The following is a 71,541-nucleotide window of genomic DNA, read 5'->3' as shown; positions in this document are numbered from 1 at the left end:
CAATAGAAACAAGAGAAATGTAGGATTACTGACATGAAACATATAACAGATGACACACTTGAATTAAGGAGACCATGTGTGGTTTATTAATCAATCATGCTCAAGCCAATCTTCACTTTTTCCTTTTAGCATTCTTAATAAGTGGCAAGAGTAGTGGATTATGAGTTTCTATAGAGTGCTCATGGGTTCCTTCTAGTAGTGATTTTAATTCAGGGCATTCAGCAATTTGAAGTTGCCTATCTAGTCTAATAAAGTTGTAAAACCATAATACTTACACTTCTTAGAATTTCCAAAATGGTTACATGTTGAAACCCCAATTGTATTGACAGCTTCTAAAGCTTCAAGGGTAGTAAGGCACTAAAGCACTTGAGCTGAATACTTTATGCTACCACACTTCTAAATTTTCAACAACTTAGAGAGAAGTCAAGTGTGGCAGCAATTGAGAGAGGCATTGGTCCATGAAAAATCCTCACTTTCCTCTTTTGCTTTAACTTGGCAACAAGTACATTTGCAATAAAATAAATAATACATATGACAAGTAAACAACATTATAGAAAATATAGTATAATGCTCTTAACACATTGATAGTAAAATAACAACACAACGTTCAAAATAGGAAACATGTTAGAATTGCAAGCAATACACCTAACTTGAAAGAAAACAGAAATTTTGAATGCTACTAAATTCTTTGGCCATATAGTAGATATGAATTTCTTAGACACAAGAAATGATTGTGCCAAGGGATAATCATAAGATTCTTGAGTAAGGCAAAATCTGTTATAAAATAGTAGTTCAGTCAACCCTAACATTTTCCCAAACTCTTACAATGCAAGACTTAAAGTAATATGATCAGTTTGGTCTTTAATTACTAATTAATTGAGGATGCAAACTTTTCAAATTAATCATCTAAGTCCTTTTTGATCTATATGCTAATACATATAAAATTACCATATAGAATGTAAACAAAGCATATTGATAAAAACAAAACCATAAAAAATGAGAAGAAAGATTGGGATTTCAAACCTGAACTAACTTTATATTAGTCCAATCTTCACCAAATATCAATATTTAGGACTGAAGATTATTGGTCCAATCTTCACCTATTTCCCTTTTAAGTCTTTCTAATATACATGGACGATAAAAGATCACAAGTGTTTGCAGGGATATGAAGGAACCAATCTCTTGTGACAATGATGTGAATCCGAGGTAGCTATCAATTTTAGTGTATGTAAGTGAAGTAGGGATGCTTATCAAATTTGCTATCATTGCCAAAATGGAGAAGTCTTGAATTATGGGTGTCAACTGAGGTTTGGATGAACCATCTAGTTTGAAAGTGATGTCAATTCAAGATAGCCATGAATTTGAAGCTCTGTAATTGGTGCAAGGTTACCTATCAAGTCTGTTGAATGTTTACAAACCATAACAGTCTCCAATTGTGAGTGGTTATAGGGTGCTAAGGATGCACGTCTTCCAGCAGTGATGCTAGTTCGGGATAAATATAAATTTAAAGGTTTTTGTTAATGAAGATAGGTTGCCTATCAACTCTGATAATGTTGCCAAACCAGAATTGTCCCAAATTATAGTTGTCTGTAGAATGCTGAGGGAACTCATCTTGTGGTAGTGATGCCAGTTAACAACAAAGATGAATTTTATGTTATGTAAGTAACTCGAGGCAACATATCCAGTGTACTAATGTTGCCAAACCTAAACAACACATAATTGAAAGAGTTTGAAGCATAATAACATGTTGAAGCAGCTCAACTGGAAAGAAATTATGTTATTTATGTCAATTCAAGACAACAATTTGGAGACCCAATGTGATATCAGAATACTACCACAAAGTTCCTTACTTTCCAATTACTTTTGAGAAGTTGTTGAAACCACGTCATTATTCAATTTTGATTTGACTTGAAAATAATTATATCTTCAATAAAATAATTACTTTAATAAAGCTCTTGAACATATAGAATGCAAGCAGGAAGTAACAAGAGGATACATTGACCATAACCATTAAAGTAAAAGCACTAGAAACTTATGTAGTCTTCAAGAGGAGTAAGGGGGTTAGAATTGCAAACATCATACCTGAATTTAATAGAAACCAAAAGTTCTAAGCATAATCAGATGACTTAGACATCTTGAAAATGTGAATAAATACAAGCTTTTTAAGAAAGGTGATATCTACAAGAAAATATTACAATCAAATCCATTTGTTTCCCAAACTCGAGAATGAAAAAACTTAAAAAGTTACGATGGAAGTTCGCATTAGCTGCATAAACATATACAAACACAGAGCAAAGGGAAGGAAAGAAATGTAAAACTTTTCCTTTCATGTGTGTTGATGGATGAGAATCAGGTAAACAAAATACAACATTCTTATAACATTGACCACAAAGTAATATAAAAAAATGAAGTTATTGAAAACAAGAAGAGGGTTTGGATCATGAACTTGAAGTACATTATAGATGTCATTATCAAAGACCCCTTCAATTCTTCATGAATTAGCAACAAATATCTAGTCAATATCGGGAACATAGGAATGTTGAGGGCACATACTTCTAGCACTGATTTATATTCAAGGTAGACAATGACTTGGAGCTTATTAAGAGATCTGAAGCTGCCATGGAAGAGACAACTCAAGCTTTTAAGTCCTTAGGATTATCCTTACTATGTAGTAAATGAAGCTTTTTGCGATATTTATTGTAAGGTCTCCATAGTGATGAAATGTAGAATCTATTGATATAGAGACCTAGTTTATAGAAACCCTCAATTCAACTATTCAAGGAAGGTTGTGCCCAAGCCCCACAATCGTCCCTTTTTGCATTGATTTGAGAACATTATATCTGCAGTAAAATTGCTAGTCTGACAATATTTTAAAACATGAAGAATGGCAATACAAAATAACTAGAACAAAATAGTTCTTATGCTACCTACTGATTACCACGATAACAAGAATGATTTCTAGGGAAAAAATAGCTAAATTATGATACATAACAATAGAGAGCATTGACATAATAGGTTTGTTTTAGTGATATTTTTAAAAAATAATTAACAGAACAGTTGATACACACAAAGCAAATACAATGGAAGTAGTTAAGAAATTTTTTGCTCTACAAGTTGCATCTTTCTCAATCCAGTTACCGTCTTATCATATAAAAAAAATTAAGAAATATAATCACAACTTGTATGATGCTCTCAATAAACAAATAGCAAGCAGGGATTACTTAAAATACAAGGTAGAAGTGTTTTTTGCTTTAGCCATCTAGTAGATATGAATTTCTAGGCCATGAGAAAATTTTAGGTCAATCTAAAACGTTTTATTGTGATTTTAATTTGAGGAATGGAAGAATGCAGGAACTCGTTTTAAGATGGACCAAAGAATAATCACAAACTTCTAAAGTGCAGTTAAATTTTCCAAAAAAAAAAAAATTAATTCAACTTTTGAATGTAAAATTTAAATTGATTTGAAGACAAAAAAAATTCAAACTTACTTGTTTAAGCATTTTATCAAATGGATAAGGTGTGAACATAAATAAATAAAAAATAGTTTTGTTTTATATGCTAATGTAATTGCAATAAACTTTTGCTCAATGACATGGATGCTATTATTTTAGGAACAATGTGCTTAATGACCCTCAATAATTTTTTGCCCTTACTTGTAAATAAACTAATAATGTCTTATTTCATTTAATCTAGTTCTTTATTCCATTCTCTACAAGAAATTTTAGCCCTTATTAATAAATGAATGGGATATTGCATGGGTGTAGAAAAAAATAAAAATGGTTTGATGCCTATCTTGTTGAAACCAAAAATTTATGAACCTCAAGATCATCTGAGACATTAGTTATCCTAGGGAATTTCCTTTTAATCACCTTAACAAATAAGGTGCACTAGTAATGGTATAGAAACAGTGACAAGAAAAACACAAAAATCTAAAATTCTACCTTAGAAACAGGGTCCTCATATGTGGCTAACCTTCCTTTGATAGCTTCTGATATATTGAGAATGTTGCATTAGTTTCTTTTCACCTTGTCATGGTGTAAGTGGTTCCGACGGTTTCTTATGAGGTGGAAGCAAATTAATGAGAAAGGATTTCAAGAGTGAGAAAATAAAGGCTATGCTTAAATGAGAAAAACACCTATGAGATGGGTGAATTGGGTTTTTCAAAAACTTTTTCAACACAACAAATTCAAGCACAATATAATAAAAAATAAAGAGATAGAGTTAGAGAATTTAAACTCGGATTTTATAGTGGTTCGACATTTCCTTGTCTACGTCCACTCTCTTCAATCTCCTAACCGAGTGAGGGTTCCACTAACTTGAAGCTTCAACAAAGCTTCCAATCTTCTTTACACTTGGATTCTGGCTCCAATGGGCTCTTACATAATCTCTTCAAGATTTAAACCTCTTGAAGGCTTTAACACTCAATTTTTACAAGATGAATCCCTCAATCTAACTTAATGATAACTCAAATACACATCAAAGCTAGGATGATTCACAAGGGTGCACTAAAGGATATGCAAGTGAGGATTTAATGCACTAAGAAATAAATGAGAGCTTTTAAGGCAAGAATAAATGGGTAGACAATTGATTGCAAGTGTTCTCTATGTCATAAATGAAGTGGAGCTCTCAATTTATTGGTTTCTAAGCTCAGGAGCCAAAAATAGCAAAAAATAGCCTCAACCGGTCGAGCTGGGGGTCAAATGGTTCACTAGCCGTTGGAGCATTTAATGCTTTGGCAGGTTACCGTTGCCTCGACTGAACCTCGACCAGAGGTAGGAGAGTACCTCGACTGGGAAGAGAAGGCTACTGGATGAGAAAGAGTGTTTTTGACACTCCTCGACCAGATCTTGGTCGGACAAGAGCAACCGATTGACCGGTTCCCTGGTTAGTTAAGTCGGTTGGCATGTGCCTCGATCGGTTCAGCCTTTTGGCCCCGAAAACCTATATTTTTCAATTATTTTCCTTTCTAACACTTAGGCAAGATCTTTAGGTAAATTAATATGCCAATTTTGAAACGCTTTGCCTAAAGTACATTTGATAAAACTCGGGTTTTAATGAAATCGTAATTTTAAGGAATAAACCGAGTTTTCAAAGCTTCATGAAAAGATATGTAAAACCTAAGTGCACCCATGCATTCATCTTACATTTGTTTCCTATGATCAAAAGTCTTCCAAAAGTCTCGATCTTGTATCCATTTGATCCTTTGATGAATTTCCAAATTTATACCTAAGATTTTTTACCATTCAAACCAATTAGTCACTTAACCATGGTTTGTTATCATCAAAACCTGATTAGGAGAATCCTTGGGCTAACAAAGTGCTTAAATGTTTCTTTGGGTTTCTCTGTATAAAAGCATGCCTTGTGTTATTGATGATCACAAGTCGGGCCTCCTCGCCCAAAATGCCTGCATGTAGCAACAATCTCAATAGTGAGGAACACATGAGCTAGTGTTTATAATGTTGTGAGCATGTAGATAGGTGATATGAGTTTACTTTTTCAATCTGTGAGCCAGTTCTACTAGGAAGAAGTTATCTTGGTCTTCCCAAATTATTAAGATAGGTTGCATAACAAGTAAAGGCAATTTGTAACATAACAAAAATGATATAAGGATAATTAGTGGATTGTAAACTAGGTGAATCAAAATTCAACCTGATAGATCTTGGGTAGCTCTAAAAGTTTTTGGTCTTTAGGAATAGCTTAGATCAAATCTTTATTCTCTTCTACAAATTCTATGCACATTAGTTGCTAGTCTTTTGTCTGTATTAGAAAACAAATATATCAAATAACCAATAATAATAATAATAATAATAATAATAATAAACTTGAATTTTAATCACTCAACTGTGATCAAATTTTGTGAATCGTTAAAAAAGACATTTTGAATCATTCTAAAAAAAACACCAAAGAAAATGTGATATCTAAAGAACTTGAATGAAATTATTGAGAAAACAAAAAAATGTGATATCTAAAGAAAATGAACATAAATAATTTCATATAGATATTGAATAAAAATGAAGCCATAAGAAAATGAGAAGAAATGAGAATTCCATACTTGAAATGGTTCTCCTTATTGACGGAACCTTCACTAAGTATGGCCTTTGTATTCCTGGGCAAGTATTCACCTGTTTCCCTTTGGTATCTTGCGAGTAGGTGCATATAATGAAAGATTTTCTATGTGGAACACATCTCTTCCAAAGTGATGTCAATTTAGTGTAATCACCAATAAGAAGGTCTATAAGTGAGTTGAAACTGCCTTTTGAGTGCAATAATGTTGCAAAACAAGAGTAGTGTTCAATTTGAGTTTGGATCATATCATCTGTGCATCCAATAAATAGAGACTTCAATGAAGAAGTAAAGACAAAGCATTAATTGACATAGCACCTCATCTCACTAAGAGATGTGAGGTTGTCTATCTAATTTGATGAAACTACTAAACTAAAACATTTAGGTTATATTTGGTTCCCTAAAAGTACTAAGAAAAAAAAATGTTAAGGAAAATGATTTTCTCATATTTGGTTGTCTTTTGGAAAATAACAAAGAAAATCAAATATAATTAAAATTAATTAGAAATTTATATTGAAGAGTTAAAAAGAGTGAAGTGAGTTTGAAGTAACATACAAAAATAATTTATTGACTTTCACTTTTTTTTCCTTCCACTTTTCCTCTCTATTTTATTTTCCTCACATTTTCCCTCAAATTTTCTAAGAACCAAACAAAGCTTAAATGATTTTTTTTTGTAGAATATTTGGAACAGTGACATGATAAAGCCAACCCCACACTCATTATCAACAGAAGCTACTAAACTACAAGTCTACAACATAGATGAAGTACTGAATTCATTAACACCATTCTCTATTTTGCATTTACTCGACAATTATTGCTCTAATAAAACATTTAGACTACATCAATGGCTAAATTAAAAAGAGAGCAAAATTTCTTTTGTATCAGGCATCTAGTAAATATAAATGTTTGGACCATGTGAAATTTTCAAGCCAACCCAAAGTCGTTTCCTTTTGGGATCCTTTGGCCATTAGGTCAATGGTAAGCTTCTTAAGAAAGGAAGACTCTATGACCAATACTATTTATATTAGAGCTCAATATTTCCTCAAACTCTTAGAATGCAAAACACTTAAGCAAAATGATTTGAAGATGTAAAAATTTTCAAACTTACTGGAGTAAGCATTTAATAAAACAAATAAGGTGCAAATAAAAAGAACTACCAAAACAAATGAAAATAGAGGATTTTTTAATGTAAGATAATAAAAATGAAGTCATAGAAAATAAGAAGGAAAGTTAGGGATTTTAAACCTGAAAGGCATTCTGTATCAGTTCAATCTTCATGGATGCTATTATTTTAGGAACAATGTGCTTGATGACCCTCAACAATTTTTGGCCCTTACTTGTAAATAGAATAATAATGTCCTATTTTCATGTAATCTAGTTCTTTATTCTATTCTCTACAAGAAATTTTAGCCCTTGTTAATAGATGATTGGAATATTGCATGGGTGTAAAAAAAATAAAAATAGTTGGCACCTATCTTGTGGAAACTAAAAATTTATGAACCTCAAGATCAGTTGAGACAGTAGTTATCCTAGGGAATTCCCTTTTAATGATCTTGACAAATAAGGTGCACTGGTAATAGTATAGGAATAGTGATAGGAAAAACACAAAAATCTAAAATTCTACCTTAGAAACAGGGTCCTCATATGTGGCCAACCTTCCTTTGATATCTTCTTATATATTGAGAATGTTGCATTAGTTTCTTTTCACCTTGTCATGGTGTAAGTGGTTTCGAGGGTTGCTTATGGGGTGGAAGCAAATTAATGAGAAAGGATTTCAAGTGTGAGAAAATAAAGGCTATGCTTAAATGAGAAAAACACCTAAGAGGAAGGTGAATTGGGTTTTTCAAAAACTTTTTCAACACAACAAATTCAAGTACAATATAATAAAAAAATAAAGAGATAGAGTTAGAGAATTTAAACTTGGATTTTATAGTGGTTCGGCATTTCCTTGCCTACATCCACTCTCCTCAATCTCCTAACCGAGTGAGGGTTCCACTAACTTGAAGTTTCAACAAAGCTTCCAATCTCCTTTACACTTGGATTCTGGCTCCAATGGGCTCTCACATAATTTCTTCAAGATTCAAACCTCTTGAAGGCTTTAACACTCAATTTTTACAAGAATGAATTCCTCAACCTATTAGGAATAACTTAGATCAAATCTTTATTCTCTTCTACAAATTCTATGCACAATAGCTGCTAGTCTTTTATCTGTATAAGAAAACAAATATATCAAATAACCAATAATAATAATAATAATAAACTTGAATTTTAATCACTCAACTGTGATCAAATTTTGTGAACCGTTAAAAAAGACATTTTGAATTATTCTAAAAAAAACACCAAAGAAAATGTGATATCCAAAAGAACTTGAATGAAATTATTGAGAAAGCAAAAAAATGTAATATCTAAAGAAAATGAACATAAATAATTTCATATAGATATTGAATAAAAATGAAGCCATAAGAAAATGAGAAGAAATGAGAATTCCATTCTTGAAATGGTTCTCCTTATTGATGGAACCTTCACCAAGTATGACCTTTGTATTCTTGGGCAAGTATTCACCTGTTTCCCTTTGGTATCTTGCGAGTAGGTGAATATAATGAAAGATTTTCTGTGTGGAACACATCTCTTCCAAAGTGATGTCGATTCAGTGCAATCACCAATAGGAAGGTCTATAAGTGAGTTGAAGTTGCCTTTCGAGTGCAGTAATGTTGCAAAACAAGAACAGTGTTCAATTTGAGTTTAGATCATATCATCTGTGCATCCAATAGATAGAGACTTCAATGAAGAGTAGAGACAAAGCATTAATTGACATAGCACCTCAGCTCACTAAGAGATGTGAGGTTGTCTATCTAATTTGATGAAACTACTAAACTAAAACAGTTAGGTTATGTTTGGTTCCCTAAAAGTACTAAGAAAAAAAATGTAAAGGAAAATGATTTTCTCATATTTGGTTGTCTTTTGGAAAATACCAAAGAAAATCAAATATAATTAAAATTAATTAGAAATTTACACATTTTTCAAATGATTTAATCTTTATATTGAAGAGTTAAAAAAAAGTGAAGTGAGTTTGAAGTAGCATACAAAAATAATTTATTGACTTTCACTTTTTTTTCCTTCCACTTTTCCTCTCTATTTTGTTTTCCTCACATTTTCCCTTAAATTTTCTAAGAACCATACAGAGCTTAAATTATTTTTTTTAAGAATATTTGGAACAGTGACATGATAAAGCCAACCTCACACTCATTATCAACAGAAGCTGCTAAACTACAAGTCTACAACATAAATGAAGTACTGAATTCATTAACACCATTCTCTATTTTGCATTTACTCGACAATTATTGCTCTAATAAAACATTTAGACTACATCAATGGCTAAATTGAAAAGAGAGCAAAATTTCTTTTGTATCAGGCATCTAGTAAATACGAATGTTTGGACCATGTGAAATCTTCAAGCCAACCCAAATTCATTTCCTTTTGGGATCCTTTGGCCATTAGGTTAATGGTAAGCTTCTTAAGAAAGGAAGACTCTATGACCAATACTATTTATGTTAGAGCTCAATATTTCCTCAAACTATTAGAATGCAAAATACTCAAGCAAAATGATTTGAAGATGTAAAAATTTTCAAACTTACTGGAGTAAGCATTTAATAAAACAAATAAGGTGCAAATAAAAAGAACTACCAAAACAAATGAAAACAGAGGATTTTTGAATGGAAGATAATAAAAATGAAGTCATAGAAAATAAGAAGAAAAGTTAGGGATTTCAAACCTGAAAGGCATTCTGTATCAGTTCAATCTTCATGGATGTATGATATCAATTTGTGGGATATGAGAAATCTTTGGTTAGTCTTCACTTTTCCTTTCAGCAGCTTTCCTCTAAGTGTGAACAAATGCAAATTGTTTAGTTTCTGCAGGCTTTTGAGGGAACATATCTTCTGGCAGGGATGCCAATTCTGGGTAGCCATGAATTCCAAGTTCTGTAAGAGAGGTAAGGGCATCTATCAAGTGCAGTAATATTCCAAACACAAAACAACATTTAGGATTGAGAGTTGTCATATCAGACCTTAGTTTTTTTCTCAAAATCTTAGAATGTAGAACTCCAAGTAAAATGATTAGTTTAGTGCACAGCATTACAATTTGTTGAAAATTTGGAAAATATTTTCAAAGTTATTGATGTGAGCATTTAAACAAACATATGAGGTGCCAATATAAAAAAACTTTTGCTCAACAACATGGATGCTATTATTTTAGGAACAATGTGCTTGGTGGCCCTCAACAATTTTTGGCCCTTACTTGTAAATAGAATAATAATGTCCTATTTTCATGTAATTTAGTTCTTTATTCTATTCTCTACAAGAAATTTTAGCCCTTGTTAATAGATGACTAGAATATTGCATGGGTGTAAAAAAAATAAAAATAGTTAGCACCTATCTTGTGGAAACAAAAAATTTATGAACTTCAAGATCACTTGAGACACTAGTTATCCTAGGGAATTCCCTTTTAATCATCTTGACAAATAAGGTGCACTGATAATAGCATAGGAATAGTGATAGGAAAAACACAAAAATCTTAAATTTGACCTTGGAATAGGGTCTTCATATGTGGCCACCCTTCCTTCGATATATTCTAATATATTGAGAATGTTGCATTAGTTCCTTTTAACTTCGTCATGGTGGGAGTGGTTCTAGGTGTTGCTTAGGAGGTGGAAGCAAATCAATGAGAAAGGATTTCAAGTGCTTAAATATTTCCTTGGGCTTCTCTATAATAAAAGTATGCTCTATGATCACAAGTTGGGCCTCCTCACCTGAAATGCCTGCATGCAATAACAATTTCAATAGTGAGAAAGACACGAACTAGTGTTTATATTGTTGTAGGCATGTAGGCAGGTGATACAAGTTTACCTTTTCAATTTGTGAGCCAGTTCTACTAGGTATACCTTATCTTGGTCTCCCCAAATTATTAAGGTAGGCTGCATAACAAGTAAAGGCAAATTGTAACATAACAAAGATGATATAAGTAGAATTAATGGATTGTAAACTGGATGAATCCGAATTCAACCTATGGGATCTTGGGTGGCTTTGAAAGTTTCCGATCTTTAGGAATATCTTGGATCAAATCTTTCTTCTCTTCTACAAACTCTATGCACATTACTTGTTAGTCTTATTTTTGTATTAGCAAACGAATATATCAAATAACTACTAATGATAATAAGAATAAACTTGAATTTTAATCACTCAACTATGATCAAATTTTGTGAATAGTTAAAAATGACCTTTTGAAATTATTCTAAAAAGAAAAAAAAAACCCCAAAGAAAATGTGATATCCAAACAACTTACTTGAATGAAATTATTGAGCAAGAAAGAAAATATAATATATAAAGAAAATGAACTTAAATAATTTCAAATGGATATTGAATAAAAATGAAGTCATCAGAAAATGAGAAGGGAGGATTTCATACTTGAAATGGTTCTCCTTACTGATGAAACCTTCACCAAGTGTGGCCCTCTGTATTCTTGGGCAAGTATTCACCTGTTTCCTTTTGGTATCTTGCAAGTAGGTGCATATAATGAAAGATTTTCCATGTGGAACACATCTCTTCCAAGGTGACGTCAATTCAATGCAATCACCAATAGGTAGGTCTATAAGTGAGTTCAAGTTGCCTTTCCAATGCAGTAGTGTTGCAAAACAAGAGCAGTGTTCAATTTGAGTTTGGATCATATCATCTCTGCATCCAATAGATAGACTTCAATGAAGAAGTAGAGACAAAACATTAACTAACATAGCACCTCAGCTAAATAAGAGATGTGAGGTTGTCTATCTAATTTGATGAAGCTGCTAAACTAAACTAAAACATTTAGGTTATGTTTGGTTCCCAAAAAGTACTAAGAAAATAATGTTAAGGAAAATGATTTTCTCAAGTTTAATTGTCCTATGGAAAATAGCAAAGAAAATAAAATATAATTAAGATTAATTAGAAATTTATACATTTTCAAATTATTTAATCTTTAAATCAAAGAGTTAAAAAAAGTGAAATGAGTTTAAAGTATAATATAAAAATAATTTATTGACTTCCACTTTTTTTTTTCCTTCCACTTTTTCTCTCTATTTTTTCCCTCAAATTTTCAAGAAACCAAACAAAGCCTTGATGATTTTTTTAAGAATATTTGGAATGGTAACAAGATAAACCCAACCCCATACTCATTATCTAACAAAAGCTGCTAAACTGCAACATAGATGAAGTACTGAATTCATTAACACCATTTTCTATTTTGCATTTGTTTGGCAATTATTTCTCTAATAAAAAAGTTATATTAATGGCTAAATTTAAACTACTTTTTGTATCAGGCGTCTAGTAAATACAAATTTTTGGACCACGTGAAATCTTCAAGCCAATCCAAAGTTGTCTCCTTTTGGGATCCTTTGGGCATTAGGCAATGGTAAGCTTCTTAGGAATGGTGGACTCTACTAGTTATATTAGAGCTCAGTATTTCCTCAAACTCTTAGAATGCAAAACACTTACAGTAAAATAATTTGAAGATGTAAAAGTTTTCAAACAAGTAAGTCACAAATACAAAGAACTACCAAAACAAATGAAAACAGAGCATTTTAAAAGTAAGATAATGAAAATGAAGTCATAGAAAATGAGAAGAAAAGTTAGGGATTTCGGACCTGAAAGGCATTGTGTATCGGTTCAATCTTCATGGATGTATGATATCAATTTGTGGCATATGAGCAATCTTGGGTTAGTCTTCACCTTTCCTTTCAGCATCTTTCTGTGAACAGATGCAGATTATTTAGTGTCTGCAGGTTTTTGAGGGAACATATATTCTGACAGTGACGTCGATTCAGGGCAGCCACGATTTCCAAGCTCTGTAAGTGAGGTGAGGGTATGTATCAAGTGTAGTAACGTTCCAAACACAAAACAACGTTTAAGATTGAGAGTTATCATATCAGACCTCAGTATTTCCTCAAACTCTTAGAATGTACAACTCCAAGTAAAATGGTTAGTTTAGTGCACATCATCGGAAAGCGCATCCTAGCTGGAAAAAAATTTCAAAATTACTAATGTGAGCAGTAAAAACAAACATAGCATTTTGATTCTTAAATAATAAAAATGGGAAGAAAGGTTAGGGATTTCGGACCTACCTTCATTACCATATAGGTATCACTGTTGAAACGAACATGTGGGATACGAGCAATCTTGGCCCGGTCTTTACCTGTTTCCTTGTTGTATCTTTCCTCTAGGTGTGGATAATCACAGAAATAAAATGTCTGCAGTTTTTTAAGGGAATAGACCTCTTCTGGCAGTGATGTCAATTCAGAGCAGTCATAAATAATAAGTTCCGTAAGCGAGGAAAGGCTGCCCATCCAGTGTAGTAATGTTGCCAAACCAGAGCACTTAACAATGTGGAGAGTTTCGAGAGTGGAAACATATTGAAGCGGCTCCTCTGGGAGAGATATCATACCATCAATCTTCCGTATATGTAGAGACTTCAATGAAGAAGAAGCAGAGACAAACATGAACTGCCTCAGTACCTCTGCTCTGACTCCACGCAGGCTTAGTTCCTCAAGACGAGGTAATGAAGCCACATTGAAGGATGCCAAGTTAGGGCATTCTCCAATCTTTAATTTAGAAAGACAATGGGATGAGGGCAGTTCCAAGGATTGCAAGTTAGGACACTCACGGATCTCTAACGTTACCAAGCCAGAAACATGTTGAAGTAACTCCTTCGGGAGAGATATCATATCATCTATGCTTTTAATATACAGACACCGCAACGAAGAAGAAGCAGAGACAGACATTATCTGCCGTACCACACCATATCTAACTGTGAACAGAGAGAGTATCCCAAGAGAAGGTAATGGAGCCACTTTGAAGGATGCCAAGTTAGGGCATTTTCTGATATCTAATTGAGAAAGACAAAGAGATGACGGCAGTTCCATGGATGTCAAGTTTGGGCAATTATGGATCTTTAATTGAGAAAGAGAAGGAGAAGGATGCAGTGATGCCAAACCAGAGCATGCATAAATATATAACTTCGAAAGATGAGAAAATGAAGGAGGTTTTTCTGCTAGTAAGTCCATCCTCCACAATTCCTTCAACTTTGGCATGTCAGAGAGTTCGAGCGATTCAAGAGATGGGAAGAGTGGCGTTGTTAATGAACCCTCCTTTAACTCCACCACTTCTTTCATATTATGAAGCTTCAAAGACTTGAGAGAAGGGAGTTGAGAAAAGGGTGGCAGAATTTTGCATCTTGAACATCCCGAAATTTCAATTTTAATTAGGTCGGGAAACAGGGAACCCAACCCATCATTCATCATCCAACTTGGAAACTCCGTACCTCCATAACCTTCTATAAAGATATCCTTTAGGTGTTGGTGTGGTTGAAGGCCTTCCATCACTGACTTATCACTCTCATCCCCCCCATCTCGGCCCCACCGATCCCATTCCAATCTCAAGGACTGAAGATATTGTTTTCCTTTCAAAATTTCCCCCCTGGATACCAGTTCAACATCCCTCACGTTTTGAAGATCACTTACGCATAACCCTCCTCTTAGTTGGTTAAGGCCTTTCAATTCACTCAAGCTACCAATTTTGTGATTCCTTAACCACCCTGTCTCATTCCCAACAACAAACAATGGTAGACTTTGAAGTAAAGTCAACTTGCCGATTCCATGTGGCATATGAGCCAAGTTAAAACAGCTATCATTCTCCAAGTGTCTAAGATTGATCAATTCTCCTATGTTGTCTGGAATTCTTTTTAAACGCCGACACCATATGAGTTTTAGTGTTTGCAAATTCTTTAACCTTGTAATAGCATTTGGAAGTACCTCAAAATTGTTGTTGGAAAGATCAAGATACCTTAAATGACTCAATTTGCCTAAACACTTTGGCACCTTCTCTACACCCATACGACTTAAACTCAATGCACGTAAACACATAAAACTCGGAAAAAATGACTTTACAATTGTACTATCCTTAAAAGAATCTTCACCAAGGTTTAGAAAGGTCCTTATGGGTTTTCCCTTTAGAGCCTTTATCATAGGATTTACCTCTTCAAACAATGATACATGACGAGCTTCTTGTGAAATGTTATTTACATAACTTTCTAAAACAAGGATCTCATATCCTACAATTGATTGTGCAAGATCATGTATAAGGTCATGCATTTTAAAATGATTGGTTCCCGCCTTCTCCAACAATGACCTTGACAATAATTCCTCAACATATTGATCCCCTATATCCTCTAATTGCTCATTATTATCATTTGAAGATTGAATATAACCTTGTGCTATCCATAGTTGTACCACCAACCTTTTCTCAATTTCATAGTCTTTTGGAAATAAAGCACAATATGTAAAACATTGTTTCAAATGTGTTGGCAAATTATCATAACTTAGTTTCAAGACCCGTACAACATTATCGTTCTCAACTCCAAGTAATAGCAAATTTTTAATATTGTTTCTAATAGACAACCAAAATCCCAGTTCTCTTTTAGAATGCAATATCATTGCTAAAGTCTTAATAATGAGAGGAACTCCCTTGCACATTTTTGCAATTTCTTCTCCAATTTCTACAATTTCTGGCTTCAAAATCTCCTGTTCTCTAAATGCAAATTTTGAAAATAAAGCCCGAGACTCCTTTTTTCCTAGACCTTTCAAACTAAGGGGAGACTTATCTTCCACAATGGATGCAACATTAAGTTTTCGGGTGGTTACTATAATTTTACTACCTCTAGCACCAACCATCAACAATTTTTTCACTTCATACCATTTTCCAGGATTTTCGTTCCAAACATCATCAAGTACTAACAAGTACTTCTTTTGACTTATTTTTTCGTGAAGCTTGTCTTTCAAACCATCCAAGGTCAGACTCTCCACACCCTGAACTCCCATAGATTTTAAAATCTTTTTGACCCACAGTTTGACGTCAAGACCATCACCAGAATCATCAGAAATGCAAACCCATGTCTTACGCTCAAAATGTTCTACTCTTTCGTCATTGTATACCAATTGAGTGAGGGTGGTCTTACCCAATCCCCCAAAGCCAACAATGGCAACAACGGAAAGAATTTCTTCATTGTTAGATGACAGCTTCCTTATTATCTCCTCTTTGTTTTCTTCTCTTCCTACAATTTCAGATGGCAACGAGAATGAGTGGGTTTCTCTCCAACTATTCTCTACTCCTATGCGTATTGCCTCCCGTCGAGTCAGATTCAACATGGGGATTTTTTTTTCGATAGCGTCTAGCCTTTCATTGATATCGTTGAGTCTATGACTCATCTTAAAGCGAAAAGCAACTTGATTTTCAGATGAGAAGAAGTCACTGACCTGCCTTGCGAATCCTCCTCGCTGTAGATAATGGGTTGCATAGTCATCCAGCAAGTCATCTGCGTCATACACGGCGCCTTTGAGCATCTGGACCCAAGCTTCTATTCCACGAGTTTTCTGCTGCTGCTGTTCCTCAGCATCCAGAAGTACACCTTTGATGACGTCGAGGTTGTCCTTGAGCTTGGTTAGCTCCTTTGGAACACCATACATGGATCCAATTTCTTGAAACGCCTTGGACCCCAACTTGGTCAAAATGTGCTCCACAACACCGAATGGAATTTGGTCAGCCATTTTGGAACAACTCAAAGTAGCAGAAAGCCAAGAAAATACAGCACGTACAAGATGAGAAGCTGAGGGAATTGTGAGAGAATAGGGAACAAAGTAAGAGATATCTTTATAGGGGTGGATGAGATGGGCCAAGTCACATGGGTACTGGCTGATATTATGGATTCGGTGGACAAGTCAACACGCTGCAATTAAAGGTACAGAAGGTAGTCAATATAAAATTGATGTACCATTTATGCTCCTGTACTTCATTCAATTTATATTTTTTCGTAACATTCAGTTACTTTTGGATCCGAAATTTGGAAAAATCCTAAGGTTAGGTTTGGTTATTAGGAAAAATAAATAAATAAATAAAAAAGGTTTTCTCATTGGTTTCACTATAAATTTTTTTAAAATTAAATATAATTAAAAATATATTTTAAAATTATTTAATCTATATATAATTGAGAAAATTAAGTGAAATAAATTTAAAGAAACATATAAAAATAATTTATTAATTTTAAATTTATTTTTAATTTTTCTTTATTTTTTTCCCTCAAATTTTTCAAAAACCAAATATAACCTAAAAGAAATGGAAACAAATTTATTATTTTTAAATACTATGGAAAAAGACAAGGGAAAACAACATTAACAAAAAAAAAAAAAAAAAATACTAAGAATATGTTTGGTTCTCCTAAGTTTAATAGAAAATGTGAAAAAAAAATGAATAAAAATTAAAGATAGTTTTAAATTTAATAAATTATTTTGTATGTTCTTTAAACTCATTTTATTCATTTTAATTTTTCAACATAAAAAATAAATAATTTAAAAATATAAAAAATTTTAACTAATTTTAATTATATCCGATATCTTCAATGTAAAAACCAAACATTAGAGAATAATATTTTTTTTTCTATTTTTTATTTTCATTTTCCAATAATCAAATATAACCAAAAAGATTTGAGGAAATTTTGGGAATGAAACTACATTGCAAAATAATAAGACAATTTAATTTTCTTTTTCTTATTTATTCCATACACATAATTTTTATTTCATAACCCTTATAGTGGTAAAAAGATTTGTAGCACATTAAGGATGAAAAGTTGTGAAATATAAGACTAATTTAAAAAAAATGAAAAACCAAAAATTAAATTGGTTATGTTATTTTTATTACTTAAATATTAAGTAAAATAATATTAATTTTTAGTTTTTTTTTTTTAAATTTAAAAGATGAATTTAGTTGTAAGGGTGCATTCATCTTGTGTATTACATACATGGATAATATTTTCATAAAATATGTACGGGAAGCCAAGATAAATAAATATAATTATTAATTAATTTATAAAATAAAGCACAATCATGTAAAAATCAGAAAAAAAAAAAAAAGAATTAGAAGATTTTATTATTTAAATGAGGTTAGTGATCTATCCAACATTTTATAGTATTATAGAGTATGTAAAGTCTCCAAATTAATGAGGTAACATGTTCACTTTAAACTATTCAAAGTCCTATGTGGCCTCGTAGAAAAATATGGACATTTATTATTCATTAGATGAAGAACTTAAATTAATGGGTGAAGATTTCAAATCTATTAAAATATGTGAATTATTATTATGGATACAACATGATTAAGGGTTGTTGAAGGGGTGTGGGTCCATTTATTTATATTCCAACTTTATATAAAACGTATACTATCTTTAGCGGTTTTTTCATTTTATTTTTCTCTAAGTTCTCTCTCTCTCTTTCTTTTCTTTTTTGTTCCTCCTGGGTGTTTGGTTGATTAGAAAAGGTCCATATTTTATGGGATATTTCTAAAAAAGAACAAACACATATGGAAGATATATAGAAAAAAAAAAAAAGCTAAGAAAAATTATTTTCTGGTATTTGATTTATAATAGAAAATCAAATCAAAATAATTAAAATAATTATATATTTTTTAATTATTTAATTTTATGTAAATAAAAAAAATATTATATATTATGTGAAAGCTCCAAATTAATCAGGGAACATGTTCACTTTAAACCATTCGAAGTCCCATGCATGTGGCCTGGTAGAAAGATATGGACATTTATTATTGATTAGGTGAAGAATTTAAATTAGTGGTTGAAGATTTCAAATCAATTGTTAACTCGTCTACCTAGAACTATTCCAAGCCCCATGTGACATGATATAAAATATGGTTGGGTTTCCTCAGCATCCAGAAGTATTATTATTATGGATACAGCATTATTAAGAAAAGAATATGGAAGATATATAGAAAAGAAAAAAATTAAGAAAAATAATTTTATGATATTTGGTTTATAATCAAAATTATTAAAATTAATTAAAATAACTATATATTTTAAATTATTTAATCTTTATATAAATAAAAAAATATAAATGAAATAAATTTGAAAAAATAATTTATTAATTTTACATCTATTTTCTACTCTCTTTTTTTTTTTTTAACTTTTTTATATTTTATTTTTCTCCCTATTTTTTCCTTGTATTTTTGTGAAAAGTTTCCAAAATAAAACTCAACCTTTATAAAAGCAATAGAAAATTACAATAAAAAGTAAAATAAAAAAATAAAAAAAATTAGGCAAATTGAACAACTTCATTTATATCAAAATTCAAGCTAATTTGGATTTCCTTTGGCCAAGAGGAGAAAGGGCCATTCATAGAGTAAGGCTATATATATAAGGAAAAAAAATGATTATTCCTTAAATAAAAAAAAAGTACAAAACTTTTAATTGTGTGAAAATTGTGATTAGCATTATTCTCAATTCTATGTCAACATTTTAAAGAAATTTAAACTTGTCGATTAAAATATAGATGAAGAAGTTGGAAGAGTTGGGAAAGAGTGTAGTGACATATCACATGGGGGTCACATGCAGTGGATGTGGTCATTTGATGATGCATTCTTGGTGTGAATTTTATAATTCCATAGGTAGGGACGTGGGAAACACCATGCTTTCTACAACTCAAATACAGTTGTATTATGTCTTCATACTTTTTATTTATGATAGGCATCGATATATATTAAGATAAAAAATTCAACCACCAATATCACTCAAATGTGTATTCATGATAGGCATTAATATATATTAAGATAAAAAATTCAACCTCTAATATCACTCAAATGTATAAAAGAATCAAGTCTGAAATCGTGCATGATTTTTTACTTGTAAATGTGATAATATATATAAAATTTTATAGTTATTATTATGTTTTTATAATCGAATGGGTTAGTGTATCCGAAAAGTTATTGGACTAGTTGGATCCATGATTCAATCACTATCTAATTGTGAGACCAATATAAATTCATGATATCAATATAAAATTAAATGTAAATTTTACATATTATTAAAGTTATAATTAGTTATAAAAATTCTTAAAAACTTTAAAATATAAGTTTTTAGATTTTTTTAATTTATTAAAGAGTAAAATATGATATTTTACTATTAATAACGTATATTGAAATAAATTTTAGATTTAAATACTTTCTTTCTTCTCCTTTAATCTTTGACATGTTTTATACATTCAAAACTCAAACATTTTGCTCTTAAGCTTGTTAAAAAGTCAATGAATAGCTAATTAAAAAAAAAATTGAAATGTAAAGAAAAATACTTATTTAAATTTGAAAGTGTCACGCTTCACAATTGTATGCAAAAATTATGAATACTTATGCAAATATCCCTTTAAAATTAAAAAAAAAAAAATCAAAATTGTTCGTTTTCATATTTCAGAAGTATTGAAAAATTCTACTTCAAAATTGTCAGTTTAAAGTTAAATCTATCTAAGTTTGAACCAAGGTGAAAAAAAAAAAAGAAACACAATCCCTTTTGTAAGGGCCAGATTTGTGCACATGTCTAGCTAATCTGTGAGTAATGGGAACACTACTACTAAGCCATTTGTAAGGTTTATCAAAATTGATGCATAGTTTATAATATAATTATTTGATCACGATTTAACCATTAGTCCAATCAATAAACCATGTACTATTAAATTTTTCGATTTAAAAACTGATCCAATTCTAAAAGTATTTTTAAAGGTATTAACTCAATGGTAATAGACTCAATTATTCACGACTTTCGGCTTTAACACTACTCCTAACCCACATGATGATGATGCATTGACCCGCTTATATCAAAAGTAGTCAATCACATTGATGGTCAATCCAATTGGTTGAGTAATTGGTACAAGGATAACTCAATTACATAATTGTTAAAAATAAAATAAAATCAATCAGACCCAAAAATAGGTTTATTTTTCAATCCATTAGATCAGCCCGTGAATCTATGTAAAACATTTCAATTACTCTACTACAACTATTATGTTGTTTTATCGTTAAATTGAAAGTGTAAATTTTTTCAAAGAAATTGAATTAAATAAGCTTACATACTAATTGATTTTTATTAAAAAAGGTGATATCTCCCAAGATATAATTCGATACTATATATGGAGTTAAACTCTTTTATATTATTCCCCACGTGATATCAATGAGGAGGTATTAGTGTAGGATGAATGCTTCCATTAGAAGCTGCTTTAAATTTGATGATTTAGATTTTGACTTTGACCACGGTACCCTTATCCTCAGGGTTTGAGGTGTCGCATAGACTCAAGTATTGTACCACTCTTTCATCATCATAGGAGTTTAAAACCAAAATAATCATTTTGTAAAAAAAAATGGTAGGAATAGTACCCATTTCAAAATATTTGTCAAAGTAATCTTTTATATTCACGTAAGCATTCACATGAATTTTTTTTTTAAGTGTAAAAAACTATCATTGGTAACTGTGATTTTAAAAGTTTCAAAAATATGCTTAAAACCATAGTTTGTAACTATGGTTTTACAATTTTCCTTAAATCCATAATTATTAACTGTGGTTTCAAAATTATTTTTAATCCACCTCCATTTTAATGATAAAATATTTTTTTTTATCATAATAACCATTAAACCACAATTAGTAATAAATAACCTAAAATTATAATCATTGATATTATTTTTTATTTGAAAATATAAAATTTAAATAATATAAACAATTTGTTTAATTATTTTAAAATTTAAAAATAATATGAAAAAATAATTTTATTTAATTCATATGTGATAAAATTCATAAAACAAATAAATATTTTATTTACCATAAATATATAAATTTTTATGGGAATGCATGTAGGAGAAATTATTTTCTCAAAATTTCAAGGAAAATATGAAAAAAAAATAAAGATAAAAATATATATATATAATTTTAAAACAATAGTAAAGAAAAAATTTATTAAGAATAATTTGTAAAAAAAATAATTTTAAACTGACAATGAAAAATTGCAAAAAAATATCTCTACTCCTAAATGAACTTTAGGGAAATTTGGTATATCGTTAAGAAATTTTGGTAAAGTGTGAAACCATAATCTGTAACTGTGGTTTTTATTATATTTCTAAAACCACAGTTACTAACTGTGATTTTATGGTTATTATGATAAAAAATATTTTAAAAATAATATTAAAATCACACTACCATTCAAACGGGGTGAATTAAAAATAAATTTGAAACCACAGTTACTAACTGTGGTTTTAAGAAAAATTGTAAAACCACAGTTACAAACTGTGGTTTTAAAGATATTTTTGAAACTTTTAAAACCATAGTTATCAACGGTGGTTTTTTACACTTAAAAAAAAATCCATGTGAATGCTTACGTGGATACAAAAGATTATTTTGACAAATATTTTGAGATCGGTACTATTATTGTCATTTTTTTTACAAATGGATTATTTTGGTCTTAAACTCTCATTGTAGACCAATTGAGAGCAAGGGTGGCCTTAACCAGCCCCCAGTACCAAGTATGGCAACAACTTTAAGATTTATTCTTAAATGAAAACAACTTCCGTATCACACCCTTTTTGCTTTCATCTCTTCCAATAATATCAGTAAAGGAATGGGTGTCTCTCCAACTACAGTAAAATAATACTCTTGGAACCAAGAGAATTTATCATTTTTGTAGGATTATTAATTTATTGATAAATAAATAATTTATTAATTTATAAATAATATTATATTTTTACTATAAAGTAGTTGTAAATGTATAATTATTAAATCTAAAAACAATGAATATGATAAAAAATTAATACGTAAAAGTCTAAGAGACTTAGAAAAAATAGATCGTTGCTGAGTCACATGGGCACTGAATAATATTATGTAATTGGTGGACAAGTATTAAATAATACTTCCCATAAAATGCGGTCGTTGTCAATATAAAATGTGGTGCCATCTGTTCTCACTTCTCATTCAACCTTATAACCAATGTATTATTTATGCTCCACTGCTTTATTCATTTTACTTTTTTTCCTTTACGTCCAAGTCTTTTGGATGGACATTTGGCTAATTATGAGGAGCCAAGATAAAGCAAATAGAAAAAAAAAGAAGAGAATGTAACTATCCATATCCAACAGTACACATATTATTTATTCTGAGTTTGAAGGGATCCTCACTATTTTAAAGTTTATCTATATTATTAATATGAACCCACACTTATACAAAGTTAGGAGTTTTCTCATATATGCCATATGAGATATCATAAAAAAAAAAAAAAAAGGAAAGAAATAATGAAGAAAATAAAAAATAATTTGTTTTAAAAAAATTATGTTAATAATTCCCATATAAATATTAAATAATTTGAAAATACAAATTTTTTAATTAATTTATTTAGTTTTTCTTATTTTCGATAGTAAAACTAAATATCAAAGGATTATTTAAAAAAAAATATATTTCAATAATCAAGCATAATCTAAAAGATTTTTCCCTTTTATATTTCTTTCAAAAAAAAAAAAAGGATGAGAAAATTTTGTGAATCCAAAGTGTATTCCTCTGTAATTTTAATTGTTTTCCTTGTAGTTTTTCCTTGGACAAAAGAATAGGAGATAATTTTTTATAACTTTTTTTTACATTTTTATTTTTATTTTTATCCTTAATTTTTTTAGTCAAACATTACCTAATATTATAAAAATATAGAAATTTTAGGGAAAAAAAAAGTGTAGAAGCTTTTTGTTTTTTGATTTCACAATTGTTTTCAAGAGCAATTTTTTATTTTTTTCTTTAAAAAAAAAACTAGAAAACATGTATGGTAATAAAAAAAACTTTTTTCTATTTTCTATTTTTAAGGAAAAAAATAGAATATTTTAAGATAACATCTTTTAATTGTTTTCACTTGTTTTTTGAAAGTTTCTTTAAATAATAATTATATAAATATATATAATAAATAAAAATACAGTTTTACACATAAAATTATTTTCAAAACATATTTAAAAATATTAAAAACATGTTAAAAATATTTCAAGTTTTAAATAGATTTTTATCTTACAAAATATCATATATTTTTTTTCAAAAACTATTATTAAAAACTATTTTTAAAAAATAGTTACCAAACAAGATTGAATACTCCTTCTAGAAGAAAGATATACAAATAATTTAAATACAAAAGTTGAACCTAAACTACCATTCAATATTTTATAGAAAATGATACCATCAATTAATTACTCATGAATACAAATCACAAGGTTGTAACAGAGACCAAGCATTGAAGGAGGGGAAAACCAAGTGGATAAACTTATATTAATTAAAACTCAAGTTACCTAATTTGTTCATTATCTGCAAAATAGTCCAAAAATGTTAATTAGAAGGCATTTAAAAAGAGAAAAAATGGAGAAGCTTCATTAATAAGCACTCACCCACAATTAAATATTAGAACTTAAAACTAGCTAATATATTATAATAATATACATTCTATGTCATGTATAATTGTTTTAATAATTTTTTCACTATAACTATATTTTATTTTGTAACTTTTGTAACAAAAAATATTTGCCTAATACACCACTAAGGATGGAAAATTGTGAATAATAAGAGAGAATTTATAAAAATATTTATAGTAGACTTTTGTGAATATAAAAATGACAACACTGGTAATACATTATTTTTTCAAAACGAAGTGGTTTAAATACTTTTTATTTCTTATAATATTTTAAGTAAAATATTAGTAAATTCTTCATGCATATTACATGAACAATAATTTTATAAAATGTCAAAGGAAAGCGACAAATACATAAATATAATTAACGAATCAATTTATAAACCAAAGTGTGATGATATAAAAATTAGAAAATAAAACAAGTCTACAAGCTCACTATTATTAAAATTGAAATCGATTAATTTGTTATCTGTTCGAAGAATGCTACAAAACTTTTAATAAAAAGAAGTATATTTAATCAAAATAACAAATTCGTTAAAAGTAGTGAATAAAACTATTTCTCATCATGAGGGTGCAACAATAATGTCATTCTTTAAGTATAGAGATGGGCAATCAAAATGATGGTGGTTGAAAGCCATAAAAAATTTAGTTTATTCTCATTGAATATAATTGGTTTTGAGAAGAAATGATAAATACCCTATCCAAGAATTAATATTGGAGTTAATAGTTATGGTTCACTCCATAGAAGTGTTAAAGGAAGGATTGTTAGTGTACAACAATGTTACTCTTTAATATTAGGAATAAAGCACTTAAATGATGGTAATTGAATGTAATAAAAAGTTTAGGTTATCCACGTCAAACATCAATTAATATTTTAGATGAGATGGACAAAACTCAATCTAAGACTTGAAATTATTGAAAGTTAATTCAATAAGATAAAACTAATCCTCTTTGTGTGATTCAAATCACATCAAATTTTAAGTCAACACCAAATCTTAAGCACACATAATCTCATACTTACTTTTTTAGACATATTTTCTCAAAACCAATATCAAATCTCAAGCTTACCGAATCTTGAGTCTTACATCTTATGCCATCATTTTCGTTGGGAGTGAAAATATTATCGACACAATAATCTTTATATTGATAAATGTTCAAATATCAACTACAAAAGAAAATATTTGGGAGAGAATTGATAATGATTTTAAATTTAAATTATGCTCGCGCTTGGCCATAAATTAGATTACCAAAATATCAAAGTAATGGTAAATAAATATATGTTATCGATAATTCTTTGAGGATAAAAATTTATAAGTGTGAATATTTGAAGAAAGATCTAAAGTTGGGTTAGGTTTTGGTCAATATGGTGCCTCATAAAATTTATTATTGTTGAATTTATCAATTTTCCAGTTTTGGATGAAGTTTTGTTGATTTAATAATTTCATTTTGATACAAAAGTTGAACTTCTAAAGTTATTAAAAAGTAAGAGGTGATAAGAAAGAAAAAAAAATATAAACTTATGTTTATCAAGATAATATAATACGATTAACTTGCCCATGTTATGTTATATGTTAGGTGAAGGCTACAACTGAGACGTTGATTCGTTCATTGAAAACTCCCATGTGGCCTAATAGAAAATATGGACATTTATTATTCATTAGGTGAAGACTTTCAATACTTATTTTATCCTATTTTTTATGGTGTCCATTTTCTTATTATCAAGCAACATGAATATAAGATGTGAATTATAATTATTATGGACATTATAATTAAGGGTTATTGAAGAGATGTGATATTATCAAATGTAGCTTCATGTGCTCGCATTAATTATATTCCAACTTCATATATTAGTGATTATGGTAAACTTTGATGGGCAAGCCGATTATGGTAAGCCTTGATTGGCGTGGTAGGCAAATATTGTGTTTGTAATTTGTACATATTTTCTTCCTTGTTTAGTTTTACCTTATTTAGGAGTCTTGATGTATCTCTTCTCTGTGTATATATATTGGCAACTGATGAGAATAAAAGTACAGAAGAAAATTGATCCAAAGAAATTTATTAGTGTATGCTTTATTCATTTTACTTTTCTTTTCATTCATTCTTTTAAACAATGTTTGGTTGACTTGGAAAGTTCCATATTTTATGGGATATTTCTAAAAAGATTAAACATAATTAGGCTATATATATATGGTTTTTTGGTCTTCTTCCTTGAAAAATGTTATGGAAAAAGGGGAAATTTTTGTTAAGGAAAATGTTTTTTATGTTTATTTTACTATAAGAAATATGAAAGAAAATAAAATATAATTAAAATTAGTTAGAAACTTTAAAAAAAAATTACTTAATTTTTATATAAAAGATAAAAACTAAATGAGTTAAGTTTGAAGAAGTGTGTAAAAATAATTTATTAATTTAAAATTTAAAATTTATTTTTTTCATTTTTTTATTTTTTTATATTTTCTTTCTTTTTTATTACATTTTTTTTTTTTTTTACTATTTTTCAAAAATCAAACATAATCTTAATGAAAACAAATAAAAATTACATCGTGAACTAACAAAAATGTATTATGATTAGAATGTCAAATATCATTCTTTTTGGTGGTCTTTATATTGCCATTAAATTAGATATATCATGAAATTTTCAATCATTTTAAGTTTGTTGGGTGTAATATACATATATGGAATCTAAATGATAGAGATGTTGTTAGGACATTGAGTCTTGTTTGTATGTCGACAATTTTATTTCTTTTAATGTTTGAACACATAAGTCCTATTAAATAGTGACTTGCTCTTCATTGAAGATCAAGGGTTGTTGTTCGTTCAACTGAGAAGTCACAGGTATGTCTGAAAAGGTTTGACTTGTGGCAAGTTAGACTTTTATGAGGTATAAAGAGGAACGATATCTTTTAAATCAACAAAAATTGATTTTTTTTTTTTTTTAAAAAAAGTGAATGAAATAGGGGACAATTGAGTAGGCAGCAACACTCAAGCATTGGGACCGCTTAAGCGCTTAGCACCACTCAAGCGGTGGTTATGTGTGCTCAAGCGCTCATGTATTTCTTGCAAAAAATTAGAGAATAATTTTGAGAATTTCACATAAGTTGGATTTGGAAACCTATGCATATCAAATCTCTTCGGGTTATTTGCCTATATATACCTCTCTATAACCCTTATAGGGTAAGAGATTAGAGAGATTCAAAAGAGTCTCTTTAAGAGAAATTCTAACGTGTCATACCATTCATGATCTCTCATTCAAAGAATTCAAGCTTTGAATCTTGGGGTTGAAGATCTTCATCCCTTTAGCGAGGCTGAAGTGTATTCATTGGAGCAATTAGGGATTTGCTGCATCACAGACGTGGATTAAGTTGTAGATATTGGAGAGTAAGTTTTTAGGGTAAAGTGGTCAAGTAAATTTGTGTAACTTGATCTCATATAGTGGATTTAGATTAACAATCTTAGACCTCGTGGTTTTTTATCTCCATAGTTGGTGTGAGGGTTTTCCATGTAAATATCCTTATGCTTCATTGCATATATTTGATTATCTTGATTACATTGTCCATTGTTGAATGAATTAATAATCCCTAACTTCTTGCAAGGAAAAAGTTAGTTATAATATACAAATAATTTTTAAATACACTCAGTACCCCCCTTCCCTTTGGGTGTTATCCTAATAGACTTTTGGTTTTTCAATTGATATTACAAACAAATAAAAATCGATTTTTTTCATATTGATTAAAAATCAAATTTTTATTAATTATATAGGATAAAAATGAAATTTTTATTGATTTTGTAAGTCTAGTATGAAACAATAAAAAACTAGGGCTCCTCTAAATAGTCTACCTTGCTTCTATGGGAGTAACCATCCCTATTGGAAAGCCTAGATGAAGTTTTTTCTTAAAATGCAAGGTGAACGCCCTCATTGTTTCTTGATGTCCGTGGAAGATCACTTGGAGAATTAAAACCTAAACAAGATTGGGACAAAGTTGATAATGAAGGAAGTGAAGCCAATGTTAGGGCTTTATTTAGTATCTTTAATAGAGTTTGTCCAGATGAGTTTCGCAAGATAACAAACCATACTCGTGCTAAGGAAGCATGAGATATCCTTCAAGTCACTCATAAAGGTACACCTACTATTAAAGTTTCTAAATTGCAAATGCTTACTACTAAATTTGAGATTATTACAATGCATGAAAATCAAAACTAAATTTGAGATTATTAGTTAATTCTTCTTTGAACCTTGGAAAACCCATTCTAGATTCAAATGTAGTAAGAAAATTTTTTGAGTTTTCTCCCAAAGAGATTTAAACCTGAAGTTATTGCTATAGAGGAAAGCAAAGACATTGATTAGATGAGAGTTGGTGAACTTGTTGGCTTTATATAGACATATGAGATGCCCTTACCTAATTCTCAAAATCCTCAAGACTTTGTCTTTAAGGCTTCGGAGAATGAGAAAAAAGATACTGAAATGTCACATAATATAACTAGGAATGAATTGATTTATATGACTAAAAGAATTAAAACGGTAATGAAATTCAACAAAAAGTTTTGCGAAAATCAAGAATCTAGAAAAGGAAAGAGACTTAAGAAATCATCCAAAGAAAATGATTAAGGTTCCTCCAAAGGTAAGAAAGTAGAATGCTTTAATTGTGGTGGTTTGGGACACTTTGCTACTGATTGTCCTAACCCAAAAAATGTCAAAAAGTCTACGCAAGCTACATGGAGTGACATTGATTTTGAAGAAAGTGGTTCCACAACTTCTGAAGATACAAGGTATGATCCTAATAACTTTTTAGCTTTTGTTGCATCTATGGAATTTGTGCATGATAGTGATAGTGATAATGAATTCACTAATGATCAAAAAGCTACTTTTTTGAATAATCTTGTTGTTGAGCATGAAAAACTTATTAAGAATTATTTAAGATATGATCATATACTTGAAGCTTACAAAACTAAGATTGATGTGCTAAAAGAAAAAAATATTAATATACTTGAAAAAAAAAATAGATTTCTTGATCTGAACATCATTCTCTTATTGAGAAAAATAAGACTCCTACTTAAGAGATGAAAAATAGTAAGCCTTTTTCATTTGTGAATGAGATCTTTCACCTTAGAACTAAAATGCTTAATGAAATACTTGATAAATGAAAACCCATGGTGATAAATGAGGTTTGGAGTATATTAATAAAGATGAAACTCTTTCTAGTGGAGAAATTGTGTTTGTTAAAGGAAAAGATGAAACCCCCAACCAAGTAGCATCTCTCATAAACCCATCACTATACACTGAAAGAAAATAGGACACACTCAGTATAGGTGCTACACTAAGTTCCTAGAGAGATTTGAATCTCAAATAAATAGGCTAATGAATGACTTTAATTCCCTTAAAAATAACATCTTGAATTATGGAAAAGGGAATAAACCTAATCAAAAGCCTATATCTCAATAAAGCTTCTCTAAGTTACCACCTAGGATTAAACAAGTTTGGATGAAAAAAAATAAGCCTAAATGTCAAGTAGTCTTCACTGCACTTAAAGTTAGGTCTTCTAGTGAGTGATACTTTGATAGTGGTTGCTCTAGACACATGACAAGAGACAAGTCCTTCTTTCATATCTTTTAAGGACTATAATGGTGGCACAATTACCTTTGGGGATGGAAACTTAGCTTGTGAAAGACAAATGAAGTATATCTATCCCTACTTGTCCTAAGTTAGATGGAGTTCTTTATGTAGATGAACTCAAGGCAAACCTCCTAAGTATTAGTCAAATCTATGACAAAGATCATAGGGTGAATTTTTGCTAAGACTTATGCAAGGTAGTCAACAAAGAAGGAAAAGCCATTACCACAGGACATAGGATAGTTGACAACTGTTATGCAATAAATCCTAACTCTAAGACACCTCTTGTGTGCACTAGTGCTAAGCTAGACCTTACTAAACTTTGGCATAGAAGGCTAGGTCAAATAAACTATAGGGATCTTGTACACTTAGTTAATAGTGAAAAAGTTAGAGGAATCCCTAAACTTAGTGGTGAACCTAAACCCATTTGTGGTGGGTAAACAATAAAAAAGTTCACACAAAAAGGTTAAGGAAATTAGGACCACTAGACCTTTAGACCTTCTTTTTATGGATCTATGGGTCCCATGCATATTGAGAGTAGAAGTGGTAAGAGATTTGTCCTAGTTGTTGTGGATGATTTTTCAAGATACTTCTTTGTGAGTTTTTTTAAGGAGAAATCAAAGAACCCAAATAATGTTCCTCAAAGTGAAGTTGACCCCAACAAGGATGAGAATATATCTCAAGAAGACAATTATGAAGAAATGGGGAATAAGCATAAATCCAAAGTACCCAAGAACTATTGTATCTCAAAAGTTATAGGTAAGGTGAATGAACGTGTAGTTGCTAGGAGATAATCAAAGATTAAATGAAATGGATCTTATATGCTATACCTCCCAATTGAAGCCCAATATCATGGAGTAAGCTTTAGAAGATGAGTCTTAGACTACCGCACTATAGGAAGAGTTGAATCAATTCACTAGGAATGATATGTTGTATTTAGTCCTTAGGCCTAAAGATAAGTATGTCATAGGTGTAAAATGGATTTTAAAAAATAAACAAGATGAAAATAAGGTCATTGTGAGGAACAAAGCAAGATTAGTAGCCCAAGGATACTCACAGATAGAGGAGATTGATTATGAAGAGACATCTCCACCCGTAACCTAACTAGAATCAATCAAGATACTTGGGCTATAGTATGCTCCTTGAGAATGAAGCTTTATCAAATGGATGTCAAGAGTGCTTTATTTAATGGGATTCTAAGTAAAGAAGTTTATGTAGAGTAACCTAAGGGTTTCAAGGATCCGAAATTCCCCAATCATAGCTATAGGTTGAAGAAAGCCTTTTATGGATTAAAACAAGCTCCTAAAGCTTGGTATGAGATGATTACTACCTAGCTTTTGGAGAAAAAGTTTGAGAAAAGGGAAGTTGATAGAACCTTGTTTACGCATAGGTACAAGGATGAATTATTAGTGATCTAAATTTATGTTGATGATATTGTTTTTGGAGCCACCTCTAGTGATCTTGACTTTAGTTTTGTTAGGGAAATGAAGACTGAATTTGAGATGAGTATGATTGGTGAACTAACTTTCTTCTTAGGATTGTAGATTAGACAACTAAAAGATGAAATCTTTCTTTCACAATCTGAATATGCTCGGTAGTTAGTGAAGAAATTTGGTCTAGAATCCACCAAACACTCTAGGACACCTATGAACACTACCACTAAGCTTAATAAGGATGCATCTAGAAAGGATGTTGAAAAAGAGCTCTATAGGAGTATGATAGGAAACTTATTATACCCCATAGTGAGTCATCCTAACATATCATTTGTGTTGGTGTTTGTGTTAACTAACAAGCAAACCCCAAAGAGTCACACTTAATTTCCGTTAAAAGAATTACATTATATATTAGTGAGACTCTTGACTATGGTTTTTGGTATCCCTATGATTCTTCTATTATGATTGTTAGTTATTTTGATGTTGATTGGGTCGAAAATGTTGAGGATAGAAAAAACACATATGATGCTCACTTTTTTATTGGTGATTGTTTTGTGGGTTGGCTTAGTAAGAAAAAAAAAATCTATATCCTTATCTATTGTTGAAGTTGAATATATTGTTGCTGAAAGTTGTTGTACACAATTCTTATGGATGAAACAAATACTGAAAGACTATAGGATTGAGTAAAGGACCATGAACATATACTATTAAAACTCTAGTTCTATAAATATATCAAAGAATCGTGTTCTTCATTATCGTACTAAACATATTGAAATTTTTCATCATTTCATTAGGGATTTTGTTGAAGAAAACGTTGTCTCTCTAGAGTTTGTCCCCACGAAACATCAATTGGTAGATATCTTTACAAAACCCTTGAATTCTCTTAGGTTTGAGTTCCTTAGGAAATCCTTGGGCATACGCCTAATTGACTAATTATCTAATGTTATAGGCCTTGAAAGGTTTTGAGCTTAATTGTTTCATTGTCTACTTTTTTCCTTGGGTTTTCTTCTGGTTTGCTTTGGGCATATGATTTTTGCTTTTTTACTTGATATATTGGCATGATTTTTAATATCTCAAGTTTGAGAACTAGAGAAATATACTATATCTACAAGACTTGATGTGGATTGATTCTTAGATATTTGTTAATCACTATTGCAGATATGATTCTTGATAATTAAATGTCTTTGGAGAGTGGAATTTCAACCTTAGTTACATTTTGTGCTTGATCAAGAGGGAGACTTCTTAAGTTTAACTCATAAAGTAGACATTGATATCTTTGGAAAGATCCTTTGTACATCATGCTCAAATCTTATTGTCTACATGCCTTGTTTGACTAAGATCATTATAATTGTTTCTCGAAGTAAGTTAGTATATACTTGAATCTTTAGATAAGCAAAACTCTCATACACTTTCCAAAATTCATGCTCTTAAATATAAGTTGCTCACTTGTAACATATGGAAACACCTCCAAAATGGAAACAAAGGCAACCACGATGAAAAATAAAATGGAAAATCAAAGAGATCATGGTATACGATGCCTTTACTTTCAAAAGAAAAAAAAAATATGATATCAAATTAAGGAGAAGTCAAGTTGTGTTGTATATAGATCAACGAGGTTGTGTTAAATAAAAATTTGATGATCTTAGAACAAAATAAATTAATGTTGTTAAGATAGAGCCCTTAAAAGCATGACAATGATATAACAAATTTGGAATTCATTATTTAATGATATTCTAGTTTCACTTTTATTTGTTTTAATTTATTCCATGCATTACACTTTTATGAGCATTCTTGCATGCATATTTTGCATTGTACGTGACTTGGTGCTTTAAGAGTTGCAAGAAAGATCCAAGTCATGGATTTCTTACAAATAGATGACTTGTTCACAACCGATTCATGGGTCTAGGCAACCTATTATGGGTTGTAGTGCACCACCTCCTAATTAGAGGGATAATTGGTCTTGGCTATCGAGATGGGTTTCCCATGGTGAGTGCATTAGTGTGTATGGTTACACATTGAACAGGACCTACAATAAGTCATGACTTAAGGCTATCAAGTAGTCATGACCTCACCAAACTACTTCATTGCGTTGTCCCTCAACTTTGAGAGAATGTTGAGTTTATGCTAAAGTTACTAGTGTCTTTGATTTACGGGTGAGATTGTAAGTTGATCACATATTTCCTATGGATTGGGTCATTGTTGATGAAAGCCAGTAACAATAGGTATTCTAAATGTAGGCACCATGATATCTCATGGAATTGAGACAAAGTGTCCCTTTATGTGATCCTAAAAAGGTATTGTAGACCCTCCATTTTGTCCTCTTAGCACATGTCCTATTAGAAGCTCATTTGATACTTAATAGTAGTCTCTTGGTGGCCCATGACTACTCATACAATTTACTTTTTTTTTAGCCACCTCAGAGACTTTAGTTGGGGGATTTACTTGACCCCTCATCGTGACCTTGGTTGCCCTTTGAGTTTAGATTAGGCTTTTGGAGGAATAAAGAAAAAGGGGAAAGGGGGGGGGGGGGGGGGGGGGGGGTGATTCTGAGGAGGAGGAGAATTCTGAGATTGTCTTCATAGGGAGAGGAAGGAAACACAACAAAGCAGAGTAAGAGATCTAAGACGATATACCAACAGGGATTTTCTTACTAGAGAGGAACATTTCCAGGAATGCCTCTTGTTGACTCTTCCTTCATTCTCGTTATCCTTTTGTTATGTATTGATCTTCGTGGGATTTTGAGTTTTGTTTGGATGCTTGGGTGTAGAATGATAGAGGCTATATGTTTGTTTGGATTGGCACTTGATTGCTTCTCTAGATGTTGTTGATTTCTCCCTTTGGAGTACTCTAGTTTTGGTTTAGGGCTAAAAGACTTTACCTTTTTTATTTACTGTGCATTACATGAGAATAGTCGTCGTATATGTTTGTTGGAATTTGCTTGTATTCCCCTCACCAACCTAAGCCCATGGAATAAAATATGAAATTTGGCTTCCATTGGTTCTTCCTTTTTGTTGTTTATTTTTTATTGGTCCATTTCCAGTCTTCCTTTGTTTTATGTGGATATTTCGAGTATTTCCAGCCATGCCTGCATCACTAATCAATGGCACTAAAGAATGGTTTCTTGATGCTGTCAAAACTCCATATCCAAATTTGGAATAAGAAAACAAGTTCAAGGGTTTCTCGTACAACTACCATTCCAGGAGGAAGATTGTTTGGCACCGGTTAAAGTATCTATTACTGGAGAATGAAGGAAGAAAAACAGGGGCGAAAGAACAGAGGAAAGATGAAGCATGGATAGTTTTGCCGATTTTTTGGAGAAGTTTTGCTAGTGGTGAGATTGATTAGTTTTGGTGCCCATGAAGGTATTAGCATGAGTTTTGGTGCGTTCAGGAATGCAACTTAGGAATTTGATCCGTCACGGGTTTCCTAGAAATTGTAAAGCTCAAATTAAAGGCCACCATAGTGAACAAGTTGGTTATGATGTTTAATTTGGTACTCATTTTCCTTGAATTCAGAGTGGCAAGATAGAAGAGAACATATCACTTGGCAAAGGAATGGATAAAGAAAGTTGTGGAAGGGTCCTTAATACATGTTCCTCAAAAAGGACCTGGAGGTTTTCTCATCCAGTGACTAGACAATTGTGGGTGATCTGATTCTGAGTTTAGATTGTTGCTTTTGCTGATCTTAAAAAAGTATATCGATTGCAAAACGGAGTCGGCATGGTCCGTGATCTTGAAGAACCTCCAAGTAAGCAAAATGACAAGGAGGTCTGCTAGGTCTGATAGCTGATGATGGTTCAGAGGGTCTGCTGCAATTGCCAAAGGCCAACCTGTCTGTGGACCCACATTTTTCACATGCGTCCCCACTCGATCGGCGAGACTCGTTTTTTATTTCTGAAAAAGTAATTTTTGGAAAGAAAAATCGGAGTCGCCACTCATTTTATTTTTATTTTAAAGGGAAAATAAAACAAGAAATAAAACCCTAAAAAAATGACTCCATAATTTTTGGAAAAGCGTGTTTTTTAAAAACCCAAGTCTAGGTCTGGGGATCAGGTTACTTATTGCGAAGGTACCTCTAGGAGGTAGCACCCCTCTAAGCCCTAAAGAGGTCTCTACTGACTAAATTGGGGGAAATGTGGCAATTAATTGAGTGATTAAGGATATCTAGATAGACTAAGGTGATTTAAAAAATAACATGTCAAACATGATCAAATTACAATAAAGGAGAGTTAGGGTGCGTACCTGGACCACTTCTTAAGCGCTATGATAAAACATCAATGGTTAGTTTAGATAATATATCACCCAATATGCATTTTATCAAAGATAATCAAACAAACATCAAATATATATCAAGACAATCAAACAGGATAGCAAGCATGGGCATAGTACGCAACGACAATCATATTCATAGGGTTTAGAAAGTGGGTATTAGGGAACGTACCTGGATAGCAAGCCGTGCGCTAAAATGAGAAATAAGATTAGCTCAATAATAAGTGTAAAACAATCTCATGTATCCACATAGAGGAAGCACAATTAAACAGACAATATTGAGGAAAATATCACGAATGTTGGGCCCCCACCATAGCTCTAATTAATTTTGCATGAATTGATTCTATGAATTCCATTATTTGGAATCATGAAGTTTGTTCATGCTTGTTGAAAATTGAGAAAACCATGAAAATAATTGAGAATAAAAGAAGATAGTGAAAATGCATGCCTGGAGGAAAGTGGCAGCAAATTTATTAAAATCTGGATTTTTCAAAGCTGGAAATGCTTAGTTGAAAAATGATTTAAAAAATTCAATTTAAAATAGTAAATTCCTAATCAAAGAAGCCAAAAAAGAGGAGGAGGTGTGTGTAGCAAGGTAACCATGATGGAGTGGAGTCTAAAAATTCGGGATAGAAGGACCCAATTCGTTGCCAAAGTATTCAGTGGTCAGAAGCATTTCGATTTATAAGGTAACTTGGTCCGTAAGCTCAAATGGATTCTCCCCAATATTGGTCAAACACTGAACATAAAGTTCAAAATCCCCAGTTTTTTGTATTGACGGATTTCCTGCATTCTGTGTTAATTTCTCGCCACCAAGATTTGATTCAATGGTTCCACTAGAATAGGTATCCTTGTCGTTGCCATCACCAAGCAGACTCCTAATTGTTGCTTTTCATCCATAATCGGACCGAATCTGTAAATGAATGATTTCCTTCACTTTGCAAAATTCCTTGACGTTGTCGCTGCTCTGTTCCTACTGCATCCATGAGTCCTTGTTGGTTGTTTCTATTCTGACTATTCTCACCAATCTCTGTAGTTAATGGTGCAATCCCCTGATCATCAGATCTTCGGTTTGAAGCTGGGGATTTTTCTTGTTCAGACCATCAAACTTGAAAACTGCATCACTCAAGAATGCTAGTTAGGCACCGAACCATTCCTCCATCTATCATGCTTTTTGCTTTTTATCTGGCAATAAAATGCTCTTCGAAGAATTGCACTCCAGGTTCGAAAATGAAGATAATGCTTTATCGAGTTCACTGATTACTCGTCTGTGCCTTTCAGTAGAACAACTGCAATGAACAACCAGAAACCATGATCGAATTGAAGGGTGGAATCTGAATATGACCCTTATCCTCCGTATTTTGAACCTCCACTTGACATATCTTGATTCTTTACGTTTCTTGGATTGGAAACATTTTCTAGGATCTGACCTGACAAAGATTTGTCTGATAGGTCCAGTACCATCAATCTCTCCGTCTTTTCCAAGGTAAGAAGCTGACTATCAAGATAATTATATGATAAATTCAGGTATTCCAAACCCAACAGCCCAGAAAATCCTGTCGGTATCTCTCTATGTAGCAAATTTTTGGATAAATCAATTCCTATTGTTGAAGATAGATCAAAATTGAAGCTTAGTTCATTACTAACAGTAATGGTCGCGAAGCTTTGATCTACAAATATACACTTCAAGGTTCCCATTGGAGTTTGTCGTATCTCCAATTCCATAGCTGTTTGAAGTGTCTACGGATCTTCAAGGAGATGCTGAATGATAGCAGATGTTACCGTGTCATATCCAAGAAAGAAGCAGCTTCTTGGAAGACAGAAAAGAGCAGCCACACCTCCATTTTCAGGGAACTCCAAGGCTAGAGAATGTGTTTTTATTAGGCAAGCACACAGTTGTAGACCAGCCTGCATGACCACTGCAGGAACTTGCTGTTTTAACAATTCATAAGCAACTAATAATACCCTACGACTCTTCAATCGTCAAATAACCAGTAGATTTGTCTAATATTTTTTCAAGAGTGGAATCAGGTTCCTTCTTCATGGGCATCAAAGTTTTCAATCTTTTTCCACTTCTTCCTCAGAGAGTACTCTGCTTCTTTCCTGACTGCAAATTTTAAATCTGGGAGTCTCTTCCCTATGCATCAGCAGCTATATTCTTAATTTCAAAAAAAGGAAACTTCCCAGAAACGGATTCAATTAGCTTTGATGAGGATATGATATCATCCTTGCTGCCAGAGTGTTTCTTGAAGCTGCTGTAGCTGAATTTTCTCTCCAACTGATCAGGATTACCATTGTGTTGACAAAAAATGAAAGAATGGTGTGCTTTAATTCAGACGTGATTAGCTACAGCAACAAACAGCAAAGTGAAGGCGATTCTTGCTCAGAAATGCTTTTCACAATAATCGGAGCATATCCAAGATTTTCCAAGATGATCTCTTGCGATGATGGAAGAAAATCATCCATATTTAAGATAGGGAGTGACCTAGTCTTTAGCTGTTGACACAATTTATAGCTTTTAAGATGACCTGAGAAAATCTTAAGCATCCTATTTAACACTTTTGCCTGTAGTTCCCTGCTATTTGCTAAAAATGTCCTGCAATATCTGAACTGCTTCAAGGTCCTCAACTTTATTAACGTCATTCTCCCAAATTTCATTACCAATTTGATCAGAAGATGATGTACGACTACTGCCATTGCAGATCGCCTTGGTATGAGAAGATTTAAAACTTCTGGATCTAGCTGATGTTTTTAAGAATAACTTCCCTAAGTAAATTCCCAGCAAGCTCATTTTCTTTGAGAGAAACCGTAGCCTCAGTAGATGATTTTCGCCAATCAAGGGGAAATATGTAGCCAAAGAAGCGCTCACTTGATTTTCAGTAGCTCATCTAGAATGCAAATGATCCCTCTTATACTTAGAATGCATGAAAGAAGAGTTCCACTGGGAGCTTGAAGATGAGAGGGGAAACCATGCAATATACATTCCCAAAAGACCTTCGATAGGAATCCAGAAGCTCTTTTCTTAACCATTTGATCTAACTTTGATAAGAGACCATAAACAGACTCCAGATGACAAGGATTTATTCCACTCTTCTCAAGAAACCCATCCTGTATGCCTTTGTCAACACCAGTATGTTTGAGAAGCAATAAAGGTGAAAACCTATCACCATGGTGCTGGCCATTGTTAATTGTAGAGAGAAATGCTTTCTGGTAAGCTTGTAAATATATGTTCAAGAAAGATGACAATATCCTTGAGATTTTAGCAACTTGCCCAGCTTCTAGTAAACTGGAAATTAGGCCTTCTGCAAAAGTAAGATATTCATTATCACTGGATGCATAGTCAGGAGAGATTGGACCTATTCCAGGGACATTGTTGTTTTTAGGCAATATTCCCCAATTCCAGTTTGAAGCAAGGAGAGTACCAGAAACAACCGCATTCTATTACTCAAGAAATCCCAGCACAGGTTCTCAATGTCATCTGTTATGTGCACAGCGAGCAAGTGCTGTAGTACACCAATTACCTCGTCTGAAAAGCTAATGCTCTCACCAATAACACCAGAATGATCTTTCAAGGATACGGTCTTCCACAGTTGCAGTTTTCTTGGCTTTCCAGAACCCCAAAATCCAAGAGAAGAAGGCACATATATCATCCCAATCATGAGCCGTCACTACTATCTGCCTGAAACCAGTTATTATACCAAGTGGATCTCCATCTGGGCTTGGCGAAATTCACTTTAGGCTGGTGGAGCAGAACCACTATTGAAGATCATGGTTTCATCACTGGAATCATTCATTTCTTATGCCCACTGAGCATTATTCCACCTTGTAAAACTGAAGATGATATCTTTCACCTGTATGGTCTCAAGAGGAACATTAATCCCAATAAATGCTACTTTAAGAACTAACTTCTATTGGGAACTTTGCAGTCTGTTGGTTATCAAGAAGGTGTCCAGTAGACTACTCTGCTTTAAGACGACTATGCTTTGAGCCTCTCAATCTGCTGCAACTCTTCCATAAAGCTTGACCAAGCTTGAAAGTGCCTTGATTGGGATCATTTTTGGGGTATATGTCTCTTCATTGAGAATCTTTCCAAATGGTTTCTGGATGTCAAAAGGATATTGATGTAGTTTGTGGATTGAATATGACAGGAGGCACTTGAGGCGGAATGAACCCCTTTATATTGGGATTGAACTTGAAATCCTCAGCATGGGGATTCGGTGTTGACTTTTCTGAAGGCAATGAGTCTATTGATGAGCTTGGTGGCAAACTGGAACCAATTGAAGTTGGAACAGCATGGGCAGAGGAACCAGCCATCAGACTTCTTAGTTTAATGACCTTAAATGTTTCTTCCATTTCAGCATCAAAAATTGTGGATGCTTCAACTGATCGTGAATCCTAATAAAATTTGTTCAGCATAAAGGAGAAGCTAGCTACCACTGTGCAAGCAGCGTCAACCTTTCTAGATTTCACGTTTGAGGTCAGCTGACCTATGGTACTAGGAGACAGATGCAGTTCAGAAGAAATAGCTGGCTTTCCAAATTTTAGACTTACAACTTTTGGCGCTCAAGGATGAAGAGTTCCTGATACTAAGAACATCAATAGAAATTAAATCTCCTCTACCCCTTTCCTGATGAAGCAACTCCCTCGATAGGCTTTCTGATCTTTAGAGTGGCTGGACTAGTGTCATCTAACACAATGGTTTTGGACATTAGAAACAGCTCCGCTGGCATAGGATTGAGCAATGTCATCTTAAGCATGATTTCTGGTAGTCTCCACCCGGTTATTTGGCTCCCCTGCTATGATTCTTCTGATGCTCATGAGCCGTAACAGTATGCTGGTGTGCTACTCAGTTCAGTTCTCTTAGAAGAACAGCAGCAGCAACCATTGCCTTTTTAGAACCACTTTTAGTGAAAACCGACATTGCATCATCAATGGATGCTTGTGTTTCCCATCATCTCATCATTATCAGCAGCTCTCCTTTCTAAGACAGCTGATGCACGCTCTTCATGAAGCTTCTGCATTTGCTCTTCAAGTCCCTCAATAAAAAGAAAAGCCTTATGCTGCAAAACGTCACATGTAACAGAAACAAAGTCACGAAGCTTTTGCACAAAGATGAACTTCCCACCAGCAGCAGTAAGAGACTCCTCAAGAGCAGTGATATCTGACAGTGAGGAAGATAAATTTCCATCAGTTCTAGTCTATGTTGACATGGTTCCACCATGGGATTCCTTAAGTCTCCTTATATTTTGTCTGAGCAAACAATTTTTGGAAATGCTGGACAACCAAGTTCTCTGTACCAGAGAAACTCCCCATTTTTGTGAGATTGACTGCTAACTCCAAGTTGTTCAATTGGCCGCTGACGAAAAGTATGATTGCTGCCTCATTTACAGTAGCAATTGGCACCTGCCCTCGCCTATTGATGGTATAAAAACCTCCAATAGATGTAACTTCAGCAGTAAGAAAATATTAGACCTGGACTAATCCTATTTCTGTATACTGTAGAAGACGTCTCCAGGTCATAAACAAACAACAATCCAAGCTTGGTAATCACATGTATAAAGTCATATTTGTGCGATATCTGCATTGCAGCTAGAAAATCATCAGTAAAATCTGGGGGAAAGAAAAGATCAGCCTGTTTCCCTATAAATCCTGGTTCCCCTGAGTTGGATCCAAGTTCAATGACATGTAGCTTTGAGACAATCTGTCCGGCATTAAAGGATATTGTGGCAAAACCAATAAGTGCATAGGATTGATCATTCCCTGGAACTTTAAATGTGGCGAATGATACAGCCTGAGTTTCAAGAGCTTGACTTCGATGCTGTTCAACAGAGAAAAGCTGCATATTCCCTTTGACAAGCTGTGGTCTCTCAGGTGAACCCGGAGCAATTCCAATCAAAACCAACCACTTTTCAGACGGATCATATCGATAGTTAATTATCTGATTGTTTATCAAATTAATAGTTCTCTCAAACATTTTTACAGGTTCTGAATCACCTTTGATTGATCAATGATATACTGAGGTCTACGTGACTATGCTCAGCATCTTCAGGGTAATCCACTTCCAGAAAACAATCTGTTCAGGCATTTGATGTGATTTCATTTTGGCTTTGAATGATCGAGGACCTTGGTTCTCAGCATCTCACCTCAAGCGAAGTTTGCCCATTCGTTCCCGCGTTGACGCAATAAAATATAAATGACAGTAGCACTTTCTGAGCATGACATGTCTTGCGTTTTGTAACTGACTCCTGGATTTCTCAGTCTTGAAGGATGCTTTTGAGGTGCCCATAGAGAACTTCATTCTTTCAAGAGGATATGAATTGGAGTTGGGAGCGAGTCGAATTTTCTTGTAGAAAGATCCAACAATGCTTTTATTGTCTGCAAATTTATCCGGAAAACAATTGGTGGCAGCTTCAATGAAAATGACATTGTCCCTGTCAAAATGCCATTTACAGAACTAGAATTTACAGTAGATAAGCAATGACTGACACCTGAAGTTCTGGGCAACATGACCTCAACCACATCATTCTCATCAATACTTACAGAACTAGATCCATGTATTTCTATATCAGAATCTTCATCTGTTGAAGCAAATGGAAGAAGGACACCTTAAACTTCAGCTTGCAGGTGTTGCACCAAAAGAGTTTCCTGCAGCAAAACTAAATGTAGTGCCACAATCAGTTACTTCATATTAGATTTCTTCACTACCAACTCTGTTGTATGACAGAGCATCTCGAGAAGCCCCACTCCTCTCCTTGCAGCAAGTTTCACGTCCTGAAACATACGATATCTAATCATTCATGCTCCCAGAACCACTGCACACAGGAGAGCCAGCATGCGTTGAGGGCGGCTTTTCACACTCAGTGATAGAATTCCTCGAAGACTCAAATAAATCACCCGATCCCTTTTGTTATAGAACGTGAAGCCTCTGAGTTGAATGAATATCTCAGAAACTCATCCTCCTAGAATAACACCCGACCTTTGCATTAAGTTGAATAAATTCGATTCCCTTTTTTGATTGCCTGCATTGCGCATCACGAAATCATTGTATTCTATACAATAGGGTCCTTGTGGGACATTTTATCAAACGGCTTAAAAGAAAAATCTCCCACCTTGGCACATGCACTGACCATTGCAGTCTGACACACCAAATCTGGCTCACAAATTGATGAAGACATCCAATGGCAAGCAACCAAACCACCCAATCCTGCGTACATGTAAATCAAGCCACTTTGAACATGTGGCTCATGCTCAAATCCATATTTCACAACGGCACCATGTGTAGACGAACCAGTCACATGCGCCAATAGCTGAGCAGAGGTGCGAACCAAGAACATGAAAGTGTAATTATCAGAGGCCAGATAGCCAGCGGAATGAAGAATTCTGCTATAGATGTGAAAGCTCTGATCAAAGAGTCGAAGATGAAGGAAGTTGGGTTCTGAGAGTTGTGACAGAGGCTTCATTAGAACTTCAATCCTTGATTGTTCTGTGAACTGAAACTATCACACGGAAAATGCGAAGTTGGATGAACTGCTCATCACTAGCCTCCCGCTCAATCACCCTCCTCTGTTTTCTGCTCAAATCTAACCCCCGATTTGCTCAAAGATAATAAACAGAAAACCTCGCAATTCTGTGATAAACAAGTGCAAAACTCCTCCGCCACATACGAATCCTTAAAATCCCATTAACAAGTCAATCACGGTTCAGAATTCAGCAATATATTATTATTATTATTATTATTATTATTATTATTTGTTTAAATCTTAGATGTTAGTTTAATCTCATCTTGATGGTTGTTTATTTTTGTGGATCATTGGTTCTTGGTGTTGATGATCAAAAGTTGTTTATTTATTTATTTATTATTTTTTTGTTTAAATCTTAGATATTTGTTTAATCTCTTCTTGATGATTGTTTATTTTTTTGAATCATTGGTACTTGAAGTTGATAATCTCATTTTAGTTTTTTTTTTTAAATGTTAAATTCATTGGATTGTTAGATTAGATAATTTTTTTCTTGTTAGTTAATAGATTTAAAAATTTTATTGAGTTATATATGTTTAATTTTTCGTATTGATTATTCTTTTAAAAAAAAAAGTTTTAAAATTCTAAATATGTGATTGGTTAACTTTTCCATGTTGATTGTATTTTTAAAAATCCATTAGATATTATAATTGTTTAGATTCTTGTGTTATTTAAATTTAAAAATTTTACTGAATTATGTTTGGTTAATTTTTTCATGTTGATTATTTTTTTAGAAAAAAATTCTAAATATGTGCTTGGTTAAATTTTCCATGTTGATTGTATTTTTAAAAACCCATGAGATATTATAATTGTTTAGGTTCATGTGTTATTTTGGATTTAAAAATTATATTGAATTATGTTTGGTTAATTTTTCATGTTGATTATTTAAAAAATTCTAAATATGTGCTTGGTTAAAATTTCCATCTTGGTTGTATTTTTAAAAATCGATTAGACATTATAATTATTTAGATTTTTGTGTTGTTTAGATTTAAAAATTTTACTGAATTGTGTTTGTTTAATTTTTCATGTTGATTATTCTTGTAAAAAATTTTCAATGTGTATGGTTCAATTTTCCATATTGATTATATTTTTAAAACTCCATTAGATATTATAATTGATTAAGTTCTTATGCTATTTAGATTTAAAAATTTATTGAATTATGTTTGGTTAATTTTTCATGTTGATTATTCTTTTAAAAAATTCTAAATGTGTGCTCGATTAAAATTTCCATATCGGTTGTATTTTTAAAAATCCATTATATATTATAATTGTTTAGGTTCTTGTGTTATTTATATTTAAAAATTTATTAAATTATGTTTGGTTAATTTTTTAGTGATGATTATTCTTTTTAAAAAATTCCAAATATGTGCTTGGTTAAATTTTCTATGTTGGTTTTTTTTTTTAAAAATAATAATAATCCATTAGATATTTTAATTATTGAAGTTCATGTGTTATTTAGATTTTTTTTTTAAAAAAACTGTATTGAATTATGTTTGCTTAATTTTCCATATTGATTGTTTTTCAAAAAAAATTATAGATATGTGTTTGGTTAAATTTTCATGTGGATGGTTGTTTTAAAATTCATTAGATGTTATATCTAGTTAAATTGTAGGTTCTCTTTAACCTGACACCTATTTTGTTTACTCTTTGAAGAATTCTTGAGTTTGAAACTTTTTTGTTAGAAAAAAAACTTTCTTAGTTGTTATTTTGAGTTAATTCAAAATTTCTTTTTACCAAAAATGGATTTTCTCCATCATGCACGTGCCTCCTTCAACTATAAAGGGGATCCAAGTTAATATCTCTTATGTTTTTAAATCCCTTTTAAGTTAGAAAACTAAAAGTCCATTTTTTTTTTTTCCGATTGTTCGGGGATTACTTAAACCAGTTGGATCCTTGTGCTTCTTCTATAATCATTTTCAAAAGAATTTAAACTATCTAAAATCTTTGAAAAAAAATGTGTTTTAGGTTTAAGGCAAAGATCTTACTCCGTTAAAAAACATGCAACTCATTTCATCTAAGTTGCATTATCTATTTCTTGGTCTTCCAAAACTTTGTTTTTTATTCACATAAGTTTGAACTCGTGCTTCCAAACTAATGGGAGTATTTTTGGCATTGGTGAATCTTTTCATTTGAGGTTGGGAATGCATGGGTTAAACCTATGAATATTGAATGGGGACTTGATGGAACACCTACATGAAAAAGGTTATCAAAACTCATTTTTCAACTCAGCTACTAACCCTTTAGGAAAAAAAAAATGTTTTGATAATTTTGGAGTGTTTTAAAAAATTTTCCAAAACTTTTATGATGTTGTTCACTTCTTGAAGTTGATTTTGGAACGTTAGTTGAGTCAACAAGTCTTTCTCAAAGTTGAGTTATGATATATTCTTTCAGCATGTTTTGTTTTGGTACATCTGATAGAATTTTGTAAAATTAAATTACCTTTTTACCTTTTTAATTTAGATAAATATTTTTCCAAAATTATTGATTTCATGAAGTTGAATTTTGACATATAAAATATTGAAATATATTTTTTTTAGAGAGAGATATGATTTTTCAAAGTTGCACTTACTATACATGACTAATTTTGGACAACTAATCAATTGGAGTGTTTTAAAATTCTTTTGAGTGCTTCCTTGTCTTGGATTTATTTTTTATATAATTTAGGCACCTTGAATGACATTTTCTATTTTTTGTATGAATTTAGAAGGCCTAGATATTTTTTTAAAAATTCAGTGTTCTACTCAATTTTGGACCTTCTGGAACTTTTGGTCTTTTTGAATTAAAATTGATATTTGAACGAGTGTTTGGAATTTTTTATTTGTTCTAAACGTATAGGAGATATCCTCTGTGCTTTGGTGTGGTTATATTCATATGTTGGATTTTTGCATACTAGTTGCTCATATTGTTTAATTCATGATTAATGGATATGGATGTTGGCTTTTATTTATTATCTAGTCAAGTGATGCTTACATAATATTTTAGAATTATACTTGTGATGCCTATATTTTGATTAGTTGGTTATATGTTTTGTTATAATTAATCATTGTTTCTTATATCTTATGTATACATCTAGAAGTTGTATGCATGCCTTGTAGGAATATTGATGTCTTTGTGAGCCTATGTTCTGTCCTTATGCCATGTAAATACCATGCATGCTAGGATTTAGGATCTCTTTATTTTCCATTATAATTTATTCTAACCTTTGTTATCTTATCGAAGTGCATTGTAAATTATTTATGCAATTCAAATACACCCATCACCCTTTGTCTCTTAATTCAACATATGTGTATGTTTCATGTATGAACATCTCTATGTTTGATGTTGTTATTGGTTGCTTTGATTGTTATTTGATTCTTTGATGTGAATGATAATGTGTGTTGAGTGATATGATATCTGAACTAACTTTGATGTCTTATGATAGTGTTTGAGTTATAGTCTAGGTACGCACCCTATCTCTCTTTTTATACTTATGACTTGAAATGATTGCTCTGCATACTTAATATGCTGTTAGAATTTAGCTAAACACTTTAGTCTTTCTTGTACCCTAATTCTATCAATTAATTGTCACACTTCCCTCAACCTAGCCAATAGAGACCTTTTGAAGGTTTAGAGGGATGCTCCGTTTTTAAGGTACCATCCCAATAAGTAACCTAATCCCTGGATCTAGACTTGGATTTTTAAAAGACAAGTTTTTCCAAAAGTTTAAGGAGTCGTTTTTTTTTAAGATTTAGTTTCTTATTTTATTTTCCCTTAAAAAAATAAAAATAAGTGGCAACTCCAAGTTTTTATAAAACATAGTTTTTCACTTAAAAAGTCAACCACGCCATTGAGTGGGGATGCATATGAAAAATGTGGGTCTATAGGCAACCCGTTGTTGAATAATGTAGCAACTATTACTTGGATGATATGACAACTATGGAGTGAAAAATTAACCACCAGTACATGCATTTTTAAACACAAAATTAAGGACTTAGGAATAAAATTGAGTAAAGGGATGAAACTAGAATTGGATATTAAATACGCATGTCTAAGTTTAGGCACACAAAATGTAATTATTTGGTTCCAATCATTGATTATTGTTATCATGGTAACCAAAGTGTCATACTTTTGACTAAAAATTATATGTTACATGAGAGGACCAAACATATTAATGTTAGAATGCATTTTATTAGAGATATGATTGAACAAGGTTCTAATGTAATGAAAAAGATCCCTATAGTTGATAATTTTATATATATGATGACTAAACTTATCTTTATGATTAAGTTCATGCATTGCTTAGACTTAATTGGTATTGACATTACTTGAAGTCCCCTTAAGGGTGTATAAGAGCAAAGTAACATGGAAGACTTTTGAGTTTATTTGAATCTTGGGAATTTGAGCTAATGTGGAGATTGTTGAAAAATATTTCAAATTGTTTTTCAAGTCAATTTATAAGTCTTTAATATTTTCCTATTATGATATATTTATATAAAAGATTTTTTTTTATATTATAAAGAAAATATCATATTATAAGATTTTTTTTTTAGGAATAGTTATCTTTGATAATTACATAATTAATTCTCTATGGAATGTTCTTATATAATCAAGAAAATAAAGGAAGAGATTTTGATTAAAAAAAAAGTCCTTTTTTAGTGTAATTATGGGATTTGAGAGCTTTAGGATGCAATATCCTTTAATAATAGTGGAAATTCTTCTTCATTTTCATGGATAAATGTAGGTTTTAGGCCAAACCACATAAATCGTCCTACTTTATAAGTTTTCTATTTTTGTTTTTTTGTTTTTTTCTCCCTATTATTGTTATTTGTAGTAGTTTTTCCATAACATATTAAGATAGCAATTGAAACAATAGTAAAGGTATGTGCAAAGAGAAACATTTTTTTAACTTTTAGCTAAGATGTACTTGTTAAGAGTGATCCACCAGTAAACTTGTAATGCAATATGATAATAAATACACTTCTTATCAATATCATCATTTTAGGTTAATAGAAGCATAAGAAGTCTTCATAATATATATATTTCTATAGAAACATGTTTTCATCATCATCAACATGTTTTCTTAGAAGTATGAATCTAGTAAGTGATTACAAAGGAAACACCATAAAAAAACAAAAAGCAAAATAATAAAGAAAATTATAAAATTAAAATGCAAACATCTTACATTGGATTCAAGTATTGAAAATAGAAACAAAGTCATTGGAAGACCAAAAAACAATAGAAAGGATTAAAAAATATAATTGACAAAAAGCTTGGAAACAAAAATTGATGAGCTGATATTAAAGGGAAAATATGTTGTATATGACTTATATAGAGACTTTAACCAAGTTGCATTGATTCATAAAACAAATACATTTCAAGGACATGCTAAACTCAATTGTTCAGTCTTTTACCAAAATCTTCAAGAGCACCAACAATGGAAATTATAGAGAATTTTGAATTCACCATTCCTTTCTCAATCAACAATCTTAATTTTTATTGAAATCATGTAGTGCAGGTTCTGAAATATGAGGTTGTCTTCTAGTTTGCAAGTGTAACAAGTTAAATGCACTTGTTCTTCTTTACCCTTCATTTAGAGAAATTTCTCCTACATATGGGCTACAACTATTGAAATAAGAGAAAAAATAAACTTAAGATGATTTGAGCCTTTAAAAATAAAGAGAATAAAACAATCCTTAGAGAATAAAAAAAATTTAAATAAAACATGGGGAACTTACTTTTCAACGTAATAATCATCTTTGAGATTCACATTGCGTTTGTTGCATTGTAATCTATCAATAGTACATACGATGAGATTATGGACCATATCAAAATTAAAATTTGGACATAATATAATAGTACTAAAAGAACTAGAAAATCATTATCCATCATAAAGGCGATTGTAACCATCTTTAAAAGTATAGGAGTAGCATCCATATATTGTGAAAGTGACCTACTCTATATTTTTCCGCATCAAACATAAAAGTTGTTTATTTTCGCTACAAATAATCAAATAAGAATTTATTATTTGAAATCCACTATAGAAAAAGATTAACATTGGGCTTGAATAATATTTTTCAATAGTTGAAACCTTCAAACAAATAATTTATATCAATGTTAAAAATATCATTATAATATGTCAGAAAGAGGATAAATATGCCCATAAATGTCTAAATAAATCTATAGAACTCTTATTTAGATACTTGCAATATAAATGTTAAATTAATCAAGGTAAATGTCCTCATTAGTGTCATAAAAAAGTTTCAAGTATAAGTACAAAAACTACTAAAATACTTGACCCAATAGAAAAACTTGTGATGCTTTTGTAGCTTGATGATGCTTTGGTACAAATAAAAGCAATATATACATTATACACAAATTGTAGAAGTCATTAAAAAATTGGTTGTAAAGAATAGATGATAACAAATATATATGATGGACAATGCATATAAAATTAAGGTATCGAAAATAGAAAGAATGATAAACTCAAGTTAACTCCTATACCATACATCCACAATCTACAACATTCAATATGAATCTCCAAAACATAACTGGTGCTTTGCAATCCTCATTATTATAACTTTTCACATTGGCTTGGTAGTGATAATATCTAGAAAATATACTTCTTAATTTTCTTTTGTTTTTGTTTTCAAAACATGCTGAACCAATTGTAAAATAACTTTATCAATTTAGCAAATAAGTACCCGTTAATGATTGCAAACATGATTTGACACACAATTTTCAACTCAATTTTTTTAAAAAAAAAAAAAGATAGAAAATGTGAATAGAGATAATACAATTACTTTATGAAATAGTTGTAAAATGATATATAGTGTCAAGTTGTTAGATTATTAAGTTTGGTAATCGCTAACATATTGAAGCTCATTTTAAAGAGACTTCACCCACCATTTACAACTTGTCAATATGAGTCTCCAAGACTTAATTTAATCTTTGAAATCCTCATTGTTATATTTTTTTACATTGGCATGGTAGTGATTACATCTAGAAAGATATACTTATTAATCTTTTCTTTTGTTTTTGTTTTCTGAATATGTTGAAACAATTGTAAAATAACTTTATCAATTTAGCATGTAAGTACCTATTAATGATTGTAAGCATGATTTGACACACAATTACCAATTCAATTTTTTTAAAATAAAGATAGAAAATGTGAATAGAGGTAACACAATTACTTTATGAAAGAGTTGCAAAATAATATATAGTGACGAATTGTTAGATTATTAAGTTAGGTAACTACTAACATGTTGAAGCTCCTTGTAAAGAGACTTCACCTTTGAGATAAGGTTCATATACTTCATTTGATATTGTAAACATGATAAATATATAGAACCTACACATATGTGAATACTATAAGACTTATGCTAAAAAATTCAATTGATTGTGACATGCATATATATGCTAGCAAAAATATTGGGCTATGAATGTTTTCAATGTGCACAAATTTATGGTCAAAAGAAGGGAGGAAAATGGAAACGAAGAAGATATTTTTTTTCATTATAAATCCTTTAGAAGAAAATGCAATGGCATAGATGTCAATCGAGGATATGATATTAGTAACCCAACTAATGTTACTTATTTTGCGAGTGGTCCTCCACTTTAACATGTCTTAAAGTTTTTCAAATTGGGTTCAAGTACCTTTAGAAATAGAAAGAATGATGCTTTGATTACCTTGAACAAAAATGGAGAAAAATAAAAAGGATTTGAGAAGAGAATTGACTAAAGGGTTATACCAATTAAGTAGTATATGCTTCTTATACAACTTATTATTCTATTGCACATGAGAATAAAAAAATCATTATTGCAAATAAAGTTGAAATTCCTTTTAATAAATCAATTCAAAAATTATAAACAATAAAGGGATGAAAAAAAAAAGATACGAATTATAAACCTGATAAATGAAGGTTGTATATAAGCTTGAGCTTGTAAGTTGGTGATGCAGTTGAGTCAACTTTTCCCGTATCCTTCAAAGATGCAAAACTTGTGAGCATTTGTCTCTAGAATAGTGAATAATGGTTAACCAAGACTAAATATTATTCTTTTGGTATTAGCCATAGTACTAAATTGAATTCAATATAATAATTGTTTAAGCTAAGTATCTTTACAATCAATAATTGATTATTACAAGCATGATACTAAATAGCATTACCAATATTTGATTTCTTTTAATAAAAAACCCAATTAACTATTCACTTCTAAGTATATCCATCAATATAATAAAGAAAGAATAAAAAAGAAAGAGTAGAGAGAATACTATTCATGCAAGCATGTTCACCATTGTGGCATGACAAGTAAGAAATTCTTGCCTAGTTGATTACCAAAAAAAAAAAAAACATGAATCAACAAATGGAAAGAGAGCAAACTCGAAATATTTTGCAAAAGACTCACCTCAATTAAAGAAGACTTGATTTCTCTACACAATACCCAGTACAAAGGCAAACTTTTCTTAATTAGTCAATTTCTTTATATGCATTTTCTAATATCTTCCATGCTTTCTTGGTAGTGCATGGTTGCATTTGGAAAATTTCCAAATATGCCTTTATTCATTGCTTGATAGATAAGGGTAAGAGCTTTCTTCTTCCTTTTTTTTTTTCTTTTTTCCTTATACCTTTCAAAAAATTACTTTGCTTTTAAAATAGTGGTTTTATGTCATGACTCCTTGTTTATAGCCTTCCTCTTCAACCTTTGCATACATCTTGTGAATCAAGTAAAGTCTTTACCTTCATACTCCAATTATTGTAAGTTTTTTTATTGAGCTAAAGAACTTGTAACAAATCTGTCCTACTTGTCATCTTTTTCTTACAACCCAATTTATTCAAGTAATAGAGTTGATAACACATAAACAAATCCATAGAGAGAAATAAGTCATGATGGAAAGTCAAGGTAAGAAGGTAAGTAATTGAGAAAAATCAAGAAAATGACATTATTTTCCACCACTCTTGTTCAACTATCGCACTAACTCCTTTTTTTTTTTTTTTTATGGACACCTTTACCTAAAAAATAGAGATTCCTAATAACAAAAAGTATTAAAAAAAAAATAACTTGTAGGAATTATGTATAAACATATAATTAAATCAACCACTCAAATTTGTAAATATTCTAATTGACTATTAGAAAACTAAATCAAATCCTAATAATTGGGAACTTCCTAAAATCAAGGTTCCTTTCTAACCATTTTTGAATGTGAATGAAAGATAAGCAAAAATATGCAATGGAGCCAAGTAATTGTATTTATTGGCCGGGTTGGATGGTGGGAAATGTGGAAAGGGAATGGTGAAGTGTTCCAAGAATCGATTTCAATTGAGGATGAAACCAATTCTTATTTCAATTTTAGATAAGAATTTGACTTGAAAAATATTAGGAAGTAAACCTCCCAATAGACCAAATTAATGAAGCAAATAAAAAAATGTGGAAATAATAATAAAATAGAGCAAACAAAACAACACACGAAATTTACATGGTTCACCCAAAACCAGCTACGTCCACAAAATTGTTGTAGATCTTCAACATAGGGAGAAAAATAACCACAAGTGTATACGAGCATTGAATCCTCACATCCCAAATCCGAATTACACCCGAGAGAATAATAATTCTCTAATTCTTAAGAGAACCTCAATTTTCACTCAAAGAATTAGACCACTCTTTTTCTTTCAATTATGAGGCAAATAAAATGAGGAGATGAGACCTCTACTTATAGGCCCCTAGTAGATCTTCGCATCTCCCATGGCTTTCCATTTCCTGAAAACATCACAAACTTCTAACTTCTTTTTTAGAAAATAAACCCATACTTTCCTAGTAGAGTCATCAATGAAGGTGATGTAGTACAATGAGCCTCCAATAGATGAAACTGGTGATGACCCCTACGTGTCTATGTGAATCGGCTCTAACTTCTCTACTTTGGATGGCTTGCCAATCTTTGAGAAATTAACCAATTTCTGCTTATTGAATATACAATCTTCACATTGATTTTAGATTTGACAGCTTTGTCTTTGAAACAAGAACCTTCATCCATTTCTCGCTCATATGACTGAGTCTCTCGTGCCAAATTTTCTACTTCTCATTTGATTTTACAACTTCAACAATATTCTCCATTCTAGAAGTAACATAGAGAGGACCGTTCTTCTTTCCATGAGCTATGACCATAGCTCCCTTGGTGATCTTTCATCCGCTTCTTATCAAGTTAATCCACAGAGATTTTTTATTTTTATTTTTAAAACTAGGAATACATATCACATCTTTAAATTTCCACATATTTGGTAGCCTCACTTGAATATCTTTTTTTCTCGTAATCTTCAAGGTCTCAACATCATCCAGGTCAACCTTCCTGAAATCACCACTGATGTAGTTCTCCATGATTTCGTAATAAGAGGTGCAGTGATACAATGCCCCAGAATCCAAAATCTAGGATTCAACTAGACTATTGACAGTTAGGATTAGAGCATTGCCAATATCTTCGGCCATGTTCGTGGATTCTTTTCACTGCCATTGTTCTTTTTCGGTGCTCTATAATCTCTCTTCTAGTGATAAGTCTTACCGCAGTTCCAACAACTATTCTCTTCCTTCCTAGATCTAGACTTGCTCTGTCTTGATTTTAATCTACTTTGATTTGAGTTTCTGTCATTATGTCTACCTCTAGATTCAATGTTTAAGGTAGAACTTGATGTTTCTCTTAGTTCTCTTTGGTGTATTTCTTTGCTTAGAATTAGATCTTGAATATCCTTAAATACCATCTTCTTCTTTGCAAAAGAATTGCTCATTGTTGTCACTATCGCATTCCAACTTTTCGGTAGAGAGGATACAAAGATTAAAGCTCGAACTTCATCGTCAAACTCGATTTCCACCAAACTTAGTTGTGTTGTGATTGTACTAAATTCATTGATGTGAGTTGCTATAGACGCGCTTTCTATCATTCACAAATTGAATAACAACCTCATCAAGTGCACTTTATTTGAAGTGAATGGCTTCTCATACATGTCATAGAGAGTCGCCATAAGACCCATCACAGTCTTCTTCTTTGCTATGTTGAAAGCGACATTATGAGATAACGTCAACCAGATAACTCCAAGGGCCTGCCTATCGAGTAGAGCCCACTCTTCATTAAAAATGCAGATGCACATCTTTCTAATATAGATAATCTTCAATTTGCATTTTCTAGAAGCTAAAATCTTCACCATTGAACTTCTAAATTATGATGCTCTTTCCTTCGTTTGTTGCCATCAATCCCACTCAAATCTGGTTCTTTAGGACTTCTGCAAAAATTGTACTTTTTACAGTACCTCTGTACTTGCAAAAAATTATAGAAAAACTTCCACCCAAAGCTTTAAACTAGTAAAAAAGTTCTCAGGAAAGACTAGAAGGATCACAACAATCCCACTTAAAACCTAGTCTCCTTAGACAAAAATAAAAGTTCCTAAGAAAAACTAGAGAGGTCACAATTGTCCTCTTAAATTCCAACCTCCTCAAACTACCACTAAGCTCCTAAAACACCACAAGACATGTCGCTTTGATACCAGTTGTTAGGAAATAAACTTCCCAAAAGACTAGAGTAATGAAATGAATAAAAAAAATGTGAAAATAATAACGAAATAGAGTAGACAAACAAAACATGAAATTTACGTGGTTCACCCAAAACAAGCTACGCCCACAGAGCTACTATAGATCTTCATTATAGGGAGAAAAATAACCACAAGTGTTTATAATCACTCACTCCTCACAATCCATATCCTAATTACACCCAAGAGAATAATAATCCTCTAATTCTCAAGATAACCTCACTTTTTCACTCAAAGAGTTAGATCATTCTTTTTCCTTCAATTCTAGGATAAATAGAATGAGGAGAGGAGACCTTTATTTATAGTCTTCTTCCACCATCGAGTTTCTATGTAAATCACATGCTATTGCAAAAATATAAGAGATTCAGATTTGGCCATATCCACAATTTCCTCATCCAACATTCTTTATATATATCATACATGCACACACACAACTATGAGATTTTTCATGCGCATTCTGTGTCCTTAAATCAAAGACTCCACCGCCAATTGAAAATGATTTGGAGTTCTTAGTCCAACGATAGAAATTGAAATTTTGTATTTATAGAAAAGAAAGAAATTTGAGTTTTGATTTGATAGGAAAAAGGAGAAAAAAAAAACATATTTTGATTAAAATCAATTTGAAGTTTAAGTTTAAGCACCATTTCGATTTTCATAGTAAAAGTTGAGGCCATGTTATGAAAACAGTTTTCTATTATCTAGAATAAAAAAAAAAAAAAAAATAAAAAAAAAAAAAAAAAAAAAAAAAAACAAGAAAGTATAGTTTGACAACTAGAAAACAGAAAAAAAAAAAAAAAAAAAACTTTTAAACAGAAAATACAATGTTTCGAAAGAACATCTTTTTAGTTATTTTTGTTTCTTTTTACTTCTTTATAGAATTGTTTTAAAAAATTATTATACAAATATAGAGAATGATTAAAAATAAAGCAATGCATATGAAAATTATTTTTAAAATATATTTAAAAACATAGGAAACAAGTTAAGAGCATTTTATTCTCTCAAACAAATTTATGTGCTATAAAATATTAGAGAATAATTTTCAAACGCTATTATCAAGAAGTGTTTTTCCAAACTATTTTCTAAAACACTTCTAAAAAAAGACTAAAATTTTGGATTTGGTCCCTCTAAAATTGATTTGAAAGAGAAAACATATCACTCTAAGTCTCATCTACTTGCACATTATCTGAGGCTCTCCAAATTATACACAACAAAGACAATCTTTTAATACTTGGATAATGTACTTTATTATTTATCCAAAATAAGTGTAGTTTATCCTATACAGTTATTGGATTTTGATAAATTTTTTATCAATGGATTTTTGTTATTTATCGTATCAAAATAAAATTTATAACATAATTCAGCTATGTTAAGGTAGCTTATATAGGATGTTTTACAATTAATTCCTTATAGAAATAGGTTTGCCTATAAAATAAGAAAAGTTGTTAGGATTATCTTTATACATATTTTAATTAGGTCATGAGGAGAAAAAAGTAATATAATAAATATAGACATAAGAAGTTTATATGTAGGTAGAAATTTGAAAAAGAATATGAGATATTTTGTGGGGTAAAAGTCCATGGATCAGAGTGTAAATACAAAAAACGGAGAAATATAAGATATTTTTAGGATCTTAAATAGTTTTATATTTTTTTTTTCTATCCTCTCAAACAATAAATCGTATGAATGAATTAATATCTTCATGTCCTTGCACTAATATGTTGGTGTTCAAGCTTCCAACTACCCAAAAAGCATTATCAACTCTCTGCTAACGCTACAGCTTCCACATGGCAGCTTAAAGGGGCATGATAAAACTAATATTACTCGGTCATCTCCAAACAACAAACACATATGACAGAAAACCATTCAAGATCCATCATGTTGCAGTTTCCAAGAGCATTTCTTCTTTACATATAATTCAAATCCCAAAATACGCTCCTTGAGACAATTACAACTTCAATACTTTCTCAGTTCTTGCCATTTATTACTATTGTCTTTATCATTCTTAGTTTTTCTCGAAGTCATTAGTACATTAGTTCGATTACCAACCATCAAGCATTTCCAACACACCAGATACCAATCTATAGTTTTTTCTTGGTTGTAGTAATCCAAAGATAAAATTTCAAATGATACACTCCAAAGGAATTTTTATTCACTTGACTGCATTTTCTCATCCAAACTGCATTAACATTAAATAATTTACATTAACATTATTCTTTGGAGCTTCAATTTGTACTATAGCAGCAAAAGACTAAATAGACATTTGTTTTTTCTTATGGGATCAAACTGCACATACCTTCCATAATAGCCGAGTATCGTATCATTGTTTGTTCATTGTAGTTTATTCACCAATAAAATAGCAGACGCGTGAGCATGAAGAGGTAGCTATATAATAGAAGCAGTACAATTTGTTCAGACTTTGGAAGAAGATTAAGCATCTTAGGCACAAGTCCTTGGCAGTTGCTTGTCCAGTAGATTTGGCTTAATGTTCTTGCATTGTGACATGGCAAGGCCTTCATTTCCGTTGTTGTCACCAAGCTCAACGTCTTGGCATGGTACTCCTTGGCTACAAACAAGCTTGACAGCAACCTGAGTTGAGGTAGTGCCCTGGATGTTTCTGAAGCTAACATTGCTGAGCTTAATGCGTGATAGACTCTGAAAACAACGGATAGTTAAGTTCCAAACCAATAAAAATGAAGGGAAAAAGAGGGAAAATAAGCAATAAAAATGGAAATTTTCATTTCCTTTAGAAGTACCTTTAAGTTGCATTGGTTATGGGGGCAATACTTTTGATCTATGATTATGGGATTGCCAACATTATTCATGACAATATCTTCAAGATGCATTTCAGAGGTAGTGTCTTGATGAGAGAAGCAGGCCATGTCTTCACTCTGACGCCATTCTGGGTGTTGATGAAGGTGCAGTTCTTGACACTAATGCCAACCATAGATTCTTCATCGGGGTACTTTCCTAGACTTCCCACACAGATGCCATGGCCAAGTCCACAGGTTATTCTTTGGATATTAATTTGCCCACTGCCATCACTAATTGAGACACAATCATCTCCGGTTTCTATGGCTGAATCGGTGATATCGATCCCTGAGGAACGTCCAATGTGAATTCCATCTGTGTTAAGGCTGTCTTTTGGTGCACTAATTGCAACGTTGTAGAATGTCAAATTCCTGCACCCCAAAAGATTAATATGAAACTGTTTGCTGTCTCTTGAAGTTATGTCCTCGACCATGTTATTGGTGATGAAGTTGAACCTCAGATTCTGCTATAGATATTTCAAGTAAAAAAAAAAAATAGACACCAAAGCTTATACTATTAGTGTCCTCATTATGCACACAATTACATTCACAATCTACAACTCTCAATATGAATCTCCAAAACAAAACTGAAGCTTATACCCTCATTGCTATAGCTTTTCACATGAGCTTGGTAGTGATTACATCTAGAAAGACATGCTTATTTATTTTTTTTATTTTTTTTGTTTTTCAAATATGTTGAAAAAATTGTAAAATAAATTTATCAATTTATCATATAAGTACCTATTAATGATTGTAAGCATGATTTGACACACAATTACTAATTCAATTTTTTTAAAAAAAAATAAGGACAGAAAATATGAATAGAGGAAACACAATTACTTTATGGAAGAGTTGCAAAATGATATATAATACCAAATTGTTAGATTATTAAGTTAGGTAACTGCTAACATGTTGAAGCTCAATTTAAAGAGACTTCACCTTCGGGATAAGGCTGATATACTTCATTTGATGTTTTAAAAAGTATAAATATATAGAACCTATAGATATGTGAATACTCTAAGACCTTATGCTAAAAAATTCAATAGATTATGACATGCATATATATGCTAGCAACTATATTAGGCTATGAATTATGATAGCAATAGATTATTGCGATTACAACATGCATATATATGCTCGCAAAAGATTATGATATGCACATAAATTACGAAAAAAAAAGTGAGGAAAATGGAAATGAAGAAGATATTTATTTTCATCATAAATCCTTTAGATGTAAATACAATGGCATAGATGTCAATCGAGGATATGATATCAATAACCCAACTGTACTTATTACTTGTTTTGGGAATGGTTCTCCACTTTAACTTATCTTAAAGTTTTTCAAGCTAGGTACAAGTACCTTTAGAAATAGAAATAATGATACTTTGATTACCTTGAACAAAAATGGAGAAAAACAAAAAAAAATTGAGAAGAGAATTGACTAAACGGTTATATCAATTAAGTAGTGTATGCTTCTTATTCAACTTATTATTCTATTGCACATAAGAATAAAACAAATCAGTATTGCAAATAAGGTTTAAATTTTTTTTAACAAATCAATTCAAAAATTATAAACAATAAAGAGATGAAAAAAATGAGATAGGAATTATAAACCTTAACAATGAAGGTTATATATATGGATGCTATAAGGAGCTTGTAAGTTGGTGATGCAGTTAAGCCAATCTTTCCCACATCCTTCAAAGATGCAAAATTTGTGAGCACTTGTTTCTAGAATAGTGAATTATGGTCAATCGAAACTAAATATTGTCCTTTTGGCATTAGCCATAGTACTGAATTGATTTCAATATAATAATTGATAAAGCCAAGTATCCTTACAATCAATAATTGATTATTACAAGTCACCATTATGGCATGACAAGAAACCCTTGCTTGGTTGATTACAAAAAATAGATATGAAGCAACAAATGGAAAGAAAACAAACTTGAAATATTTTGCAAAAGGCCCGCCTCAATTAAAGAAGGCTTGATTCGTCTACACAATACCGATGCATTACCTTCTAATATAAAAGGAGTATGAGATAAACAAAAATGTCAACTTTGGAAAATTATTGATAACTAATTTAAAAAGATGGCAGCAAGATGTCCAAACCATGTCAAATTAAATACTTCTTCCAACTTTCTAAACAAATATAGAACTTGACAATTTCTCCTGCAAATAATAGCGAAGCCATGAATTCCATTTAAGGGCATGTTTTAAAAACAATATTTCGGGAGATCAATAGTGAATAAAATTACATAATGGAAGAAAATGTTGATTTTTTTTCCTTACTGAAGTTGAACTTAGGCTTCAATAATAGTTTTGAAGAGTTGAAACTCATAGACAAACGCCACTCACAAGTCTACTAAATGTCATTGAAGTTTGGACAATAGACCATATACATAAAGCATGAATCTCAAGTAATGTACAACTAAACTTCATAATTAAATTGCCAAATTACTCAAGAAAGCAATATTAGACCAATGATACTTGTGTTGTTGTCAAGATTAATGGTCATTTCTCCCATTCAAAAAAGAAATTTGAAAACATTAAATTATATAAAATAATGAAACATTTTATAAATATGAATACATGAAGTATATTAGTGGTAGCATTAGAGGTATGTTATTGAAATACTAACAATAATAGGTTGGACATTTCATGCATGATATAATTGTTAAAAAGTCATTGAAGTCAATTACCAAGATAAAATAGGAATGATTATTTAGTTATTATAGCAATCAAATAATCATAATAAGATTAATTAATCACCTGAATTGAAATCCAACAAAGCACCTAAGCACCAAAGTGAGAATCATCAAACCTTATTAACATCAAATGTTTTAGCTCCAAGGTACTTAAAGGTTACCTGATAGCCGAACATCTATTACAAATTGTATATCATGCAATTAGCATGTTGTTCTATTGTCTATAAGAACAAAGAGATAAGATTTATAATAGTGTACACCACTTTCTTAGAAATTGATGGCCATGTAATAGACCATAAAAAGACAAAAGGTTAAAAATGAAAAGTTTAATGATAAAGACATATTATATATGAACCTTGGATAACGACTAGAGAAGGCAAAGAAAAGAGAGTATGATACAAGTGCATTAAGTGTTTCCCTTAGCACTAGCCCTCGGTAGTTTGTCAACAAATAGGCTGAGCATGGACTATATTTAGCATCCTCACCATCACCATTTGTGCATTAACTTGAAAACTATCATATCTACAATTAAGTACTTAGTTTAAAATTTTTTTAAATATATAGAAAGCATGCATGGACCAAGAAGATCATTTAAGAAAACATGTCTAATTTCTAAACCTATTTTTAGGATTGGGAATGAGGATGATACAAATTGCCTTCTAATGAAAATAAAGATGATGAGAAAGACTTATTACCATCATTTTTGTTTGTGTACTCCAAGGTGTTTTAATTCAAACATGAAGAAGCTTGAGATTAGGAAGGTGAATAAATTGATAAACGATTTAGTAAGATGTGCTCCTCACTCAATTTGTTGGTATCCTATTACATATGAAAAAAAAAATCATCTCCAAATAGACTAACAATTTTTAACAAATTAAATAGAAAGTAATCAATTAAAAATCAAAAGTTTTTAACACATGTACATATAAGCATATAGTATATGGAAAGCAAACAATGTGATTTTTTTCTTGATATGTCTTAATTCATTTGAGAATCAAGAAATAGAATTGTACAAAAGGAAGAACATCGATAAAATATTGATTGTAAAATAATTCAAAAAAATAAAGCCAACAAAAACAAGAGAAATGTAGGATTACTAACATGAAACATATAATAAATGACACACTTGAATTAAGGAGACCATGAGTAGTTTATTAATCAACCATGCTTAGGCCAATATTCACTTTTTCCTTTTGGCATTCTTAATAAGTGGTACGACTAGTAGATTATGAGTTTCTATAAAGTGCTTGTGGGTCCCTTCTAGTAGTGATTTCAATTCAGGGCATTCAATAATTTGAAGTTGCCTATCCAATCTAACAAAGTTGCAAAACCATAGTACTTACACTTCTTAGAATTTCCAAACTGGTTACATGTTGAAACACCAATTGTATTGACAACTTCTAAAGCTTCAAGGACAATGAGGCGCTAAAGCACTTGAGCCAGAGACATTATGCTACCACACTTCTAAATTTTCAACAACTTAGAGAGAAGTCAGGTGTGGCAGCAATTGAGAAAGACATTGATCTATGAAAAATCGTCATTTTCCATTTTTGCTTTAACTTGGCAACAAATACATTTGTAGTGAAATAATTAATATATATGATAAGTAAGAAAACAATATTATAGAAAACAGAACATAATGCTCTTAACACATTGATAGTAAAATAAAAATATAGCATTTAGAAATAGGAAAAGGACCGGAATTGCAAGCAACACACCTAATTTGAAAGAGAGCAGAAATTTTGAATGCTACTAGATTCTTGAGCCATGTAGTAGATATGAATTTCTCAGACACCGAGAAATGTTTGTGCCAAGGGATAATCATGAGATTCCTGAGCAAGGTGAAATTTGTTACAAAATAATAGTTCAATCGACCCTAACATTTTTCCCGAACTCTTATAATGCAAGACTTAAAGTAATATGATCAGTTTGGTCTTTAATTACTAATTAATTGAAGATGCAAACTTTTCAAATTAACCATCTAAGTCCTTTTTTATCTATATGCTAATACATACCATAATTACCAAATAGAATGTAAACAGGGTATATTGATAAAAACAAAACCATAACAAATGAGAAGGTTAGGATTTCAAACTTGAACGAACTCTATATTAATCCAATCTTCACCAAAATATCAATATCTAGGATTGAAGATTAATGGCCCAATCTTCACCTATTTCCCTTCGAAGTCTTTCTAATAGACATTGACAATAAAAGATCATGAATCTCTGTTGGGATATGAGTGAACCAATCTCTTCTGACAATGATGTGAATTTGAGGTAGCTATTAATTCCAGGGTATGTAAGTGAAGTGATGATGCCTATCAAGTCTGGTAATGTTGCCAATATAGAGAAGCCTTGAATTGTGAGTGTCAATTGAGGTTTGGGTGAACATCTAGTCTGAAAGTGATGTCAATTCAGGGTAGCCATGAATTTGAAGCTCTATAAGTGGTGTAAGGTTACCTATCAAGTCTGTTGAATGTTTCCAAACCATAACAATCTCCAATTGTGAGTGCCTATAGGGTGTTGAGGACACACATGTCTTTTAGTAGTGATGCTAGTTTAGGACAACTATAAATTTGAAGGTGTTTGTAAGTGAAGATAGGTTACCTATCAAGTCTAATAATGTTGCCAAACCAGAATTGTCCCAAACTATAGCTGTCTGTAAAATACTGAGTGAACTCATCTTGTGGCAGTGATGTCAGTTAACAACAAAGATGAATTTTATGTTGTGTGAGTAAGTTGAGGCTGCCTATCCAGTGTTCTAATGTTGCCAAACCTAAACAAGACATAATTGAGAGAGTTTGAAGCATAGTAACATGTTGAAACGACTCAATTGGGAAAGATGCTATGTTATTTATGTCAATTCAAGGCAGCAATCTGAAAGCCCAATGTGACATCAAAGTACTACCATAGAGAGAGTTCCTTACTTTTTGGTTACTTCTAAGAAGTTGAAACCACATCACCATTCGGCTTTGCTTTGACTTGACAACAATTATATCTTCAATAAAATAATTAGCCTAATAAAGCTCTTCAACATATAGAATGCAAGCAAGAAGTAACAAGGGCACACATTGTTTATAACCATTAAAGTAAAAACACTAGCAATTTATGTAGTCTTCAAGAGGAGTAAGTGGGTTAGAATTGCAAACAACATACCTATATTTAATAGAAACCAGAAGTTCTGAGCACAATCAGATGTCTTAGCCATCTTGCAAATATGAATAATCAAAAGCTTTTTAAGCAAGGTGAAATCTACAGGAAAATATTAAAATCAAATTTAGTAATTTCCCAAGCCCAAGAATGAAAAAACTTTAAAGTAACAGTGGAAAAGGTTCACATTATATGCACAAACATACATAAACACAGATAAGAGGGAAGGAAAGCAGTGTAAAACTAAAATGAAGTTATCAAAAGCAAGAAGAGAGGTTGAAGCATGAACCTGAAGTACATTATAGATGGCATAATCAAAGAGCCCATCAGTTCTTCATGAATTAGAAGTCCATTTCTACTCCATATCAAGAACATGAGAATGCTTAGCGGCACATCCTTCTAGCAGTGATTCAAATTCAAGGTAGACAATGATTTGGAACTCATTAATAAATCTAAAGGCCCCTTGGAAGAGACAACAACTCAAGCTTTTAAGTCCTTAGGATTTATATGCCAACCTCATCCTTACTATGTAGCAAATGAAGCTTTCTGCAATATTTATTCTAAGGTCTCGAGTGATAAAATGTAGCATTTGTTGATGTAGAGACCTAGTTTAAAAAACCCTCAATTGAACTTCTCAAGGAAGTCAATGCCTAATCCCCACAATCATCCATTTCTGTATTGATTTGAGAACATTATATTTGCAATAAAATTGCTAGTCTAACAAGCTTTTGAAACATGAAGAATGCCAACACAAAATAACTTGAACAATATAGTTATTAGGCTACCTACTAATTAACACAATGACAAGCATGATTTCTAAATAATAAAAAAATTGCTAAATTATGATATATAACAATAATAAGTTTTTTGTTAGTGATATTTTTTAAAATAATGAAAAGCACAGTTGATACACACAAAGCAAATACAAGGGAAGTAGTAAAGAAATTTTTTTCTCTACAAGTTGCATCTTTCTCAATCTAGTTCTTATTACATAAAAAAAAATTAAGAAATATAATTACATCTTGTATGATGCTCTCAACAAATAGATAATAGGGAGATTACTTAAAACATAAGGCAAAAGCCTTTTTTTGCTTTAACCATCTAGTAGATATGAGTTTCTAGGTCATGAGAAAATTTTAGGTCAATCTAAACTTTTTGTAGTGATAGAGGAATGGAATAATGGAGGCACTCATTTTAAGATGGACTAGAGAATAATCACAAACTTCTAAAGTGAAGTAAATTTTGCAAAAAAAAAAAAAATAATAATAATAATAATAATAATAAATTCAACTTTTGAATGTAAAATTTAAATCAATTTGATTAGTTTGGCCTTCAATTATCAAATGATTTGAAGAGAAAATTTTCAAACTTACTTGTTTAAGAATTTTATCAAATGCATAAGGTGTAAATATAAAATAAAATAAAAAAATCAGTTTTGCTTTATATGTTAAATGCAATTACAATAAACTTTTGCTCAACGACATGGATGCTATTATTTTAGGAACAATGTGCTTGATGGCCATCAAGAATTTTTTACCCTTACTAGTAAATAGAATACTAATGTCCTATTTTCATTTAATCTAGTTCTTTATTCTATTCTCTACAAGAATTTTTATCCCTTGTTAATAGATGACTAGAATATTGCATGGATGTAGAAAAAAATAAAATTAGTTGGCACCTATCTTGTGGAAACCAAAAATTTATGAACCTTAAGATCACCTGAGACACTAGTTATCCTAGGGAATTCTATTTTAATCATGTTGACAAATAAGGTGCACTAGTAATAGTATAGAAACAGTGATAGGAAAAACACAAAAATCTAAAATTTGACCTTTCCTTTGATATATTGAGAATGTTGCATTAGTTTCTTTTCACCTTGTCATGGTGTGAGTGGTTCCAAGTGTTGCCTAGGAGGTGGAAGCAAATCAATGAGAAAGGATTTCAAGTGCTTAAATATTTCCTTGGGCTTCTCTATAATAAAAGTATGCTCTATGTTATTGATGATCACAAGTTGGGCCTCCTCACCCAAAATGCTTGCATGCAGTAACAATCTCAATATTGAGAAAGACATAAGCTAGTGTTTGTATTGTTGTAGGCATGTAGGCAAGTGATACAAGTTTACCTTTTCAATTTGTAAGCTGGTTCTATTAGGAACGTCGTATCTTGGTCTCCCCAAATTATTAAGGTAGGCTGCATAACAAGTAAAAGCAAATTGTAACATAACAAAGATGACATAAGTAGAATTAGTGGATTGTAAATTGGATGAATCCAAATTCAACCTATGGGATCTTAGACGACTTTGAAAGTTTTTGGTCTTTAGGAATATCTTGGATCAAATCTTTCTTCTCTTCTACAAATTCTATGCACATTACCTGTCAGTCTTATGTCTGTATTAGAAAACGAATATGTCCAATAGCTAATAACAATAATAATAATAATAATAATAATAATAATAATAATAATAATAATAATAATAAACTTGAATTTTAATCACTCAACTGTGATCAAATTTTGTGAACAGGTAAAAATGATATTTTGAATTATTCTAAAAAGAAAAGAAAAACATCAAAGAAAATGTGATATCCAAAGAACTTCAATGAAATTATTGAGCAAGCAAGAAAATCTAATATCAAAATAAAATCAACAGAAATAATATCAAATGGTTATTGAATAAAAATGAAGTCATCAGAAAATGAGAAAGGAGGATTTCATACCTGACATGGTTCTCCGTATTGACGAAACCTTAACCAAGTATGGCCCTCTATATTCTTGGGCAAGTATTCACCTATTTCCCTTTGGTATCTTGCAAGTAGGTGCATATAATGAAAGATTTTCCATCTAGAACACATCTTTTCCAAAGTGACGTCAATTTAGTGCAATCACCAATAGAAAGGTCTATAAGTGAGCTGAAGTTGCCTTTCCAATGTAGTAATGTTACAAAACAAGAGCGGTGTTCAATTTGAGTTTGGATCATATCACCTGTGCATCCAATAGACAAAGGCTTCAATGAATAAGTAAAGACAAAACATTAACTCAAATAACACCTTAGCTCAATAAGAGGTGTGAGGTTGTCTATTTAATTTGATGAAGCTACTAAAGTAAAACATCTAGTTTATGTTTGGTTCCCAAAAAGTACTAAGAAAAAAATGATAGGGAAAATTATTTTCTCATGTTTGGTTGTTCTATGAAAAATATCAAAGAAAATAAAATATTATTAAGATTAATTAGAAATTTATACATTTTCCCATTATTTAATCTTTATATCAAAGAGTTAAAATAAGTGAAATGAATTTGAAGTAAAATATAAAAATTTATACATTTTCCAATTATTTAATCTTTATATCAAAGAGCTAAATTGAAACTACTTTTTGTATCAGGCATCTAGTAAATACAAATGTTTAGACCATGTGAAATCTTCAAGCCAATCCAAAGTTGTTTCCTTTGGGCATTAGGCCAATGGTAAGCTTCTTAGGAAAGGTGGACTTTGTGACCAATACTATTTATATTAGAGCTCGGTATTTCCTCAAACTCTTAGGATGTAAAAGACTCAAGTAAAATTCTAATTTACTGAAGTAAGCATTTAATCAAACAAGGTGCAAATACAAAGAACCACCAAAACAAATGAAAACAGAGCATTTTAAATGTAAGATAATACAAATGAAGTAACAGAAAATGAGAAGAAAAGTTAGGGATTTCAGACCTGAAAGGCATTCTATATCAGTTCAATCTTCATGGATGTATGATATCAATTTGTGCTTGGGTTAGTCTTCACCTTTCCTTTCGGCATCTTTCCTCTTAAGTGTGAACAGATGCAGATTGTCAAGTGTCAGCAGGTTTTTGAGGGAACATATCTTCTGGCAGTGATGTCAATTCAGGGCAGCCATGAATTCCAAGCTCTGTAAGTGAGGTGAGGGTATCTATCAAGTGTAGTAATATTCCAAACACAAAACAACGTTTAAGATTGAGAGTTATCATACCAGACCTCAGTATTTCCTCAAACTCTTAGAACGTAGAACTCCAAGTAAAATGATTAGTTTAGTGCACAGCATCAGAAAATGTAGTCAAGCTGGAAAAAAATTTCGAAAAGTTATTGATGTGAGCATTTAAACAAACACATGAGGTGCCAACATAAAAGAACTACCAGAGACAAAATGAAAATATAGCATTCTGATTCTAAATTAATAAAAATGGGAAGAAAGGTTAGGGATTTCGGACCTACCTCCAATTCCATATAGGAATCACTGTTGAAACGAACATGTGGGATATGAGCAATCTTGGCCCGGTCTTCGCCTGTTTCCTTCTTGTATCTTTCCTCTAGGTGTGGATAATCACAGAAATAAAATGTCTGCAGTTTTTTAAGGGAATAGATCTCTTCTGGCAGTGATGTCAATTCAGAGCAGTAATAAATAATAAGTTTCGTAAGCGAGGAAAGGCTGCCCATCCAGTGTAGTAATGTTGCCAAACCAGAGCACTCAACAATGTAGAGAGTTTCGAGAGTGGAAACACATTGAAGCGGCTCCTCTGGGATAGATATCATACCATCAATCTTCCGTATATGCAAAGACTTCAATGAAGAAGAAGCAGAGACAAACATTAACTGCCTCAGTACCTCTGCTCTGACTCCACGCAGGCTTAATTCCTCAAGACGAGGTAATGAAGCCACATTGAAGGATGCCAAGTTAGGGCATTTTACGATCTTTAATTTAGAAAGACAATGGGACGGCGGCAGTTCCAAGGATGCCAAGTTATGGCAATTTCTGATCTCTAATTGAGAAAGAGAAGGAGAAGAATGCAGTGATGCCAAACCAGAGCATTTATGAATATGCAACTTTGAAAGATGAGCAAATGAAGGACCTTCCTCTGCTAGTAAGTCCATCCTCCACAATTCCTTCAACTTTGGCATGTGAGAGAGTTCGAGCGATTCAAGAGATGGGAAAAGTGGCGTTGCCAATGAACCCTCCTTTATCTCCACCACTTCTTTCATATCATCCAGCTTCAAAGACTTGAGAGAAGGGAGTTGAGAAAAGGGTGGCAGAATTTTGCATCTTGAACATCCCGAAATTTCAATTTTAATTAAGTCGGGAAGCAGGGAACCCAACCTATCATTCATCATCCAACTTGGAAACTCCGTACCTCCATAACCTTCTATAAAGATATCCTTTAATTGTGGGTGTGGTTGAAGGCCTTCCATCACTGACTTATCACCCTCATCCCCCCCATCTTGGCCCGACCGATTCCATTCCAATCTCAAGGACTGAAGATATTGTTTTCCTTTCAAAATTTCTCCCCTGGATACCAGTTCAACATCCCTCACGTTTTGAAGATTACTTATGCATAACCCTCCTCTTAGATGGTTCAGGCTTTCCAACTCAATCAAGCTACCAATTTTGTGATTCCTTAACCTCCCTGTCTCATTCCCAACAACAAACAATGGTAGACTTTGAAGTAAAGTCAACTTTCCTATTCCACGTGGCATATGAGTCAAGTCGCTCCATCTCTCATTCTCCAAGTGTCTAAGATTGATAAGTTGCCTTATATTTTTTGGAAGTTTTTTCAAATTCGGACACACTTTGAGTTTCAGTGTTTGCAAATTCTTTAACCTTGTAATAGCATTCGGAAGTACCTCAAAAGTATTGTAGGAAAGATCAAGATACCTTAAATGACTCAATTTACCTAAACAGTTTGGCACCTTCTTTGATAGGAAGCCATTTAAGCTCAACACACGTAAACACATAAAACTTGAAATAAATGAATTCACAACTTTACTATCATATTCAAAATTATATCTATATTGGTATAAAAAGGTCCTTATAGGTTTTTCCTTTAGAGCCTCTATTATAGGATTCACCTTTTCAAACGATGATACATGACGAACTTCTTTTGAAATGTTTTTTACATCATTTCTTAAAATGAGGACCTCAGATCCTATAATTGATTGTGCAAGATCATGTATAAGGTCATGCATTTTATACCTTAATGTATTAGTAAGATGATTGCTTCCCGCCTTCTCCAACAATGACCTTGACAATAATTCCTCAAAATATTGATCCCCTATATCCTCTAATTGCTCATTATTATCATTTGAAGATTGAATATAACCTTGTGCTATCCATAGTTGTACCACCAACTTTTTCTCAATCTCATAGTCTTTTGGAAATAAAGCACAATATGTAAAACATTGTCTCAAATGAGTTGACAAATTATCATAACTTAATTTCAGCACCCCTAGAACATTCTCATTTTCATCTCCAAGTGACAGCAAATTTTTATTGTTTCTAATAGACAACCACTGCCCCAGTTCTCTTTTAGACTGCAATATCATTGCTAAAGACTTGATAACGAGAGGAACTCCCTTGCACATTTTTGCAATTTCTTCTCCAATTTCTACAATTTCTGGCTTCAAAATCTCCTGTTCTCTAAATGCAAATTTTGAAAATAAATCCCAAGACTCCTTTTCTCCTAGACCTTTCAAACTAACGGGAGACTTATCTTCCATAATGGATGCAACATTAAGTTTTCGGGTGGTTACTATAATTTTACTACCTTTAGCACCAACCATCAACAATTTTTTCACTTCATACCATTTTCTAGGATTTTCGTTCCAAACATCATCAAGTACTAACAAGTACTTCTTTTGACTTATTTTTTCGTGAAGCTTGTCTTTCAAACCATCCAAGGTCATACTCTCCACACCCTGAACTCCCATAGATTTTAAAATCTTTTTGACCCACAGTTTGACGTCAAGACCATCACCAGAATCATCAGAAATGCAAACCCATGTCTTATGCTCGAAATGTTTTACTCTTTCATCATTGTATACCAATTGAGTGAGGGTGGTCTTACCCAATCCCCCAAAGCCAACAATGGCAACAACGGAAAGAATTTCTTCATTGTTAGATGACAGCTTCCTTATTATCTCCTCTTTGTTTTCTTCTCTTCCCACAATTTCAGATGGCAACGAGAATGAGTGGGTTTCTCTCCAACTATTCTCTTCCCCTGTGTGTAGTACTATGTCCCGTGGAATGAGATTTAACATGGGGATGTCGTTTGCAACATCATCTAGCCTTTCTTTGATATCCTCGAGTCTATGACTCATCTTAAAACGAAAAGCAACTTGATTTTCAGATGAGAAGAAGTCACTGACCTGTCTTGCCAATCCTCCTCGCTGAAGATAATGGGTTGCATAGTCATCCAGCAAGTCATCTGCGTCATAAACAACACCCCTGAGCCTCCGGACCCAATCTTTGACTGCACGATTGCTCTGCTGCTGCTGCTTCTCCTGAGCATCCAAAAGCACAGCCTTGATGGTGCCCAGTTTCCCATTGAGCTTGGTTATCTCCTTTGGAACACCATACATGGATCCAATTTCTTGAAACGCCGAGGACCCCAAGTTGGTCAAAATGTGCTCCACAACACCGAATGGAATTTGGTAAGCCATTTTGGAACAACTCAAAGTTGCAGAAAGCCAAGAAAATACAGCACGTACAAGATGAGAAGCTGAGGGAATTGTGAGAGAATAGGGAACAAAGTAAGAGATATGGGATGGGATGGGCCAAGTCACATGGGTACTGGCTGATATTATGGATTCGGTGGACAAGTCAACACGCTGCAATTAAAGGTTCAGAAGGTAGTCAATATAAAATTGATGTACCATTTATGCTCCTGTACTTCATTCATTTTATTTTTATTTTTTTTTGAAGAATCGTGTTATCCAATTAAACTCAAAAATTAACATTTGATACATATATCATACATATTTAAGCCTAAGACTCAAATAAAATATGAAAATTAAGATGAAGGATATTGTCCTTAGTTAATCTCTAAAATACCCTTAATCCTTACATAGCACAAGTGAGTGTGAATTTTAATTTTTTTGTGTTTTTTTTCCTTTTTCTATTCCCTATTAAATATTACTCATTTCTAACTTTTTTTTTCTTTTTCTTCTAATCTATATTTCTATTTTATATCAAATAAAAAGTAATAATGTTTTTTTGTTTTTCATTTTTAAAGATATTGAATCTTTTTGCTCTTATTAGCAATGATAAAAATTTTGGGATTTTTCATCCAAATATTTTTTATCTTTTTTTATATTTATCTTTTAGTTTAATTTTTCATTT

At 31.7% G+C, this 71,541-nt stretch overlaps 3 protein-coding genes across 9 annotated transcripts; all 3 read right to left on the bottom strand.

Moving 5' to 3' along the window:
- Positions 1-11,525: 11,525 nt before the first annotated feature.
- On the bottom strand, positions 11,526-71,016 carry LOC100244403 (putative disease resistance protein RGA3). Of its 7 annotated transcripts, none has more exons than XM_059735264.1 (7): positions 67,644-71,016; positions 67,402-67,490; positions 67,125-67,320; positions 66,139-66,403; positions 63,714-65,614; positions 63,431-63,526; positions 57,855-57,939 (listed from the first exon to the last, which is right to left on the bottom strand). In XM_059735264.1, the coding sequence occupies exons 1-2, from the start codon at positions 70,860-70,862 to the stop codon at positions 67,473-67,475; spliced, it is 3,237 nt and encodes a 1,078-aa protein (XP_059591247.1). In that variant the 5' UTR covers positions 70,863-71,016; the 3' UTR covers positions 57,855-57,939; positions 63,431-63,526; positions 63,714-65,614; positions 66,139-66,403; positions 67,125-67,320; positions 67,402-67,472. The 7 variants fall into 7 exon arrangements, with proteins under 7 accessions (XP_059591248.1, XP_059591247.1, XP_059591244.1 ...); XM_059735261.1 differs by lacking the exon at positions 57,855-57,939 and adding an exon at positions 65,704-65,796 and having other exon boundaries at positions 62,937-63,526; XM_059735260.1 differs by lacking the exon at positions 57,855-57,939 and having other exon boundaries at positions 62,937-63,526.
- Positions 13,087-16,866, bottom strand: LOC104877751 (putative disease resistance protein RGA3). Its single transcript, XM_019217246.2, has 2 exons — positions 13,214-16,866; positions 13,087-13,107 (listed from the first exon to the last, which is right to left on the bottom strand). The coding sequence occupies exons 1-2, from the start codon at positions 16,688-16,690 to the stop codon at positions 13,087-13,089; spliced, it is 3,498 nt and encodes a 1,165-aa protein (XP_019072791.1). The 5' UTR covers positions 16,691-16,866.
- On the bottom strand, positions 56,901-62,075 carry LOC109121790 (exopolygalacturonase). The gene is given in 6 exon segments (XM_059735266.1): positions 56,901-57,412; positions 57,514-57,627; positions 57,630-58,031; positions 59,182-59,262; positions 60,968-61,091; positions 61,991-62,075. Coding segments are annotated over 5 exon segments (819 nt in total). The 5' UTR covers positions 60,974-61,091; positions 61,991-62,075; the 3' UTR covers positions 56,901-57,196.
- Positions 71,017-71,541: the final 525 nt, after the last annotated feature.

The sequence above is a fragment of the Vitis vinifera genome, chromosome 19 (genome assembly GCF_030704535.1).
Source record: "Vitis vinifera cultivar Pinot Noir 40024 chromosome 19, ASM3070453v1".
NCBI lineage: Eukaryota > Viridiplantae > Streptophyta > Magnoliopsida > Vitales > Vitaceae > Vitis > Vitis vinifera.
Note: the sequence above shows the minus strand (reverse complement) of the source record. Positions and strands in the feature narration are given on the sequence as shown.

Coding starts and splice junctions, on each gene's coding strand:
- LOC104877751 (XM_019217246.2), bottom strand. CDS start 16,690: ATGGCTGACCAAATTCCATTCGGTGTTGTGGAGCACATTTTGACCAAG. Junction 13,108..13,213: donor ATACCTATATGGTAATGAAG/GTAGGTCCGAAA, acceptor ATTTTTTTCCAG/CTAGGATGCGCTTTCCGATG.
- LOC100244403 (XM_059735265.1), bottom strand. CDS start 70,862: ATGGCTTACCAAATTCCATTCGGTGTTGTGGAGCACATTTTGACCAAC.